We start from the raw sequence: 69585 nt of genomic DNA on the forward strand, positions 1-69585 counted from the left end.
AAATTATTCCAATCCTTCCCTTTTCCATGGGACAGTAGAGAGAGGGGATTCCCTTTGTTCAGTGTTTATCAGGCAATCCCAGTGGTGCCCAGTCACCCCCCAGCTCCTCTCTGCAGGACAAGCTGGCAAGGCCTTTGTGCTGGTAAATCCCACTTGAATATTTGGAGAGCTTCCACTGCAGCTTTTGTTTGCTTCTGAGTGTGCAGAGCAGACGAGGGCTGCTGCCCTCTGCTCTGTGCACCCAGCTCAGCAGAGTGGGATTGTATCAAAGCTTTCCCACTCCCAGGCAGAGAGGCTGGAAATGGAACTTTGGAAATTGGAGCTTTGCTTATTCCCTTCTGTGAATTCAGGGTGGAAGAGTCCCATGGCACAGAGATGCACAGGTGGCTCTGTGCAGGTAAAACAAGGGTGCAGAGCTGTCCAGGGCAGCCTGGCACACGAGAGAGAGAGTGGTGTTCCCATCCTAACATATATTGGCCAAATCTAAGTCTAGTCTGAGGTTAAGGCCACACCTAGAAGTTCAAGCTTGGTGGTGCAATGAGAATACCTGATTTTATCATGAAATCTCTGCTGTTCTGTAGGAACTAATAAGATTTCCACCATTCATGTAACCTCAAATTTTACTACATTTCCTGTTGCTTTGACACTATTTTCATCCTCTTGTTCTGTACGTGAAGCAGATCTTCAAGGAGAGACAGCATAAATCCTGCTTGGAAAAATATTTCTAGAAACAGGTTTCTGGTAGAATATGAAATCTAGAATGTAACAGAATCATGAAATCATTAAGATTGGAAAAGGTCTTTAATATCACAATAAAATTATAGAATCATTAAGATTGGAAAAGGTCATTAATATCATCTAGAACACTGATAGAAAAAGGAGTGTGATAAATGCTAACACCTTAAAAAAAAAGAAATTAATTACATTTAAAACCAGAGTAAGGAAAGCAGGGCAAAGCACCATAGCTGGAAATGACAGCTGCTGTGAAGCCTGGCCCCTTGGAAAGAAACACTTCTCTAAATCTGAGAGACTTTGGGTGGGGAGGAAGGTCCAAGCTGAGCCAGCTGGGCCTCTGGGCAGGTGGCTTTCCTGCCATGCAGGGACAGAAACCACTTGACAGAAAATAAAATAATGAAGCTGTTGGCAGGAGGGAACCAGACTGTGATTTTACTGCTGTTTAGCAATGTGTTGGAAATAAAATTGTTTTAATTTTGGCTTACTCCTGAAGGAGCTTGATTTAACACCTTCAAGAGCTCATTTTGGTGGAGTTTAAGGTACCTTGATTAGTCTTGGGTTTGAGCCCAGGTATTTTCCTGCTGCTAAGCAGAGTTAATTACAGATGGAAGTGCTGGCAATAAACATAAGACAGAAGTGTGTTGAAAAGCACAGAGCAGTTGTTTTACCTCCAATGAGACAAAGGGAGTGTCCTGCACCTGCAGAGAGATCTGCTCCCCATCTATGGTGAACTTCCTGGAATACAAAGCACCTGGGGGAGAAGGAAGATGTCAGTCAGGACTGTACCAGGGAAGCAAAATGACAAAGGAAAGGTAAAATGGGACTGTGGAAATCCAGAGCTTTGAGGGTCAGGATGTGGAGCTGCCTGTAGGAAAGAGACTGGCCTGGAGTGTTTGTGTGGCTGTTTGCTCAGCAGAGTGGGGCTGTGTTTGCTGTGTGGGGACATCTCCTGAAGGCACAGCCAGCCTGGGGGCTGGGAAGGGCCACTCAGGATTGAGTCACACACTCCAAGTGGGCACATCAATCCCACTCAGGTTTCCAGTCCATACTGTCAACTTTGAACAGAAGTGCAGTTCACTTTTATAATCACAAAGACATCCAGGTGGGGTTGGTGAAAGGAGTGTTTCCTACTGCATTTTTCTGAATGCCTTTAAAAAAGTGCTCCAGTTTTGGACACAGAGTGAGTGACTGTACACAAATCCCCCAGGTGTTCTTTGGGGTTTGTGTGATTTAGAGCTTGGTTGAAATCCCCAAAGACTGGACACTTTAAACCTGACTTTGGTTAATCTGGAGGACACATATTCACAGCCAAGTGCCAGTTCTACTCACTTGGGCCTGATCTAACCACTGCTATCCTGGGCTTGAACTTTGTTACTGTAGCTGAGGTAAATGACAATGAAAATTTAAGTCTTGATCTTGTGAACTCTCTGTGGTTGTGACAAGGACAGCTTCAGAGGTGGCTGTCATCATCATTTTTCTTTAGAACTTAAGTCACGTGGGGCTGTGATGAAATGCTAATCCACAGCTGTTGTGTACAGCCCTTCTGTCCTGCCCCAGTACAATTGTCACTGCTGCCTCCAGAACAATGTCAGATGTGGAGAAATCCACCCACTGGGGAGCAAGGAATTCACATTAACAGGGAGCCCAGCTAGTGACAGTAATGCCCTCACTTCTGAAAATCAGCTTTGTTTCAAGGAAACAAGTAATTTTATTCCAGTGGAAAAGAGCCTCAGCTCACAGAGCATTTTCAGCACAAAGAAAATTCAGCACTGAATCCCACATTATCATGTTGTGGTTTAATGCTGTGAGGGGATCCAGCCCTGGTGGGATTTGGTTTGTATTTAAAACCAGCCCTGATTTAAAGGTGTAAAGGTGGTTTTATGAGAAGACACTGCACACCTGCACCAAGACCAGACAGCCCCATGGTCCCATTCCATGATGCCCTGCAGAACAAAGAGCAGGTGCTGCCCCTGCTCTGCCCAGTGATGCCTGGCACAAGGACAAGCAGGGCTGAGTGACCCCAAGGGCAATCACTGCCACCTGGTCCTTACTGCTGGAATATTCACCCCTCCTGCAGCATGGCCATGGGCCTGGGAGCTTAATGGGAAAAGCATGTGGCTCCCAGCACTGCTCTGGCAGCAATCACTGCACAGCTCCCAGCTCTCACTTGATGTACAACCTCCCAGAGAAGAGGTGACAGCAGAAAAGGAGCAAAAGTGCAGCCAAGCATCAGGGTTACTCGGGGTCAGGGAGGGGGAGCTGGAAGGAGGAGCTTTCAGAGTGCATTTCCTCAGATCAAAGGTGTCTTGTGCTGCTCCCTCTTTATCCTGAGTTCAGCAAGCATCTCCAAAGTGAAGCATTTTCTGAATTCTGCCCACTTTCACCCCAAAACTGTGAGGTGGCCAATATATGGGGTGTGCAGTAGGGGTGGGCATGGGGGGTACACGGATCCATCCTACAACACTGGCCAAATCAGCCAGCGTTTGACTGGAACAGTTGACAGGAACACACCCTCTGGATTAAACAAGGAATGAATGGTTGCTTTGCCTGTCTTATGGAGAGAAGGTTTCAATTTCAAGGTTTCCCTGGTTATAATAGCCCCTGAAATAAGGGGAATGCACAGAAAAGGTTCTGAACTGCATTTACACTCCTCAGAATTCCTCTGCCTTCCCTGGGGTTGCAGGGGGAGCAGCATTGGGTTTCCATGGTTTAGTTGATGTGTAGGCTGTTCCTTGAGCCTGTGTTGTCTCCAAGCAAACCTTTTACTCTGATCCTTTTCCATCAACTTGAGGAAAAAAAAACAGCTGAAAGGATCATAAATAATGAGCCTTTGATTTATTGCTTTCATAGCTCAAGGCTATTAACTGAAAATATGCACCTTATGGACATCTAACACCACTTGGCTTCCCTGTAACATGCACCAGCCACAAACCAGAGAGGATTTCTTTCCCAGCTCCCTGCAGTGCTGCTGGGGAGAGCAGAACTCACCAGTGTTGGCTTCATAGTCCCCAATAAATCTCTTTGTGAGGAAGCGCACGACCAGGGCTGCAAAACAAGGACAGAAAGGTGGGTCCTTAGTGAGAGAGAGCCCTGAGCCATCCTGCACAGCTCCTGAGGCATCTCCTGCAGGAAGGAGTCTCACTGAAACCAGGGTAATCTCTGCATTGCTCACATGTTGCTCTGCAAGTGCTGCTCTGAACTCCCACAGACAAAGATCTGGGGCCAGCCTGGGATGCCCAACACAGAGTTTTTCACAGCTCAGTTTCTCACAGCTTGTGTTGGAAATGAGCCCTGGGATTCAGGAGGTTGTTTCTCTGTGACTGCAGGTAAAACAATCTGTCCTTTGCTCTGAAATAATTTAGGAGAAGAGTAATAAGCCAGTAGACTGCAGCTAATCCAAATTTAAGCATTTTCTGTCATGCAAGAAGTGAGGCTGATGGATGGAATGGTTCTTTCCAGCCTTAAAACCTCTCACAAAACCCATTAGTGATATCTAATCACACCCAGCAAACAAACTCCATGTGCTCTGCACCCTTGGGTCATGCTGGAGCACCCTGGCTTCTTATTCACCTTAACCTGAGCTGCTTTCTTAAACTCTTTGATAAGAACATTTTCCGTTTTCTGCATAAAACATTTAAATCCCATCATGGCAACAGTAACTTATATTCCTGTGGTGCCTTGATCTCAGTAGATTCCTAGTAACTTGCAACAACACTTAATTACGAGTTAAATAAAATGTCTTATTCTGCATGCAACATTATTTTATAATAAATTTCATTTCAAGCAATAATTTTTCTCAGTGGTACTGGGTCATCTTTTAACACCATTAAATGAAATTGCCTGTGCAGCTGTCTTCAAGAAACTATTTAAAAATAATATGAAGATGTGGCTGCTTCAAAGCCAAAACAAACATTTTGCTGAATCCCGTGGAACCACAGATGTAATAAATCAATCTGCTTTTCATAATTCCTGAAATCATGGACCAGATATTCAACAATGCTCTCTTTACCCTCTTTTCTTCCCCTCTCCTTTGGAGAATAATAAAGACACATCTTGTACGCTGTGATTTGTCTGCAGAGCATAAAACACTTACAGCAGGAGGATAAAAGCCACCTTTTGGGGTGTGGAAATTTAGGTATAGTTAAATAATTTGCACAAGAGCAGCTAGGAGCCTCTGTGAGCACAAAACTCGCTGTTGGCTCATGTTGGCTTCTCACACACGGCTTCTCACACATCCACAGCAAATCTTACAAATTCTCCTGCGCCTTTTCTTAAAAAAAAAAAAAAAAAAGAAAAAGAAAAGCAAATTGAAATAGTTAAGCTGCGGTAAATTTCGCTAGTTCGGGTGTGTCTGGCAGCGAAGGGAGAAGGAAAAAGCGGGGCACACACCTGTGCCTTACCTGTCTTGCCCACGCCGCTGCCGCCCAGCACCACCAGCTTGATGATTTTGTTGGGCGCGCAGTCCAGCACGGGGTACTCCGGGATGGGCAGCAGCAGGAAGTTGGTGGAGTACTGAGACATCGTGTGCTCAGGGATGAGAAGCATGCCAGAAGGGATGGCTGCTCAGCCCGGGCTGCGGGAGAAAAGCAGCAGCGCGGCTCCGCGCCGCCCGTCCTCGCCCGGCTCTCCCGGCAGCGGGAAGCGCTCTCATCCCACCGCAGGCGTTCTCCCGAGGAACGCGAGAGCGCCCGGCCTCCCGCAGCCGCTGCCTCGGCTCAGACAGCGGCTTCGCAGAGCCGAGGGGAACTTTTTGATCGGCCCCCGTGAAAGCTGACTCCGGCAGCCCGCAGCCAATGGCGAGGGCAGCGGGACATTCCTGCCCCGGCCCCGAGCGGGCCGCGCCTGCCGCCCCTCACGGCCCTCCCCTCACGGCCCTCCCCGGGCCTGCTCCGTGCGCTGCCCCGGCCGCCTGCTAAAACCCAGATTTTGGGGCTTTGCAGCCGTCACGGGAGCGCTTGGAGTGCGGCGCGGTCACGGCCGTGCTCTGCTCTAATTCGGCTGTGAATAAGCCGGTTCTGCCTGTCCGGGTCCTTGGCCCTTTGCGCGGCCCCAGCCCCGCGCTCTGTTGTTCTCCCCGCGCCCTCCATTGTGTGCTGCCCCGCAGCCCGTGGCACCCCGCTCTTCAGGATAATAAACATTTCCAACCCCCCTCAGAGCTTTCGGGCAGCTGTGGGATATTCCAAAATCCCAGCTGACATCCCGTGAATCCCCCGGGATACATTTGATCTGGTGTTTTGTGAGTACTGAAGGGCGGTAGGCAGCGTTGGGGTGGGACGCTGCGGGCTCTGCAAACGCGGGGAAGGGAATTTGGGGCTGCTGACAGACTGGGGCTGGGCGGCTTCCAGAGGGAAGAATGAGGAGAGAATGGCTTCTCTAGGAAAACTGACTGTGGGGTTATAGGGCAGCTGGCGGGGTCTGTGGGATGACAGCCTGAACTGAACACTGGCTACAATCAGCTCTCAGCTCTCTGGGATAGCAGGGAGGGAAGAACACTGGGGAGGGAGTGACCCAGATAAAGCAGAACTGCAAATAATACGAAACAGATGTAAATTAAACTTTAAAAAATAGTGCAGTTGGAGCATTCATCTTTGGAAGGCTTCTCAGAAGGGAGCAGAGGCGAGGCTGGGACATGGACTCTGTCAGGCTGTGTGGGAGATGTGGATGGGAATGGAGAGCAAGATAAACTCCCAAGGCTCTTGGAGACCTGGGGATGCAGATTCTGTGCAGGCAGGAGGTGGGCTTGGCTCACTCTGGAGAGGCTGCAGCCACCAAAAAGGCTCTGTGTGCCCAGCAGCTCTCACGGCTCAGCTCTGACCCGCAGCACACACCTGAGCCCTCCCCAGCAGGCTCCAGAGCCAGCCTGGGCTGCCAGGGGATGGGAAATCCGGGCAGGGCTCTGGATCACTGCCCCTTCCCAAAGCACCCATCCCAGTTTCCACACCAGCATCTTCACAGGATATGAACTAGCCTGGGGAAAATCCAGCCCTGGGGCTCAGCTGTGCAGTGAAATCAGCACAAGAATCTCAAGATTTATAGACATGTCCCATTTCCAAGGTTCTGTTTCCCCCTGAAACCTCATTGTGCAGCAGTGTTTGTGCAGTGATGCTCTGCAAGCTCCCAGCGTTCTCCTTTGACCATGCTGGCAGCTGATGAAGAGGAGCAAGAAGAGTCTGGAGGTTGATGCAGCTCAGGGAACTGGGAGGGAGCTGCTGGATCCTCTGTCTTTTGGGACATGGCTCCTGTGGGAATGGTTTGCAAATCTTCCAGTGTCAATTTGCTTCCAGATTTTTGCAAAACACTGAGAAAAACAAAATCTTTTCCAGGAAATTTCTTTACCGGGGTGCTTTGATCTCACACTAGTTTTGTAAGAAGAGACAAAATTAGAGGAGGAATAGGAAAAAAGCTCAAAGTCTTGTGGTCAATTAATAGGGCAGCACTTTGAAATGTGTTATTGAGCAGGACAGTGATAAATTTGGGATTAGTTAGCAGCAGTAAGTCACTGTCTGCCTCTTTGAGTGCTGGAACCTTTGTTCCCATTTGCTATTAAAAGCATATGTTAGTGAGTAATATAAAACCATTCATCACAATAGTCCTCCTCCAAAACCAAACAGTCATAGATCTGTCAGCTTCTAGGTGGCCAGAAGAGCTCCAGCCCAGGAAAAAAAAGCCAGATAAGTTCAGAACGACCATGAAGAATATTCTATACAGGCAAAGACATTCCTAGAAGAAAACAGTTCTGCTGGCTTGCTTCAAGAGGGAGGCACATTCAACTGAAAAAAAAAATAGTTAAAATCATTTTGGGTAACCAAATGTGGTGCTGAGGAACACAAAGGGAGTCAGAGGCACATGGAGGGTGAGCTTTGGCCTGGATGAATGTGAGGCAGGCACAAAGAATGCAAACTGTGCTCAAAGGATGCTGAGCTTGGATGTGGCACTCAAAAATCAGGAGTCCCAAGCAGGGGCAAGGAGCAGCTGCTGCTGTGTGAGGAGGGGCAGGGAAGCTGCTCCATGTGCTTGCAGGGCTGGATCTGCTGCTGACACGGGAGAGGGGATGTGTGGGGGTAGGAATGAGACAGCAGTGCTGCAGGAAATGTCAAACTGCTGCTTTTGGCAGCTCTGAGGGCTTCTGGTTGCTTAAAACAAATGCTGCATGTTGGAAGCAGAGCAGTGGAGTTCCTTTGCTGATATGGTTCAATATTAATTTCTTCTGCACCAGCCCTGGCTTCTTGTGCTTCTCCCCAGATCTCATTGCACCACGTGCAGGAATCTCTGTGCAGAGAGAAGGGCCTTTAGTACAAATAAAAAAGCTGTGCATTCTCCCAAAGTTTTCAATCTAATCTCAAGCTCCCATCTCCTCTCAACTTGGAGGCTTTAATTCTGAAAGGATTCAAGTAAAATGCAGAATCAAACCCAAAGGTTTTCAGACATGGTCCTTGTCTGATTTTCTAGATTGCCAGAGCAGCCTTTGCAGGGAGTGAAGCCACTCAGAAGGATTCACACTCTCTGAGGTTGTGTAACCCTTGGCATGTGGAATAACAATTGTTTTTAAAGGAGATATTCATTGTTTGTGCACAATGGACTTATATTTAGCTAAAAACCCCATGTTTTAAATTCTAATTCTCTTGGAAAAGCAATAGCTTAAATTAGAGGGGGAATGTTTGCAAAACTGAGAGCGACTTTGGAAACACTTGGATGGTTCTGGAGGTTTCACTTTACCACCCCTTGAGTTGCTCATGCAAAGATCTGTGCCTTTGCATGGTGCACAGAGATTGTTATTTCCACACCAAATTTTTTACAGATTTATTTACTGCTCTGTGTTGCTTTTGGCTCTGTTTGTTAGAAGATTTTCTATTTATATTGTTGTTGGCCCTCCTACACATTTTCAGAGATGAAGCTTGCTAAAAATAAAAGTATTTGCCATGACCATAGTGCCCGTCACAGGAGGATGTCAGAGTGCTTTAAAACTGGCTGTAATTATTCCTCACGCATTGTACAAAAGGAGTAAGAGATGAGGAGAGCCAGAGAGACCTTGCTAAGGTCCCAGCATGTTGGGAAAATGTTTCTCCTTCTGCCTAGCTCTGGCAAAAATGATTTTTCCTCCAGAACTCCATTTGTAACCATTAGATTTGCCTCTGGTACATCTTTCATAGAATATATTGATGTTAGGGGGACTTGGAAGGAGAAACAGGGCTGGTTTTGGAGCAGAAGTGGGAATTGTGGCTGTGGGGAAGTGCCAGGGGCTGTGGCAGGTGCTGAGACAGAAGTCGTGGCTGGCAGCTCATGTACACACCCCTGAAGTGACTCCAACCAACAAGAATTGATCCCTGCAGCCCCCTCTGCCCCTCTTTGTGGCAAACTTGGGCCCCAAAGGTCACTTCTGACGCTGCATTCAACAAAAATTGCCTTTGAACCACCTTTCTGCTCCCAGGAACTGAGCACCTCCAAGCTGGGAAAGGCAAAGGAGGAGGAGATAAGAAAGGATCAAAAATGAGTGTGGTGTGCTCAGGGAACCAGCCTTGGCCTGTGTGCTCAGAATTCCACCTTGCTGAGGTTAGATGAATTAAAAGTGCATCTCTGCGCTCCAGCAGTGACCTCTGAAGACATTCAGGGACAAGACCACGATTTTAGCCCTGTAATTCTATTCAGCACCAAGTTGTTCTGACCCTGAGGCCAAAGGGCAAGGAAATGTCCTCAGATGCTGCTGCAGCAGCTGTGATAAATCATCTTTGACTCTATTTTGGGATGTAAGAGAGATGAACATTTAAATACACACTTCAATCTGGTCAAACACTGTACAGCTTCCACAATTCCTGCATTTCCTGTCCCTAATTTTAAAGCACTGCCATTCATGGCAATCCTGTGAGGAGCACGTGGCCCTTTTCACTTTTGGGATTTTTGGGAAGGATTGGGGTTTTTGTGCTCCTGAGCCCTGTCCCTGGGGAGGCTGGAGCAGATGACGTGGGAAGCCCCACGTGTGTAGGAGAACATCTCTGCAGGCCAGCAGCTCAAACAGAATGGAAACATCTCTGCCTCATAAAAAAGTTTCTGCTTTGGAAACGGAACCATTCTCCCTTCCCCACGGATATTCCCACAAGGTCAGGGCTGGAGAGTGGAAACAGCCCTGGCACAGCTGGGACTGTGAGCAGGGAGCTCCCAGTGCCCTCACCAGCACTCCCACAGCTCGTGGGGATGAGGGGAGGCTGCAGCTCTGGGTCAGGATCAGCCCCATCCTGAATTTCTGCCCATTCCTCGCTGCTTCCCAGGGCTGCTCCTTCTGAGATGTGTTTGCCCTCAGTGTGCCCTGCAGGATGGGCTCTGTGGTGTCCCAGGAATGTTTCCCACTCCCCCCACAGGATTGACAATGGGCACTGTTGTCATTCACAGAATCACAGAATCACTGGGTTGGAAGAGACCTCCAAGATCATCGAGTCCAGCCCAGCCCCAACCCCTCACCCAAGCCCTGGCCCCCAGTGCCACATCCAGGCTTTGTTAAACACACCCAGGGATGGGGACTCCACCACCTCCCCGGGCAGAACATTCCAGAACTTTCTCACCTTTCTGTAAAAAACTTTCTCCTGCTCTCCAGCCTGTATTTCCCTTGGTGCAGCTCAGGCTGTGTGCTCTGGTTCTGTCAGTTCCTGGAGAAAGAGCCCAGCCCAGCTGAGCACAGGCACCTTTCAGGAGCTGTGAGAGTGATGAGGGCAGCCCTGAGTCTCCTTTTCTCCAGGCTGAGCACCCCCAGCTCCTTCAGGGCTCCTCTCAGGGTTTGTGTTCCCAGCCCCTCTGGACGTGCTCAGTGTCCCAAGGTCCTTCCCAAGCTGAGGGGCCAGAGCTGGGCACAGCACTCCAGGTGTGCCCTCAGCAGGGACAGGGACAGGGGCACAGTGACCTCCCTGCTCCTGCAGGGCACAGCTCTGGGTCAGGATCAGCCCCATCCTGAATTTCTGCCTGTTCCTCACTGTTCCTTCTGAGGTGTGTTTGCCCTCGGTGTGCCCTGCAGGACGAGCTCTGTGGTGTCTCAGGAATGCTTCCCACTCCTTCTCCCACTGGATTGACAATGGATTGGCAATGGGCACTGTTGTCATTCTCATGATGAGCTCTCACAGAGCCCTTTTGTCACCGTGCTGGAGTGGGATGTGTTGTGTGGAACAGCAGAGGACAGCACCACTGTCCCACCCCATCCCAAAATCCCGCTGCCCACAGCCTTTGCAAGGAGTCTTGGGAATCACAGAGTTCCTCTGAAGGTTCTGGTTCTCTGGGCTGGCCGTAGGGTCCCTTGGTGGGGTTTTGGTGACACCCCCCAGTTCCCAGCCCCAGCCCTGTGGGGACAGTGCCTTCCCCCAGTGTCACAGAAACCTCTCAGTCCTCATTCCAGTGGGGCCTCCAGCCTCCTCCTGAGCTTCAGGAACCACGGGATATCCTGAGGGAAGGGGCGCACAAGTATCATGGGATCACAGACCCACAGAATGTTATGGGTGGGGAGGGACCCTAAAGCCCATCCAGTGCCACCCCTGCCATGGGCAGGGACACCTCCCACTGTGCCAGGCTGCACCAAGCCCTGTCCAGCCTGGCCTTGGGCACTGCCAGGGATCCAGGGGCAACCACAGCTGCTCTGGGAAAACTCTTCCCCATAATGAGCTCAATCCCATCCCTGTCCTGTTCCCATCCCTGTTCTGTTCCCATCCCTGTGCCGTTACCATTCCCGTTCCCATTCTCATTCCTGACCCCGTTCCCCATTCCCCATTCCCCATTCCCATTCCCATTCCCATTCCCATTCCCACTCCCGTTCCCGTTCCCATTCCCGATCCCATTCCCATTCCCACTCCCGATCCCCAGCCGGCTCCCCCGGACCAGGAACACCTCGGAACGGTGGTTGTGCGGCGCAGGCGGCGCCGTTTCGGCGGCGCACGGGCCGGGCCGGTTAGCGGGTGCGCAGCTGGCGCTGTCAGTCGCGGCCCAAGATGGCGGCGGCCGGGGGCGGATGGAGGCGCTGGTGACGGTGCGGAGACTCGCCGCCGTCTGTACCATGGTGAGAGCCCTCGCGGCCGCTCCTCAGGGGCTCCCGGCCTTGTGCCCCGCGCTGGGCGGCGGGGCGAGCCCGCGCTCCGCGCCCCGGCGCCTTGCGGGCGGTTCAGACCCTTCGCTGCGGGAGGCCCCGCCGCCGGTACCGGGGTCTGAGGGGCCGGGGCGGAGCGGCTGTGCCGGGGCAGGGCGAGGGGAGCGCGGGGAGCCGCGGCCGGGCTGAGCGCGGGTGCAGCCTGGCCGGGGCTCGCAGGGGTTTGGGACAATCGGGCTGAAATGCGGTGGGAAAGGTGCTGGAGGCTCGGCAGGAACGCGAACCCGGCGCTCCCGGTGGGTGTGTCTGCCGCTGCCTGTGCCCTGAAATGTTTTTCGGGCCGGTGGGTGCTGCCTTTCGGAGAGAAAAGGAATTATCGAGCATTAATTGGCCCTGTGCCCAGGTCGTAGTAGGTTGTTGTGATAACTGAGTTCATTTTAAAGCTCGTTCTACTCGTTTGTCAAAGCTCCGCAGTCGCTCCACGTGCATGCGTGTACCGGGACCGTCCCTGCCGCCAGCGAGAGAGGCAGGCTGGTAATTGCATGATTATGCAGAATTTTTAATGAAGCTCCGCTGCTGTGTAAATAGAGCCCGGAGTGGCCGGGCTGGCGCTGAGCACGGCTGAGTCCCAGGGAAATATCAGAGCCCGTCCGTGAAACACCAGCGCTGTGCTCAGAGAACCTTCTGGGAGGAGCTCCCTGCTCCGAGCCCCGGCTGCAGGGGCTGCAGCTCCCAGAGCCCGCAGGGCAGCGGCCCGGGGGTGCCCACTGGAGCACTTTGGTTTTCACAATGCCACCTTGTCATTGCTCAGCTTCCATCTCCCTCTGCAGCCTCCACACCACTTCACTGGCTCTGTTTTCACCTGTGTGGGACAGGAACAGGATTTTCCTCCTGTTCCATGCAGGTGCTGCCTCCCAGTGTAACTCCAGGCCCAGCTGAAGTGAGCCAGTACAAACTGGGCATTTGCAGCTTCACAGCCCTGGCAAGAGACATTCATCTTTGCTTCTCAAATCCCTGGCCATGGAGACCTCCCTGGAAGACTTCCCAGGATTTATCCTTCCCTAATCTCACTAAATGGGGTTTTTTTTCTACATAATTAGTATTTTTTAATTGCCATCAGAGACCCGGGTGAGATGAAGGCCATGAGAGGTGAGTCAGGAATTTGCTGAGGAGTTCTGCACCCAGAGGCAGAGATTGACTCAGTCCCTGGAATATTTTGGGTGCATTCCTGAGAGCAGCTGGCTGAGTCTGGGACTGAGAGGGCAGAGGGAAGGCAGAGCATTTCCCTGGGACTGTGCAGCCACACCTGAGCACATCCCAGTGGGCTTTTGGCATTTTTGCTCCTGATTTTGGTTGGGAGGGTGGATGGAAGCTGGGCAGGTTCCTCCCATCTCCCTCCTGAAGTTCTGGGAGTTCTTTTCCAAGAACTGCAGCAGCTCTGGGGAGGCAGATTTTCCCTGTTGTGTTTCAGATGGAGAATTTGCTGTTTCAGTTCTATGCAGAAATCCTAGAGCAGAGCTTTAAGTTCATAATTTCATGAAACTGGCTTCCAAATTTCTTGATTAGTCATTTAATCAAATGATGTGGGATCTGTCAGCATCAGTGTTTTAGGTGCATGTGTAGCTTGGCTAAACTTACTTTCAATATTAACATTTATTCCCTCATCTAGCCCAGGAAATTAAGGTCTAGGTGCTATATTTTAAAACTGGATCAGTTTATTTGCATGTCCAGCAAGTAAAAATGCTGTTTGGTTTGTCATAAAGGTAGATGAAAAAGCTGGGCCTTCTTTTTAAAAACATTGAAATACATGAACGAAGTCCCTTTGGGAGCTGCTTTCTCCAGGGTTATGCTAATCTCTAGTGATTGTACAGGACTTTACATATTTTTTTTAGTAAAATATGCAGTTTTTACCAGCACTTCCAGTCATCATCTGTGCTCCAGGCTGGAAAAGTGAAACCCAGATTTGTGACATTGTCAGACCCTTCAGCATCACAGGGACTGCTGTTCCTGACTGCTTCTCAGCCACTCCATTCCTCTCCAATATCTCTTCAAAAATGAAATTCCAAGCTTGAGCTCATTAGCAGCCAGTAATGAGGTTGGACTGGGATCATCTCCCCCTCCCTGAAATCACTTGCCCGTGGCTCAGCTCTGCTGTGCCTCAGGGTGGTGGCATTTCCTTGGTGGGAACACCATCCCTTTTCCAGGATTTTGATGCCTCAGGTTTCAGCTTTTCTATTTTTCAGGTTCTGTGCTGCTTTAGTGTGTGGGTCTGGGCTTCATATTATGGGATGGTGAGCTCTCTGCACAGAGCAGGGAGACAAAACAATTCCTTCTCTAGCTGGGCACCAAGGACAAATGATCCAAATCTCAGCCCAAGAGCACAAACCCTGTGGGCTGGAGAGAGAAGAACAAGAAGGATGGGACTGGATGGGCTGGGGCTGGAATGGGACAATGAACTGCAAGGTGCAAATGGAGCAGAACTGATCAAAGTGAAAGACCCTGTGACCATTTTGGTTCATCTTGGGTGCAGCCCTGGCTGGGCTCTTGTGCTGCCCAAGGTGCATCCATTGAGGCCTCCTAATAAATCCCTGCTTTGTTCTTTAGCTCTGTCAGCTCTAGCTCAGCCTCCACAAGGCATCAGTTTCATCACATCCCTGTGGCAGCTCCAGCCCGGCCAGCACTGGGAGCTGGGAGGGAGCAGGGATTGTTCACTGGCATGTGATTCATTGCTTGGGCAGGCTGCTGGCACCACGTGGGAAGCACAGCCATGGCCAGGAGCCACTGCCCCAGCTCTTCCCTGGCACCAGCTTTGTGTCCCAGCCCTTCCCTTTGCTCTGGGCTTTGGGGGTTTTTCCTTCTCTTTGCAGGCAGCTGCAGAATTGAGGGAAGTGGCAGCAGAGGTGGAAACAGAGAGCACTCCTGAGGCATTTTGCTTAAAAAATCTACAGTTGCTGTTTCAGAAATGTTTAAAGGGGGGTCTGTGGGTCTGGGGTGAACAGCTGGGAATCCTCTCTTGGCTGAGGAGAGTGTGAAGAGGGCAGAATTCCTTGGGTCTGACTGCATCCTCTGGCCCAGGATGTGTTTTCTGTGCTCAGGTTGTGCTTTCTGTGCTCTGAGGCAGTTGTACAACTGAGTTTCTGAGTAAGAACTCGAGGATTTTGTTGAATTGACAGAACCTTTGGAAGAGGAGACCAGAACTTGAGAAGGGAGCCAGGTGCAAAGCCCAGAGCTGGGCTTTTCTTCTCTGGCAGCTTGTGAGGAGTCTGTAGTAAGCTGTGAGCAGAATATTATTTCTTGTAGGCAATTAGGGTCACTTCCTCTAGATTCATGTCTAATTGTTGGTTAAACCAGTAGGACATGCCTAAAGAACTCCAATCCAGGCTGCAAATTGGGGGTAGTCTTACACACTCTGAATCAGGACATAATTATTGACTTCAGTGCTGGAGGGGAGGTGGCTGCAGCATTTGTAAGTCCCACATTTCCATTTGCCACCTGAATAATTTACACTGGGCAGCTCAAGCAGAGCTGTGGTGTCCCTGGTGTGTAATGTCACCTCCCTGCTGTCACCTGGAGCTGTAGGACTTTGGTTTGGCTCTATCAGAGAATTAACATTTATAGCTTTTATTTTTATCACTGGAAGAAGGCAGGGTGGAAGTAGAGCTGGCTAAGCAGATTTCTGTCTCTAGCAGTGCTCTGCTTCTTGACTGACTTGTTAAGCTGAAAGAAACCAAATATTCATCTTTGCACTTAAAACCCAGCCTGAGAATAATTGTTTTGGGGGGAAAAGAACTACATAACCCTTTGCAAAGCAGGGAGGAGAGCACTTCATGGTTTTCCCACATGCTGTTTGTGTTCTGGTTTAATGCTGTGTGTGATGGGTGTTTGTTGCTGCAGATTTGGGGCTTCTGACAGTTTGGGGCTGGAAGCAAAGGCAGGCTGTAGTTCAGGTGTACCACCCAGGTTCCCTTGGAATGAGCTTTGGGATTTTACAGGAGTCCTGAACACATGAAGGAGCTTTTGTGCTGTTCTGGTGTCTGCTTTGATTGTCTATCAGCTTTTAAGATGTCATGCTTTAATTGTCCTCAGGAAAATGAGAGATCATGAGAGATCCCAGCTGTGTTGTGCCATGGAGTTGGGGGTAGTGGGCACTCCATGGTTCATTTGTTCAAAGCAGACACTGATTATATTAGAGGACTTCTGCTTCAGAGCTGCTACCATTTAAAAATGAAGTGTGAGTACCTGGGGAAGGATGCTAAATAACAGAGTGTAGTTTTGTTCAAGATGTGCTCTGTTACTGAATCTCTGTTGTTTGGTTCTTTAATCAGGATTTAGAGCAAATGCTTTTATTGCCTTGGAATTCATCTGTTTACATGCACATCACTTGCTGTCTTGTCGCCATTAAAAAAGAAATGGCTTTCAGTGCTTGCTCCAGCAGATGTCAGTTTGGGGGATTCCTGCACTTGCTGCCAAAATAAAGGGCAGCACTGTGCATCATTATGGTTTGTTTGTATGTTGTATTTTCTATTTTCAGCTCCTTTTATAGTGAATACTTAAAGTGGGCTTGTAAAACAGATGGGGAGAAACTTTGTTGTGAAAGGACAAGAGGGAATGGTTTTAAACTAAAAGTGGGTTAATTTAGACTAGAAAGGAAGGAATTTTTTTCCATTAAGGGTGGTAAAGCACTGGCACAGAGTGTCCAGAGAAGCTGTGGCTGCCCCTGGATCCCTGGCAGTGTCCAAGGCCAGGTTGGACAGGGCAGACTGGGATAGTGGAAGGTGTCCCACCTGCACAGGGGGTGGCAGTGGATGAGCTCTAAGGTCCCTTCCAGCCTAAGCTGTTCCATGATTTATCCACTTCATCTCTCACACACAGAGTTGTGAATATATTTCCCCATTCAGATCCATTGATTGGCTCCACAGCTGAATTTTACTGCTCTGTGCCTGTGTAATATCTGAAGTTATAAATGAAATATTAACCTGTTTATAAATCTTTGCTCTCCTTCAGCATCCACTTCCTCACTCTCCACAGCATTGTCCCTGCCCTGTTTGATGTGTGAGACTCCTGATAAAATCTCCCTGCCAGCTCACAAAAGAACAATGCTGGTAAACACTGGGCCTTGCACGGCTGGGAGCTGTTTGTGTTTGTTCTCTTAGGGAGCTGCAGAATCCCTGAGAGCTGAGCTGGCAAAGCGTCCTCTCTCTCCTATGTGTGTTACTGGGTCACTGCAGAAGCACAAGGTCACGAGGAGTCTTGGGGGTGGAGAAATCAGGGGGATGGACTGGGAGCAGTGCTGATGTGGGAGGCAGTGGCTGATGGACTGGGATGGACTGGGAGCAGTGCTGATGTGAGAGGCAGTGGCTGATGGACTGGGATGGACTGGGAGCAGTGCTGATGTGGGAGGCAGTGGCTGAGGGAACTGGGATGGACTGGGAGCAGTGCTGATGTGGGAGGCAGTGGCTGAGGAGACTGGGATGGACTGGGAGCAGTGCTGATGTGGGAGGCAGTGGCTGATGGACTGGGATGGACTGGGAGCAGTGGTGATTTGGGAGCCTGGGATGAGCTGGGAGCAGTGCTGATGTGGGAGGCAATGGCTGAGCAGTGGCTGAGGAGCCTGGGATGAACTTGGAGCAGTGGTGATTAGGGAGACTGGGATGGACTAGGATGGACTGGGAGCAGTGCTGATGTGGGAGGCAGTGGCTGAGGAGACTGGGATGGACTGGGATCGACTGGGAGCAGTGGTGATGTGGGAGGCAGTGGCTGATGGACTGGGATGCACTGGGAGCAGTGCTGATGTGGGATGCAGTGGCTGAGGAGGGAGAGGAGCTGCTGACAAAGGTCAGCCCTCTGAGCAGTGGTTCTGTTTTTTCCTGCCCTTTCTCCCTGGTCCTTTCCACGTGTTCTTTCACTGGAGCCCAGCTTTGCTGTCTCACAGAGCATAAAATGAGAGGGTTTCCCAGGAGTGTGGGCCCTGCTTTCCTTTGGGAGGTGTGCATCCTGTGGACCTTGCAGGACCAGTCCTCACAGAATAAACATGTGCTTGGAGGAGTTTACAAAGCACCCTGCTTTCATTGATTTAAACCACTCCAATTAAGGCTTCATAGGAGGAAATTTCTTTGGAAATGCAGCACTTTGGAGTTTCTCTGGGTGCCATGGCAGCAGTCAGGGTGCTCTGTGAGCTTTCCTCCCTGCTGGAAATGGGCACAGCCTTTCCAGGAGGAAGATTCCGTGGCATTTGGAAGCGTGGAGCCTTGGATGGTCTGTGACACTGCTCCTTTCAGGATTATCAGTTTGTTTGGAGTGCTTATGCAGGCAAAGTGCTGCAATCCAGGGCTCAATTTACAGTAATTTGTTATGCCTGGAACACAGACAGCCTTCCCAGATCCATGAAAAGGGATCCTCTCAAACCTGAGCTGACAACTCTTTTTATCTGACTTCAGTGCTCCACAGCCAAGGAGTTTTAAAGGATGGGGAAAGCAACATCTAATCTGTGTTTACAAAACCATGCCCGTGTGTTCTATAAACTTGCAGCAATACAACCCCAGTTTGCTCCATTTCCACTTCCCCCCAGGGTAATTTAAATAGTCCTGAAGCTGGGACTATTATCTCAGCAAATACAGCAAGTGCAGGCAGACTTCTGCATCAGCTCATGCAGATTTCTTACCTGCAAAAGTAGTTTTTTTGGGTTTTAAGTTGCTCTGGCTTGGCCTACTTGTTTTTTTTTTTTTTTGTTTTGATTTGTTTATTCCCTCTTAAAACAACTCTTCAGCAGTGGGTTTAAGCAGCTGCTCTAATCTGGAGTGCTGCACGATGGTGTCCCTGGGAGCCTTTCTGCTCAACCTCAAAGCTGCTTCCCAGCTTGCCTTAAACCCTGAATCTTCTGCTACTCTCATTTGTTCAAAGCCAAATGAGTAATTAGAGAGCAAGACTTGTGCACCAGGCACGTTCTGGACACTGAAATCCTGTAAGTTTTTTCCCTTTTTTGCCTTTCTTTAGGGGAAATGTCTTTTGCATCAGGTGCTCAGTGGGAAGCAGCTGGTTCCAGTCCAGGAGTTAGGATGGTGTGGAGTCCAAGCCAAATATACTCAGGGGTTTTATTTCATCAGGTTTTTACTCCAGTGGTGCCTCACAGCTCCTGGGTGTGCATCCAGCTGCAGGGAAAGGTTAGAGACCCCCTGAGTTATGAGCCTTTAATTCCTTCTCTTGAACTGAATTAGATTCATTGCAAAGAGAGAAATGCATAAAAATCAGGTAATTTGAAATTCATATTTTGTACTGAGCTAAAATAATAGTAATTATCCTTAAAGAAAGGCTGAATCTTCCAATTTGCATGGGCTGTATGGAGAGGGCTTTAAATTAACTGATTGTTAAAAGTGAGCCTATAGAATTGATTAGTCTTGGGTGTGTTTTAGACAGGCCTGAGGCAGCTGAAGGGTGAGGCAAGCATGGAGAACTACAGTTTCAACAGGATACAGTAAACAAATAGAAATTTTCTGAAATTTTGGGACACACATCCAGATTTTGAGAGTTCTCTTCTGACAATCTGCAACTGTTCACAAATGAACTGTAAATGGAATATCTGATGGGCTGTGTATATTTATGTGTGTCTGTCTAAAGTAGTGGAGTGCCCAAAATAAGCACAGCAGACTTAAAAAAAAAATAAATTGACTGTTTGTAGATTTTGGCAGGATTAATTTTGAAAAAAGACCAAACTGTAAGTTTGTAGTTGTATTTTTGAAAAGATTGGAAGGACTGCACCATTTCAGTTAATTCTCTTGTACTTTAGGCAGCTGCTGCATCCCTGTTAAAAACCATCAATTAAAACCTCATGGGGCATTTGTTTGACAAGTCTTTCTGAATTTCTGTGTCTGATAATGACACCTGAGAAATCTGGAGTATTTTTTGTCATTACATTGAGCCAGTGGTGGTTATGGAATGGCTCTAAACCCACTGGCAATTCAAAACCTGTGTAATTAGAGCCTCTCAGAACTTGTCAGGGGTGAATGCCCTGAACTCTGAGGGCAGTGGGATCTCCCCACTCCTGACTCCTTCCCTGCTTTGTGGGTTTTCCCCTCATTTTCCAGCTCAGTGTTTGCTGAGCAGCAGCACAGCACTGACCTGATTATTTTGACAAGAGCTCAGAATAGCAGTGAGGGTCCTGCCCCAGAGTTGTGCTAATTCTGGTCCTTTTTTCCCTGGAGCTGCAGCAGCAGCTGCTCCATGCTCAGCTCTCCTCCCTCCCTTTTCCTGCTTTTCTAACCATCCCCACATGGGCAGAGTTACCTCCAGAGCAGCAGAAAGCAGATATTTGGGGATGGAAATGGGCATTCCAGCCAAGTGGGAAAGTGTGAATTCAGGGGAAAAAAATGGGTAGTCTGTAATAACAGTGCACTAATTGTCAGCCAAGGTTTGTGGTGGATCAGGATTTCACTGAAACTCAGTAAAACTCATATTGCTGAGAAGGAAAGAGGTTGTAACTTGAAGCAGGAACCATGAGGATGCTGAAATGTGGAATTCTCATCTGACAGCAGCTCCTGTTCTGAGCTGTGGGATTGTTCATAATCACTCCCAGCTTTTATTCATTCACAGCTTCCCAAAACTCTTCAACTCAGAGCCTGATTGCAATTTCTGCCATAAAGCTAATTAAATAAAATGCAGACAAAACTGAGCACTCCTCTGATTCCTGTCAGATAAGTGAATGCAAACTAGCAGCTTTTGTCTGTAAGAATAATTGCAAACCCAGTAAGTTTAAGGTCACCCAGTAGTGAAGCCCCTGTTGTTTCATACAATTCCAGTTTCTGAAATAAATTAAATCTAGGCTATGCAAATTCTCATCTTCTTTGCAGGAATAGGATTTTTTTTTTTTTTTTTTGCTAAGAAGAGGCAGCAATGCCTAATTATCCTTCTCTGTGATCTCCTTTTGGTGCTGCAGTGGCTAAGAAATAAAAGTCTACTACTATTTATCCACTTGCATGGTGCATTGAACTGGAAATAAATCTTTAAGACTTCTCTAGTGAGCAAAAATCACTCAGAGCTTACAAGCTGGAAGAGTTGATAGATCTCTCCTCTGGTTTTGATGGGTTTTTCAGTAGAGTTGATAGATCTCTCCTCTGGTTTTGATGGGTTTTTCAGTTAAAATTTCAGGAATACTGTGGGATCACTGCCTCAGTATGGCTTGGTTAGCTCCCTCAGGTAAGGGGGTTTGAAGCTGCTCCTTTCACATCCCTTTTCTTTAAAAAATTCAACACAACTTGCCTTGGGTGTTCCCTGGGTAGATATTAGTTTACCCCAATGCTCTTTTCTCTGTATCTCATGCAGCTCTGAGCTTGGAATAGAATCCCAGAGTCATTTAGGTTGGAAAAGACTTCCAGGATCATCAAGTCCAACATGACAATCCCCACCTTGTCACCAGCCCAGAGCACTGAGTGCCACATCCAGCCTTTTCTTACATTTTTAAATCAGGATATTGGTGTGATGTCCCTCACTGTGTTGGTATGAAAAAGTGAGGAAAACTTGAAATTAACAATTCCCTGTGCTGTTGTTTGGTACTTCAATATTTGGTATATTAGATTTTTTAAAGGGTGTTCTTTATCTTTTCAGACTTGGAATGTTCTTGGATAGAGCCTTCTTTAAATTAGCTGATATGCATAAAGTGAAATGACTGCAGCTGTGACAGGAAATATTTTATTGTTGCTCTTTGGGGGTTTTCTTGGCCATTTTTAGCTGTGTGTATTCCTGCTGAGGTGGTGATAGTTGGGATGGGCCAGGCAGTTTTTCATTTTCCTGTTTGACTGACAATTCCAGAGCTGTGGAAGCACAGCCAGTTCTGTGAGTGGGGTGTGAGCAGAAAAGGGGAGCTCTGAGACAACACTTGAAGTCCCAGGAATTTCCAGGAAATGGAAAATTCTGCTTACAAGTGCTGAAACTTCCCTTGTCACCTCCCCCTCCACTGTGGAACACTAAATTCACATCTCATTATGTAAGTCAATCACTATTACCATGTGGTTAAGTGAGGAGAAGTTTTCCTCCTGGGGTAATTGTGTGTTGGAGAAATCTGGGTTTATTCCTGCTCACAGAGCTGAGTTTGATGGTCCTGAAGCAGAGCAGCTCCTGGAGAGCATTTCCTTGCAGCTCCCAGAAGTCAAGGATGTACTCTGGGGTTGTTAAAATACTCACTTATTTGCCTTGCACTAGCATTGAGAAGTCATTAATCTTTATATTCAGCTGTATTTTAGTTTTTAGTGGTTTTGCTTAGCTGTTTTATGCCAAGCAAGCTCAATTGCTATGGATGAGGGATTTTTTCATGGCATTTCTTGTTGCTCCACAATATGTGACATAGTATTGATTTTCTGATGGTTTTAGGTGTGCAAAGTACCACAGGATGCAGAACACTTTGGCTGTGGCACCCCAAAGAGGAGAATTTAATTAATTCCCCAAATAACAAAATTAATTTTCATATTATGTACACTTGCCACTTTGGTTAGCTTTTGAATTCTAGACAAGATGTGACTTTTATATTTCCAAAATGATGAAGTGTGGATTGTTTCTCGTGAGGAATTATTTCTGTGATCTGTGGCAGATGGAAAAATCTTTAAGCTGGGTTGGGCAAAGGGATGTGACACCTGTCAGTGTGACAGCAAAGCCTCATTGCGGCAGGACATGGCTCAGGCTGGACCAGGTTTCAGCTGCACTGGGTTAATTGGCTAATTGTTAATTGAGTTACAGAGATCTCTGATTGGCAGGAGCTGGACTTTGCCTGCAGTTCTGGACCTTACCCCAAAACGTGACCAAGGCTGAGTAGTGCCCTCCCCATAAAGTGAATTTTCCCCCTGATCCTTGCTCAGTGCAGCTCTCCTGGACATTGACTCTGTGGTGAATCATCTCTGCTTCTGCAAGGGAGTTTTTTTTTCCTGGGCATTGCATTTCCTAGAACTTCTTTCACTATTTAATTTGCAAGTTTGCGTCTTCAGAACTATTTATGATTCATCTCTGATTTTTTTTTTATTCCTCCCACAAGTGCTTTGAGTCCTGTTTTGAAAAATTTAAAATATTCTCTAGCAAGAAACTTTAGAATCATCACAGAATTCCAGAATTATTTGGGTTGGAAGGGACCTTAAAGCTCATCTCATTCCATGGGCAGGGACACCTTCCACTATCCCAGGTTGCTCCAGCCTGGCCTTGAACACTCCCAGGGATGAGGCATCTACCACTTCAGTTGTAAATAATACATAAATATAATCTCATTTATTAAGGAAACATTAATTTTAAAATCTGCCTCTGCAGTTAATTTACCCAAATTTATAAAGTTTGGGCTATAAGCACAAGGAAACACTTGGAAAAAACTCACCTGTGACCTGTCAGGTTAAATGGATACAAGTTGGTGGCTTGGTTGACTACCCTGGTTTATGGTAGGTTATTCAATTCTTTATATCATAGCTTTATTCAAACTTACAGTTCTTATGGTTTTATTTATTTGTGCAGATATTTATTCTATGTGTTGCTTTCCAGCTGGAGCATTTGGGCTCTCAGGTGTCACTGGTTTTGGAGGTTGGTACCTCCTTTAATGGGCTTTTCTCCAGTGTTTCCCTAATAAAATACTGAAGATCGTGGAGGGGGTGAGGAAACTCCGGAAAAATTGGAACTGAACTTCACAAGCTCTCAGGATGTACAAATCCTCCTTTCCTAATCTCCAAACATGCAGCATGGAAGAGCAAAACAACCTCAGCAGGAGCCAGTTCTGATTTCCAGGCTGAAAATTCTGGAATTTTCCCCTCCTGTGCAATTCCATCAATTTGGTGCTCATCTCCAGTTCCAGCATTTCCCAAAGGCAGTGTGGATCAGAGCAGTGGAAGTGGAGAGCTGAGATATCCCAGGAGAGACCCCTGCCAGCAAATCCTCCTTGCTGATGGTTCTCTTTTTATTTTAGGTTTGATTTGTGTTTTATTGAGGGGAGATATTGGAGGAAGAAGAGCTCCTTGGAAGCAGGGAATGGCTGCAAGGAAATAAATGAAAGGAGCTGCCTGAACTGGCACTGATGCCTCAGAAATGTTGTGTGTAATTGCTGCTGGAGCAGACTCTGCTTGTAAATCTGTCAGCACCCTGTGAATGGTTTTGTGGGGTTTGGAGTACCCAGTTCTGAGCCTGCCTCATTTTATCTGCTTTGAGAAATGTAACTGAGTGTAAAACTGATGGGGGACCTCCAGCTACAGCTGTTAAACCAGATTGTTTCTTGGTTTCTCTCCTGTTTTTTAGGAAATTTTTAGTTATTTCTCCGTTAAAAACAATCTGGATGGAACTGTCCTTACAGTCTCTACTTGTGGTTTATGTTAATAGGGAGATGATGGAAATGTTTGCTGAGCAATTGAAAAGCATTGGTAGCTTCAGGGGAATAAATAAATTGAGTTTTGCTGGACTGTAATGTTTGGTTGAATGTTTTTCTGAGGTGTCTGAAGGTGGCTCACCTGTGCAGGAGGATTTCTGTTTGGGCAGAGTTGGAGTCACTTGGGCATTTAAAGCACAATTAGGAATCCAAAGTGTTTGGATTCTGCACAAAGGAGCTCAGGAATGTTGGAGCACCAGCAAGAAGCAGTAAAGAACAAGGTGGAGAGGAATGAGGGAAGGTACCAAGCCCATATATTCCCATCCATAAGGTGTTGGTGGATTGAAAATGGAAAGAGATGAAGAAACCACTTTGCATATGAAGTGGACCAAGTTAAAATTCAAAATAAAACATTGGAATGCTTTAGTTGTTGCTTTATGTGCCACCTAAGAGCAGTGGTGGTTTTCAGTTGTATCTAAAATAGCAAATTCCATCCTCATTGTACTGTGGAAACTCAAGGATGTGTCAAAATGCACTGTGAGCTTCATACATCACCTTGAAATTAAAGGTAGCCAAGCCAAAGCACTTCCAGGTGATCTGAGATGTGGTCAAACTCTTCCTTCCATCCTTCTGAGGGTTTGTAATCAAAAACTGCACTGTTCCAAAATATTTCTCAAAATAAAGCTAGAAAAAGACAGGGTAAGTTTCTTTGTTTTTACAGTGCATTCTTGACTAAATTAAGTTGCTGTTTCTAGATCACTGTTGCCAACCTGGTGTTTTCAGTGAGAACAGTTGATTGTGGTAATTTCCAAATCAACTCAAATGTAGAAAACCCTTCTGTTAGATCAGATTACTAATTTTGGCTGAGGAAGTGGAGATTTTAAACTACACCTTGGTACATTTATGATAATAAAGCATCATATTCATTTAATTCTGACAAAATACTGATTTTTCAATGGAAGTAAATTGTTTCCTAAGCTTTGGGGGTTTTTTTTTGGAAATTTCTATTTTCTCTAACATAAATATTGTTTTTTGTAGGGCGCCAATGCCTCTGCTTTGGAGAAAGAGATTGGTCCTGAGCAGTTCCCTGTGAATGAGCATTATTTTGGCTTGGTCAATGTAAGTGAATTTTCTGTGCTTAAAATGCTGGGTCTTAATTCACATCCTAATTTGGAGTTTAGCAGGATTCTCTGAGAACTTGATTGATGAGACTTCTCACTTGGAGTGGGACTGAGCACAGACACCACATCCTGCAGTGTGCTTATTAACCAAGATGGCATTTCATCTGAAACACAGAAAAAGAAATGTATTTCTTGTAAAGTAAGAGAACTCTTCCTCCTCCAGTACATTTTTAATTTTAAGATTTTAATATTTAGCTGGAAAATTGGAAATAATCAAGTGTGTCCATTGTTCATATGCTGTTCCAGAGAAGATTTTCTACTGATGCTGCAGTGCAGGGGAGGCTTTAAAATTAAAATGTGTTACATTTTAGTTCTAAAAACACCCCTCTCGTGGGAGGAGTGGAAGTTTTGTGCAGGAGATGAATGGCATGGACTGGGTAGATAATTCCTTCATGTCGTAATACTCCTTCTGGATTTTTGGTGTAGCCATGAAGCCTCCAAAAAGCTGAATTTTTGCAGTTTGTGTGGCTCTGGGCTGGGAGCTGTGGGGCAGCAGAGCTCTCTGCCAGCATTAACTGTGCAGAGGATGTTGGTCCTGGTGAGTTCAGAGCAGCAGTGGTTCTGTGGCATCCTATTCATGATGGGAAAATGCAATTTTGGCAGAAATCACTAGAAACAATTATTCCTGTGTTCTGGTTGTCAGGGTTGTGTTGAGAGCTGGGAGGTGCTCTGTGTCTTCACACACCAAGTAAGGCCAACTAAACAGTATTTATTGAGCTCATTAGAGGCCCAGTTAATTGACTTTGTGTGGGTTTCTAGCAGTTTATATTTCAGACACCCAGCTATCCAAACACACGCAGAATTCTGTTCCCTACGTGGGGTGTTGGTGGCCATTCCAAAGCTATTGAGGTTTGCACCATAATGGCAAAAATGGAATTGTAACAGAAATAGCAGAGCACTGAATGGTGTGAAGAGGAAAAACAGCATCCTAAAAATAACCAGAATTATTAGAACCCCGTCCATTCTCTATGCTGAAGGACATGACTAACACTGTTACTGTTGTGCTTCATTTCTTGCAACTGGTTTCTTGAGGTTGGTATTTTCACACCGTTGTTCTGCTGAGCTTTTTCTGAAATTATTTCTGGTTCTTTCATGATTTGGAATTAATTGGAGCATTTTAAAGAGGGCAGTTTCATGGCTTCAGCATCAGTGCTCTCAAATGTGTGATTTGCACTGCAGATACAATCAGGTGTTGAACTCGTGGGCAATGGAGGCCAAAACTTCAGGTTGAATAGTTATTTAATTTTTGGATCAGTAAGCTAAAGCAACCTGACCCTGTTAAACTGTGTCTAAAGCCACTGCAGAACATGTGGGAAACTGTTAAAATAGTTTATATTTACTAAAGCCCAAGAGGGATGGAACAATGGTGTCATTCCAGAATTTCATCTCAATTTTCATTTTAAGAAGCTCCTATCTTCAAATAAGCTCTCAAATTGAGGATGCCTGTTTTGTGTTGTGTGCAGATTTATTTAGCATGAATGATTCTTTGTTTTTCTAGGTCACTAATAAGCATGTGAGTGGTTCTCTCTCCTAATTCATGTGTTTGTTTAGTTTCCATATATTTTCCTCATTTCAATAAGTCTTAACTGTTGTTCCCTGTTGTTTGCATATGGTGTAAATCAATGTTACTGTAGCTATAATCTGTGACCTTTTGAGCTGTATGAATGAATCTGTTCATTTTCTGTTTCAGTCAAAATGATTATTACCTTGAAGCCATTCTGCTGCAGTAATCACACCAAATTTGGGTGAACAGTGGCCAGTGTATCACCTAAAACCAGTCTGCTCTGCAGACAGATTTTTATGCTTTTTTGGTTTATTTAAAATATGTTACTCTTGGGGTGCAGAACCTCGTTACCAGAATATCTGGGGACTGAAAACCCAGAATTTGTGTCCCTTTTTTGAAGCAGCAGCACAGTAGATTGCAGAGCAGCAGCTCTGAAGCCATGGTATGTGGTTGTGGGTGATAAACTGATATCCTGGTGTCCTCCTTGCTCAGCCAGGGGGAGCAGCCTCTGCAAGGCCTTATCTGTGCCTGACACTGTCTGCACACAGGCCAGATGCAAACCAGCTGCTCTGTGCCTGGCCCTGCATCATGTGCTGCTCAAAACATTCTGTTATGAGCAGGAAATATTGGTTTCAGTGTTAATTTAGAATAGGTTTTGCCCCTGGGAATGGCTCAGTTGGTCAGAGCAGGGTGCTGGTAACGCCAGGGCTGTGGGTTTGATCCCTGTATGGGTTGTTCACTTTGGAGTTGGACTCAATGATCCTCAGGGGTTTCTCCCAACTTAAAATATTCTGTGGAATTCATTATTTATTTATTTGGTGTCCTTGCTGCCTCTCCCCTTTCAGGATGATGAGTTGTGCTGTGTCTCCACAAATTTTGATTCTTTGCTGAACCCTTAATTACTTTTTCTTTGTATTCCCAGTATCCTGTGAGTGTTGTCTCCTCTCCCTTCCCTTGCTGTCACAAGGTTCATCCTTTCCCCTCATCTCAGCCAGTGTTTCACCCCACTCCAACCAGTGTTTCCCTCTATTCCCCTCACTCCAACCAGTGTTTCCCCCCCATTCCAACCAGTGTTTCCCTCCATTCCCCCATCCCAAGGAGTGTTTCCTCCATCCCAGCCAGCATTTCCCCCCCTCCCAATGAGTGTTTCCCCCCCATTCCAAGCAGTATTCCCCCCCCATTCCAAGCAGTGTTTCCCCCCATCCCAAGCAGTGTTTCCCCCCCATCCCAAGCAGTGTTTCCCCCCATCCCAAGCAGTGTTTCCCCCCATCCCAAGCAGTGTTTCCCCCCCATCCCAAGCAGTGTTTCCCCCCCATCCCAAGCAGTGTTTCCCCCCCATCCCAAGCAGTGTTTCCCCCCCATCCCAAGCAGTGTTTCCCCCCCATCCCAAGCAGTGTTTCCCCCCCATCCCAAGCAGTGTTTCCCCCCCATCCCAAGCAGTGTTTCCCCCCATCCCAAGCAGTGTTTCCCCCCATCCCAAGCAGTGTTTCCCCCCCATCCCAAGCAGTGTTTCCCCCCCATCCCAAGCAGTGTTTCCCCCCCATCCCAAGCAGTGTTTCCCCCCCATCCCAAGCAGTGTTTCCCCCCCATCCCAAGCAGTGTTTCCCCCCCATTCCAAGCAGTGTTTCCCCCCCATTCCAAGCAGTGTTTCCCCCCCATTCCAAGCAGTGTTTCCCCCCCATTCCAAGCAGTGTTTCCCCCCCATTCCAAGCAGTGTTTCCCCCCCATTCCAAGCAGTGTTTCCCCCCCATTCCAAGCAGTGTTTCCCCCCCATTCCAAGCAGTGTTTCCCCCCCATTCCAAGCAGTGTTTCCCCCCATTCCAAGCAGTGTTTCCCCCCCATTCCAAGCAGTGTTTCCCCCCATTCCAAGCAGTGTTTCCCCCCATTTCAGCCAGTGTTTCCCCCCATTCCCCTGATCCCAACCAATGTTTTCCTCCATCCCAACCAGTTTCCCCCCATTCCAACCAGTGTTTCTTCCCCCCCACTCCAGCCAGTGTTTCCCCTTACTCCAACCAGTGTTTCCCCCATCCCAACGAGTGTTTCCCCAGTAAATGAGCTCTGCCAGGTGACTCCTCCAGTTTCACTGTGTGACATTCTTGATGAACTCTTCCTGTCATTCCTTTTTGGCAGCCCTAATGCAAAGGCCTTTGTTTTCCCTGTGTTCTGTTTTCTGACCAGTTCGGCAATACCTGCTACTGCAACTCGGTCTTGCAGGCCCTGTATTTTTGTCGGCCGTTTCGGGAAAAGGTTTTGGCATACAAGGTGCAGCCTCGAAAGAAGGAAAGCCTCCTGACCTGCCTCTCTGATCTCTTCAACAGTATTGCCACACAAAAGAAGAAGGTGGGAGTCATCCCACCCAAGAAATTTATTTCCCGCTTGAGGAAGGAAAATGGTAAATGAAGAAATGATTTTTTAATGTATTTTTAAGGAGAATGTTAAATTAGGATTTCTTTTGGAGTCTGAATTGTCAAGTTTTAACAGGTTTCTTGGAGATTTTGGTGATGTGAAGTTCACCACCTGTGTGCTTGTCCTGTGAGTTGTCCTTACCTCAGTGTCTGTGTTTCTGGACTTGCACATGTCCAGATATTCCACACTGGCGTGGTGTTCCCTAGAGGAACAAAACACACTCCAGGTCCTTGCTCCAGGCTCTCATGACCTCTCACAGGAGACCCAGCCACTCAAAGCCTGTTCCCTTGCATGTGTGGCAGGATGAATTCCTTAGGATCAGAACTGGTGGTAATTTCCCAGAGCTGTTTGGTGACGAAAGGTTCTGGCTGTTGATTTCTCTTCTCTGCTTGAACTTGAAAAGATAACAAACTTGCAGTAGGGGATTTTTGCCCCTTGGTGCTGGATTTAATGAACAGTGGCCCAAGGCAACACATCTGAATTTCTTTATTTCTCTCCCTTTCCAAAGAAAAGAAGAAAAAAATATTACAAAAAGCCCCAAAGCAATAATGGTTTCTTCAGTTCTGAGAAATGGCCAAACTAAGTTTCCTTGATGGTATTTTTCAGCTGTGGGTTTCTTACAAACTGAGAATAATCATTGAGAGAACAACACAGTGCAATTCTTCCCAAACTCACCAGTGCCACCAGAGCTGTGTAACAGGGGAGAGGAGGGAAGGGAAAAACCAGAGTGACCTGGTGTTGGGAAGTGTCTGTAGTTGTTCATTCTCCTGCCTGTCTCCCTTTGCAGAATTGTTTGATAATTACATGCAGCAGGATGCACACGAATTCCTGAACTACCTACTGAACACTATTGCTGACTTACTGCAAGAGGAGAAGAAGCAGGAGAAGCAGAATGGGAAGCTCCAGAATGGCAGCATTGAGAGTGAAGAAGGAGACAAGCCTGATCTGACGTGGGTCCATGAAATCTTCCAAGGAACACTAACCAATGAAACCAGATGTCTTAACTGTGAGGCTGTACGTGCACCACCAAACCACTCCTCCTTTAGCTTTCTCCCAGCTTCTGGATTGGTTTCCCTAACACTGAGCACCCTTTTTCATTCATTAGGGTAGATGAAATTGCACTGTCTCTATTAAAATATGGAGCATAGCCTACTTTAGGAGTCTATGTTCAAACCAGTGCTCATTAAGGTATGTTGCCCAGACAAAGCCCAGTGTTTTCCCTGTTTCTCCTCCCTGTTTCCATCGAGACAGCTGCACCTGGCTGACCCAAGCTGCCTTTTTGTCTCCATGTTATTCCCTGTGTCAGTGATTGACAGTTTATGTTGTGTTCCTACATGAGAGTTGCTCTTAATTTAACTCTGGCATGAACTGAGTTGTTTGAACTGGAATTCTGTGCTTGGTGCTGGTCCTTGGCCACTCTATTTGAGTGCAGAAAAAAGTGACATGAAGTCTAGAATTAGAACCACAGCACCTTCAGACCAGGGATTTGTAGTTTGTCATATGCTCTGATTTAATAGTGCTAAAAAAAATGAAAACCCAGATGGGGAGAGAAATAAAAACCCAAGAAGTGATCACAAAAGAAAAAAGTGCTCTTGGCATTTAAAATCTAAAGTTATGGCTATGTGTGAGGAGAAGCTCTAAAAATGACATTAATAGGATTCTGTCTCAAGGTTTTTGCAATGAAATGTGACTGTTCCACAAATGGAAAGATGGTTTTCCTCCCTGCTAACCCATTTAATTGTGGAGCCATCTGCCTGTTTCTGCCTTGCCTCTGAGTATTGACTGTTACACCCTGAAATGCAGCAGAAAGCTGCAGCAGGCTGCAGAGAGGATGGAATGTGGTTCAAACCTCTCCAGTGAGAGCTCTGGGTGGTTAAAACCTGGGTTTGCCAGTGAAATAATCAGAAGTGCCTTGAAATCTCGAGTGGGAGAGATGTTTCATGAGGAAGCGTTTGGGGTTTTTGTGCTTTTTTCCATGGGTTTTTGGCTTTATTTTGTTGTTGCTTTTTCTTTAATGCTCCTCTACAGATTTTAACACCACATCAGATTATTTAATCACTTGTAGTTTACCTCAAGAAAAGGCCTCTTTGTGTGCGTGTACATTTATTTTTAATCACATTGCACCACTCCAGATTTGGATAAAAGAAATCTGCCAGCTTTAAATTGTTACCAAATATCTCTTCTTATTATTATTTTTTATTCAAGGTTAGTAGCAAAGATGAGGACTTTCTGGACCTCTCGGTTGATGTGGAACAAAATACATCAATTACACATTGTCTAAGGTAAACAGAATTCTTTGGGAATGGAAAAAATACCTGCCCTGGTCAGAAGGAAAGAGCCTGGATTAGTTATTCTCTGTAGGCTTTGACATGAGGTAAAATATTGTGAGTTTTGGAAGGTTTCTGAGTGGGTTTTAGTAGTTAATAAATACTAGTGGTAGATAAGATTGATTTTCACTTTCTTTTATGGAGATTTGAATTTGTTACATCACACAGCCAGGCTTTATCAAAAATAAACATGCAGTGTTTGCTTTCCCAATCAATTCTTGATTATTTTCATATTCTTATTGAATTTCAGTTGCCTGGCCCTGATGTTAAGGGTCAGTTTGGTTTTTCCTGGTAGACATTTGCTCCATGTGTTTGTCTGCTGGATCCAAGGCTTATCAGCTGCTTGGATATTTAATTTGCATCCAGCATCTGGCTATTTAATAGCTGATAATGGATCTCTAATTGCTGGGAGCTGAAGGATCATCCAGACTTTGCTATTTAATGGCTGGAAATGTGAACATTTAATTTCTGCCACTAAAGAAAACATGGAAGGGCTACTGATGGGAACAAAACTCACCTTCTTGCTGGTTATTACCTTTCCTAGCCAGAAAATAGGCGGTTAAAAATGCAAATTCCAGATTTTTCCAGCTGAACATTGATGCTGCATCCCAGGAATGAGACAAATACACATTAAATGGCTGTGGAAGCACCATGAATGAAAAGAGCTTCATCCTCTGTGTGTTGTTTGGGGTTTTTTTCAGCCTGGATGCTCTGGAATATCCCTGCTTATGCCACTCTCTGATTTCCACAGGGGATTTAGTAACACTGAAACTCTATGCAGTGAATACAAATACTATTGTGAGCAGTGCCGCAGCAAACAGGAGGCACAGAAGAGGTAAGGGCCAAACATTCAGGCTCAGGGAGATGTTCTCTTTAAATTTCTGGGCAAATATACCTGGTGGATTCAGGCAAAGAAAAGGTGAGGTTGTCTAGGTGTGTGTTTGGTGAAGGAGAAGTGGAGAGACCAAGTAACTTCATGGCAGCCTCATCATGAGGAGATTCATTCTGTGTTTCTCCCAGAAGAGTTTCTATCTGCTGCTTCCAGACATCCACATTTTCCCCAGTTAGCATTAATCAGCTTAAAGCCACTGGAAAACATCCCATCTGCTTTGTCTGGGAGCACTGGGTACAAAAAAATCTTATTTCTCCCCTCAGACTTGGTCACGGCCAGAGCAGCAACACAGATTTATTCCAGCTCTTTCTTCCCACTGATGGGTGAAAAATTGATGTTTTCCTGCAGTTGTTTTGCATTCAGATGTCAGTTGTGCTGTTAATAATTTGGAATAAATATTGCCTGTTCTCACTAAGAGATAAAAAAAAAGATTTTTTTAATCCTATCAATATTTTGGATTATATGGGATTCATTTTATGGCGCTTCCTCCTAAGGAAGCCATTCTTGAGCAAATCTTTGTCTGCAGTGATTTGCTAATCCTTACCCTTTATCTCCCACATTTCTGTGCTCCAGAATGAGGGTGAAGAAGCTGCCCATGATCCTGGCTCTGCACTTGAAGAGGTTCAAGTACATGGACCAGCTGCACCGCTACACCAAGCTGTCCTACAGGGTGGTGTTCCCCCTGGAGCTGAGGCTCTTCAACACCTCGGGGGATGCCACCAACCCTGACAGGATGTACGACCTGGTGGCCGTGGTGGTGCACTGTGGCAGGTACCTCTGCACATCCCCTGCCTCTCCTTGGGATCCTGAGGGAATCTCTCATCCCTCTGCTGTTTTATAACGCTGCTTGGTAATGCAGGAGCACTGTCAGAGCTGGTTGGCTGGAAGTATTTTGATTTTTTAAAAAAATGTCTGTGTTTTTTACTAGGGTTTTTGCTATTTTAAGTTTTATTTTAAATGTTTTACTGTTGGTTTCTCTGGATCTGGATTGAAGGCACTTGAGGAGATAGTCCATGTACAGACTCAGGTGTTTATTATGTTTTATCTGTGAAACAGCCTCACAACCATGTTCTGCAGCCTTTCATTAGCAAGGCATAAAATGGCCAACAATCTCTTATTACAAGGTCTTTGAAGACTAAACTCTCCAATTAAGAGAGGACACCTCAGTTATTTTCCCTTTTACCCAATAACTGATCCCTCTAAGTCAGCAATGCAGACTTTTCTGTCCAATTACAAAGCATCACCCAAACCCATGAAGAAGGAGGAAGAAGGTGAAGAAGAACAACCTGCCTCCACCCTAAAACCTCCACCTTGCTTCATATTTATTTCTATATTCTAAAACCCCAAACTCTTGAGTTTTCCACCCTGTGACATTGCACACTTCTAACCAACTCCACACCCACAGTCCCAGTGCCCTCAATCAGTTTTGGAGGCTTTCTCCACAGCCTCAGGTCGATTGCAGTGCTCTCTTGTGGCTCTGTGCCTTTCAGCACAGAAAGTTAAAAATTCACTGCATCCAGGGTTCCAACATTTTACTATTTTAAATTTTACTTTACAGGCTCAGATTTGTCATTTTGTGTCATTTGTGTCATCAGCACAGTGGCACATCAGACAAGTTCTTTCTTTGAGCTGTAGCAAAGAGCAATCATTAAAAAAACCCAAAACAACAAAAACCCCCTCCCCTAATCCTGCTTTCCAGGAAATCTAAATGGAAGAAAAAGAAATCTTGGAAAAACACCTACTGAAATAGAATTAAATTATGTTTTTCATCTTGCTGCTGCCTAAGCCCTTGAAGTTTCTTTAGAAGCTGGTGCCATCATGTGGAATAAACTGTGCACTGCTGGGTTTCTAAAATATCCTTATTTTCTTAATTAAATTTTAGTTTTAGCAGCTTCAGTTCTGGTTTTAAAAGCAAAGAGGAAAAAACTTCTAAGCATTTTTGGAAAAAAGCCCTCATGGAAGGTAAAAAATATTTCTAACTGCCTTCAGGAGGTGTGAGTTTTAAAGTAACCAGATAAAACAGCACATAAATGCTTTGAAATATTTTTGTGAGGAGAAAAAAATGCTATTAATGCATAGATTTAGTGTGAATAAACGTCATATAATTCCAGAAGATTTTTGTTGTGGTGCAGTTAGAGTTATATATAATTTCTGTAATTTAGGATCTCATGCAATGCATTTTCTTGTGTAGTTTTTATTTGCCATACCTGTGCCTACACTTACATGTTTGGATAATTGTGATTAATAATTCAGATTATTAAATGGTTTTCCTTTTTTCCCTCAAACCTTTTATCCTGTGTGGGGCTTTTAGGATTCCTGTAACTCACCTGCTCTCAATTCTTACCAGGAATTTACCAAAGGCCTGAGATAAATGAGATTTTCTAAATATTTTGAGTTCTCAGAACTTGTTTGAAATATTTTGCATGTAGGGTTTTGCTTTGGTTTAAATTTAAATTAGGTTTAAATTGAAGTTTAAGTTTAGTTTTATGTAGTTGCTCTAAATAAAGGAATTCCATTCTGTGAATTGGAAACCTCCACCAGAAAAGTGGGAAGAGCTCTCCCAGAAGGTCTGGCTGTGGTCAGGTTAAACCACACTGAGAACTAAAGAAATTCCTCCTGTGAAATAAAATATTTCAGAGCTGATTTAATTCAAAACTTCACAGTGGTCAAAATACTCAGCAGTGGTGAATGCAACACAACAGAGATTGAAATATTTTTAATTTGGGGTTTTAAAATCTCTGAATGATGATATAAAATACTTACAGCATCGTGTGTTTTGAATATTTTGTATTTTCAAACGGCCAACAGCAACATTTTAATTGAAGCAATTTGGCAAAAATCAAAAAGCCTCCCTGGGGAAAAGCTGGGAAGTGGAGCTGGGAGAGCAGAGGTGATTTTGGGGAGGGCAGTGGCTCCTGGCTAATAAATCTGGAATCCTTTTCCTGCAGTGGCCCCAACCGTGGGCATTACATCACCATCGTGAAGAGCCACGGCTTCTGGCTGCTCTTTGATGATGACATTGTAGAGGTGGGTAACAAAAACACAACAAAACACCCCAAAACTCTCACTGCAGTCCAGTTTTAACCTCCTCTCCATTGCTAACTTGCATTTTGTTGTTGCACTTAAGAGCTTCTCACTTTTTTTTTGGTCACTTCTCAGCAACAAATTGTAGAAATAATTCTTTTTAGTGATGATGTGGAAACAGCTCAAGCAAATTTTTCCTTTTCTGCCAACATATCTGTAGAGGCTGATATCCACAATATTTATACATCTGTGGATTTCACTTAATTATTAAGCAAATATAGACAGTAGAACAAATACCACAGCAGAGCTGCTTTTTGTAGAGATGAAAATGCTTTGTTTGTCTTGGAGATCCCATGGTCAAGGCCTGATTAGGTGTCTAAATAGCAAAATCCCTGCTTGTGTTGAAATAAAAATGTAGGACATTCCCCATTTTTAAATTTTTTTTGATCATTGCATGGCTTTGAGCATCGGGGTGGTTCCCCAGTGAGTGTGGCTGTCAGCAGTTCCCTTTTTCCCATTTTTATGTTTTTGGGGTCATTTTCCTCTGTTTCTGTCATAGTGCAAGTACAGAATTGTGTCACCTAATTTGGAAATAGTGTTCACTCCAATATTTTAAAATGCAACTATTCTCTGTATTTTCCATCCAGGAGATGAACTTTACATTTTTAAAGATGTAAAATAACCATCCTCTTATTCTGTATTTGTTTTCTATCAGTCATTTCTTTGTTGTATCTTCACTTTTAGGGCAAAACCAAATTTCTGTTTATCTGCAAGCACTGTTGACACTTCCATAGATGTGCCAAAAATGGATTTTAAATGTGTGCTGTCTGTTATTGGGCAGTAAATCCAAGGAGCTGTCATGTAGTTCCTCTCTTCTGGGAAAAAAAAAACCCACATTTTTTTCCTTTATGTTGCTTTTCTATCTTTAATTCTGGCTTGCTTTTGGTTTTCAAATTCATCTTCTTTTATAGAATTTTTTTTAAGTGCTGTGAAAAAAAAGCTCTTTGAAGGGTTTAAATTCTAGGTGTGGCCACCTAGCAAAACAGGTTTGAAAAGGTGAGTGCAAAGCTCTTGTTCACAGATATTGCAGCTGAAAGGCAGGAAAAGCCTTTTCCCCCTGAAACACAAAAAGCTTTCCTGCATTTTTGGCAAGTGATGTGAGTGAACAGCTCCAAACTGAAAATAGGAAGGAGTTTGTCCTCATTACCCACTAAATGTCAGCAGTGGGGAAGGCAGATTTATTTGTCTGTTAGGATTTCATGGGAGGGCCAACTCTCAATTAAATTGGAGATTGATGATCCCCAAACATCCTGCAGCATATGGGGAAAGCAGCAAATCCAGGGGACAGCTCAGTCCAAGGGGGATCCTGAGCCAAGCAAAATGGGCTGAGAAAGCTGAGCCAATGATCTGGGGCTGACTTGAGTTTGACACTTGTCACCAGAGCAGCCAGGGGATGCAGCCAGTGCCAGAGTTTACCTGGAAACCTCCATCCATGGAGCTCTCCACACTGAGGGCAGGCACAGAATGGCTCTGCTTAAAAAATACCTCAGGGATTTGAATGCTGCCAGTGGGATTGCAGATCTGCATTTGGTTTGGAGAACCAGAATAGATGTCTGGAAATGGGCAAATCTCAGTTCATAAGAAACATCATTTTAATGCCAGGTGAGGTTGCAGAATCCTGAGAGTTGTAGCTTTAGAGTAACAGCCATCCACTGGTTGTTACTCCAAAGTTACAACTGGGTTAAACTGTATCTGGTCAATAAAAATGGGAAGAATAGAATCTATATAATCCCCCTTCAGTTCCACTCTGTTTTCTGTGCATAGTGAAATTAAAGAAGGAAGTCAGTTTTGCTGTGCAGAAACTAAAAATATCTGAGGCATGAATTAATATGGATCAAATGTTTGAGTTGCATTCAGGATGAGTAGTGGAAATAGGCTTGATTGCATGGCAAGTGAGCTGGCACTTAAAATAAAACATGTTTGACTTGTCTGCTAAATATACTGCAGGAGCTGAGGAGTGTTCTTTCACTATATTTCTGTTAAAATGTGCCTCTAACAGTCTGTAGTAACGTTATGTTAATAAATGGTGTGAAAATGCACCAGCCTCAGCAGGGGATTTCAGCTTCCCCTCACTCCTTGAATGGAGAAAAGACAAAATCTGTTTGGAGAGTGTTTTTTCCCCCCTCTGATTTTTTAAGAGAAGGTGTTTAACAAAACCCTTCAAGAGAGAATTTCTGCGTTGATGCATCTTCTGAAAACTCATATCTGCTTTTTCTTGTGCTGGGAAAAGGCTGCTCCCAGCTCACTGCTGTTTGGCAGTGCCACAGGGAGAAGCCAGTGCTGCTGAGCTTGTGGTGATGCCAAAATCTGCTCAGGGAGCAGAGATTTCACCTTCTCCAAGTGGGTGCTACAGCTTGCTTTTTTTTTTTTCTTTCTTTTAAGGTGTAGTCACAGGTTGGTCTCTGCTCCTCCTGAGCAGAGCGGGTGTTCAACCCAGAGCTTCTTGTGTTTGCAACATTTCTTTACTTCCTTGACTTTATTCCTTGGGAATAAAAGGAAACTTGAGGCTCATCTCCTCCTCAACCTCTCATTTCTGTGGATCCAGAGTCCTAAAGGGATTAAAAACCTCCATCCCAGTGGAGTGCTGAGCAGCACAGGTGCCTGGGAATGTTTTATTCCAGTCTCTGGGCTGCAGGATCCAGCTCACTGATGGGAAGCCAGTTGTGCTCAGGGCATCTTTAAAAACCCTTTAAAATTCCCTCCAGTTGCTGCTTGGAGTATGAGAGCAAAGCAGCTTTACTGCACAGAGGTCACACCTTGAAATACAAGCAGATTTTAATTCTATTAGTACAGCAAATCATAATTTTTCTCAAGACACAAACCTTGTGATAATACTCCAGAAGGTTTTGCTTGGTTGAAAAGCTATTTTATGACCAAAGATCAGAATTAGATGAGACCCACAGAACTCATGAAGCACTTGCAGGACTTTTTTCCTTAAAAGAGTCACAATAACTTTGAAATCTGGACTTATTTTAGCTGGATTTTCAATCTGCGCATCTGTACAAAAACCTTCTTGCCTGATTAGTGAATGTTTTTTTAAAAATTATAAAATAATTATAAAATACTCAGGCAAGGTACCACCAGCATGAGAAAAGCAAGTATAAAAATGTCATGCAGTCCTTTAAGGATACATTTTTCATTGATCACTTGTTTTGTAGTCCAGCTTAGGACTGCACCCCTTCTGAGAAGTTTATTATTGCATCCTCATTTCCTGTTTTTTTCAATAGTCAGTAAGTTATTAAGTGGGAAAAAAATGTTTTGTTGAATTTAATGATGTTGAAGTGTCACCATGTCAGCACTGCTTGGCTTTCCAGATCACCTCCAAGAGCTGGGAATATGGGTTTATCTGGGAAGAGGCTTTTAGGGTGGTGATGTGATTGAAGCTAATTAAAACTTCCATTAATTTTCAGAAAATTGATGCCCAGGCCATTGAAGAATTCTATGGGTTAACATCAGACATTTCCAAAAACTCAGAGTCTGGATATATCCTCTTCTACCAGTCCAGGGACTGACAAGAGACACAAAGGATGGACACAAGGAAAAAGGGATCAAGCTTTGTCCAGGTGGACCCTGTCTGTGCCAGCAGAGCAGCTCCTCGGTGGTGCTGCAGGACCAGGACAGACCCAGGGGAGGGGAGAGCTCCCTCCTCCCTCTTTGGAGGATTAGTGCTGAACTGCCCTAACAAGAAGAGCTTTTGTTCCAGTTTTCTTTCTGGGCTTTTTTTTTTGGTTTTTTTTTTTTTTACGTGCTATCTTCCAAAATCTGTGTTACCTCTACTTGAAACCCGGCTGCTTATTTGTTCATGAACTCAAGAAGAGATTTCAAAGTAGCATTGTAGGATTTTTACCATTTAAAGTTGGCCTGAGGCTATACCTTGGTTTCTGCCATCGTTTTTCTGTATTTTAGCAGAATGATTTCAATATTCAGTGTCAGCTGAAGGCATATTTTAGGATATGAGCAGCAGCTGCTTGCTGGATATTTTTGGTGACTCAGACTTGAGAAGCAGTACAAAGCTAAGACATATTGGAAATGTCAAGTCTGTAATTTTTATAAAGAAAAAGCAGACAAACCCTTCTCTCTGCAGCATTGTAAACCTCCCCATTCTGCATTCTCTTGGGTTTAGAGAACACTAACAGCACTGCTTCTTTTTGTGCTCTTATTTGTGCTGTTCTGTTTCTCCTGCAGAAGGCAGAGAACTGTCTCCACATCCAGCCTCTCCTGCTGTGCATTTTCCTTTGGAAGCAGCAGTTTTGCCTCCAGGCCCCTTTGCTGCAGGTTTCAGGGGAGCAGAGCAGCCCTGACCAGTCAAAGACCATCTCTGCTGTAGAAAAGTTGGGAATTCCAGCCTTTCTTGGAGCTGTTGCATAAACCAAAAGTGCCCTCATTCTGAAGCAGGATCTGTTCCACATTTCACTCAATTCCAAGCAAACTGATGCAAGTTGCATTTTGAATCTATGCTAATCCACAGAAACAGCACCAGTTGGGAAGGGTTGGCCAAGGGAAGGAGTGTTTAGGGAACTAATCCAGGAATTCTGAGTCTTCAGGGTAATGAACAGGTGAGAAGGAAAACCAACCAACCCAGCAGACATTACCTGGTCAGTGTTGCAGCCATTGTTGGTGGTGTTTGTCTCCATCTGGGAATCATAACCCCCCCTAAAATGCTTCTGATTGTTTTACCTCTCTAGGCCTTGCTTCCCAGGGGAAATGGTTGGTCTGCTGAAGACTGAAGTGAAGCAATTCTCTGTTATGTGTATATATTCTAATCTCAAGGATAACTGGGAAGAAAAGACTAAGGAAGTTGGTGAGGAATCTCAGAAAATCTTGTGCAAGTTTCTTTTGGAGAAGTCCTGTTGCTGTGCCAAAGCCTGTCACAGCTGGCTCCAGCCTCCCAGTGGGAATGAGTGTTCTGCTGGGTCCCTGAGCTGTGTGTCCTCAGTGTGGCTGTCACAGCCCCTCATCTGTCCCCAGTGCTTGTTGTTCTTGAGGATCTTTAACTTATGCAATTCTGTGGCTTGTGCAGGATATTCAATATTTTACCAAAACACTGTCCTCAGGAAAGCAGCATCTCACAGCTCCTCGTGCTGCCTGTGTCTGTTCCTTCCTCTCATGACCACAAAGGTGATGTTAGCAATTAACTCCTGCCTTCAAAATGCAAATGAACCATTGCCATTGTATTCCAGCTGGGTACAGCTTCCATTCTCCTGGCACATCTCTTCCAGAAGATAAAATATGGACATTGGGTTTTTTAATTCTTTTTTATTATACAGAGTACTGTCATTTTAAGAGACACATTCAACAGCAGCAAATGTTCTTGTCATCTTGTTCCTGTTGTGTGACAATTGTTCCTGGCTAAGTCTTCTCCCCTTCTCCACACACAAGCTGTGAGTCCTCTCCTGGTGATGCCACCAGAAGACTCTCATCACTGAGTCTTGCAAAAAATGAAAAAAAAAAAGAGAGCACTGAGTTAAAAATAATCTAAACAGTAAATACAAAAAGTAATGTAGTACACTAGACATGTATTTTGTATATCTGGTGATACCTTTTTACAAATAAAATACCTGACTGAGAGATAATATTGAAAGATATATACTATAGATTAAAAACTGTTCAAAGTGCACTTTTGCTACAGATTTATAAGGAGACTAAAAGGAATTAAATAGGAAGAGAATGGTGTGATGTTACTTCTGTACAATAAATGACCCTACCTGTCTCCAATAAAGGTCATTATGATCAAACCCACAGCACCCAGAGGTTTTTCCTTGAATTTCACTCCTTAACTTCCCCCAGCCTGCTGGCTGGCTGAGGATCCTGATCCTGCTGGGTTTGCATCCCTATAACCCGTGCAGGAATGGGTCAGAGCAGGAGAACTGAATAATTCAGTGCCAGAGATTGTAACTGCTGTGCTGGTACAGCAGGGAGAGGTTACCCAGGGCCTCTGCTCCTCCTTCCCCCCATCGCCCCCTGGAGCTCTGCTGCTGCCTTTCCCTGGGATTTCTGCTCCCTCTTCCCCCCTGTGTTGTGCTCCCTGAGACTTTGTTGCAAATATCATCTGACTGATCTGGAACAGAGACGTTTAAAGGCAAAACCAGGAGCCTGTGCTTGGAGCTGTTGAGGTTCATTGCAGGACAGGTTTTCATTTCTTTGTGGTTCACTGCAGTTCACCTTAGCACAGGGAAAATGGGCTCCTGTGAGTAGGAATTTATGGGAACACAATGCAGTAGGAGCAGGGGAGATTGGAAGATGGCAGCTGCTCTGTAAAACCACGTTGTAAATCCCAAAAGCTGTCTGGCCCTTGTCCTGCTGGGTCACACCTCAGCAGGAAATAAATAAGTGAGCTAATTTTAACTGCAGTGAACATGAGTTGGTCTTGCAAGAAATAGGGAGAAAACAACCAAACCCAGAAGGGCTGAAAGCAAAGTGGTTTGATCTGGTTTGAGCCACTAGGGCAGGACTGATGGAGCTGGGATTTGGGGGCTGGGTTGGTCTGTGCAGCTCTTCTCTAGAACCTCTGCTGGAGTGAGGGTGGAGACCATCCCATGGTTGTTATTTCTCTATTCCACATTTGTGGAGAGGCTCTGCCCTTGGCTGTGCTCTCTCACCTGCTGGTGGTGCTCAGCACGTTCTGGGTACCAGCAAGAGCTTTTAAAGTCCCCGTGCCAGCTCAGTTTAGGAGATACTTTAAACAAATCCTATTTGATTGGTACAAGAAAGAAAATGGACTGACAAAAGCCCTTGAGACGAGTCAGACCTTCCCATTGTGGGGCATTTAGCAAAATGAAACAATCCCTCAAACGTAATTAATTCCCAACGTGTGAAGTGCTGCTGGCTCTCACTAATTAACCTCGGGGCTGCTGCTGCTCCGCTCCCCTGCTGCTCCTGCAAGCCCCGGCCTGGCTGGGCCATCTCTGCGGTGCCCAGGGCAGAATCCGGGTGGGAGGAGGTGTCCGGAGGGAGAGCTCAGGGTAGGGAGGGTTGGAGATGAAGCAGTGGCGGTGGGGTGGTGCCAGGGTCATCCTGTCCTTGTGTTCTGCAGCCAAAGCTGCAAAGGGAAATGCTTCGACCTTTACACATCGTTCGTGGCAGAATGAACGGCCTCAAAGTGACACTGGGGCACTTCAGGTGGGATATTGGGAATGAGGAATTCCTCCCTGGGAGGGTGGGCAGGTCCTGACACAGCTGCCCCTGGATCCCTGGCAGTGCCCAAGGCCAGGCTGGATGGGATTTGGAGCAGCCTGGGATAGGGGAAGGTGTCCCTGCCATGGCAGGGGATGGATTGGGATCATCCTTAAGGTCCTTTCCAACCCCTCCCCTCCCTCCTGCTGCTTGTTTGGATCTGCTGGAGTGTGGGGGATGTTTCTGCACCCGCAGGAGAGGGAAAGCTGGGAAGGGAAGGATGAATTAATTACACAGCAGCAGCAGCTGTTAAATATTTGAGTTGCTAATAATGAGTGCATTAGTGGTTGTCAGTTGCTTTAAAAGCTCCTAAATACAAATAACAAACACAAATACAAAACACTGCAGTGGTTGCAACAATTCAGCTCGTGTAAAATCAATTAAAAACATTCAGATAGTCCCAGCTGGGTCTTCCCTGGTGATTTCCAAGTCCCAGGCAGAGTGAGGACAGAGCAGAAGGGCAAGGATGGGGTTTGGGAGCTGTTTGGGGTCTAAAACATCCCAGACCTACGAGTTCATTATGTTTTCCAGGTGGTTTTTAACTGAGGTGAGCTGCTTTAACAGAACGTGTTGTGAGAGGAATTTTGATGTAAAAAAGAGACATTTAGTGGGATTTAAGGCCTGGAATTATCAGGGCCAGGCCATCAAGAGCTGGACTGAATCTGGGGCTGCTGCTGCCACCAGCCCGTGGGAGGCTGAGGCCAAATGCAGCTGAAGTTTGTGTGTCCATGAGATCGCAGGTGGAGTTCAGCAGGAGCTGGGTTTGGTAGTGATTAAGTGCCCTAATTAGCACTCAATTAAGTGTTTTTGTTTCCTTCTCTGAGGAGCAGCCACAGCTACTCCAGCAAATCACTGCCAGGCAGAAGGCAGGGAAGTGCTGTGGGGGATTGGATTGGATTGGATTGGATTGGATTGGATTGGATTGGATTGGATTGGATTGGATTGGATTGGATTGGATTGGATTGGATTGGATTGGGATGCCCCAAAAAAATGGAAAATCCCATCTGTCAGAGCTGCTGTGCAGGCCCAGCTGTGTCCAGAGGCATTTGGGAGCACAGAGTTGCTACCTTGGAGATCTTTGTGGGATAAACCCCACTCAAAGCCAGCAGGGGAAGGTGTTTGGCCAGGAATCTCACACTGATGGCAACTGAGACCTCCTTGTCTGGACTCCTTTGCATCCCCCACAGTTTGGGTCTCTTGGTCCTTCTGGATGGTTTGAAATGATTGGGATATTTGGGTGTTTTGGAAGCATCAGCTGCACAGCAGGGTCCTTGCAGGCCGTGGGGACTGTGGCAGGGGGAAGTTCCATCCCTGCATCCCAGAGAATCCCTGGATGGTGAAACCCAGGGAGGTCCAACCCACACCTGGAAAAATCCTCCCTTTCCCATCAGCTGGACCAGCTGAGCTGAAATACTTCAGTGTTTTGCTCCATTTGGAAGCTGCTCCAGGTCCCTTTGCTCCCACCCTCACACCCTCAGCTCCTCCTCAGCAAATTCTCAGGGAATTGCAGAGGCAGCACGTGGGGGTGATCAGGGAGAGGGTTATTCTTGGCCATCCTCCCCAGGTCCTCTTTTATTCATTTTTCATTTTTTAATTTATTTTTTTAGCTTTTAACTGCTCATTTTCAGATTTTGAGTCACAATATTTCTCCAAGCAAAAGGCCACAAGTCTGGAAAAAATCCAGTTTATTCCTTCAGAATTCTCTGCCATCATTTCAGCACAGAAGAGCCAAAGCAGAGCTGGGACCTGCTGCTGCTGGCAGGGAGGGACAGTCCTGACACTTCCAGGGTGCTGAGGGTGCTCATCTCCTGCCTGAGCCTCCTGCCAGGTGTCCCCTGAGATGTGGGGACAGATGTGGGCTGGTGAGGATCAGGAAGGGGCAGTATGGGATGTCTGAAGCCAGCAGACAGGGCAAAATGGAATTATTTCATTAACTCACCCCTAGGGAGTAGTAAAGTGAATAAATGAATGGAGATTTTACTTTTTTTTCCTCCTGGTTTCTCATGGATGCTATAAAACTGAACCTAAACCCAGGTTTAAATGGAATTTCTTGAACCTCAGACCCAGCAGAAAAGCCAAGCTTTGGTTTTATTAACGTTTCCAGGGGAGGAGGTTGCTGGATTTGGGAAAACCAATTTCTCCGTGCTGTTCCCACCCAGTCTGAGCCAAGTGCTCCGAGAGCAGCGACTCGGGGACAGGAGGATTCCCGGGAGGGCTGGCAACCGCGTTATCATCTAAAAATATCTCCAACCAACCCCAAACCCCTCCGAAACAAGGGGGGAAGGAGCGGGATGCGATCCTGGGCTGTGGCTGCGGCAGGGATTGGAGCAGGGAGCAGGGGATGTGTCCGTGCTGGGGCAGGGAGGGGACAAAGCCCAGGGACAGAAGGGCAGTGCTGGCAGGCAGCGGCTGCAGGAGCATCCTCCGGGAGCAGGAAGGGAAGAACGAGAGCTTGGGGGCACTCTGTGTGTGGTGGCTGTTAAAAATAGGTTAGAAACTGTTGTAAAATTGTTGATAGATCGTTAGGCACGTACTGTTAGTTTGGTTATTGTATGGTAAAAGGGGAGTTGTAAGAAATCCTTAAACCTTCATGCAATGAAAGATCCAAAAAGAAATCAACCCAAAGGGACAAAAAACAGGATCAAAAGGGGCTTCTGACCCACTGAATCCGTGCTGCTCCATCGGGGCCATCGCTGCCGAGCAGCCCCAGCGCCGGCACTGCTCCATCCTCGGCGGGAGCGCTCCTGCTTGGCCCATGGGCTCCCTGCTTTAGGGCTTTCTCTTTATTGTAATAAATGCTGAAATCACTTTAGCACCGGGAGCTGCTCTCGTTTGTAGCAGTGGCATCCCAGCAGTGATGTTGGCGATGCCATCTCCCGGCCGTGGCTCCCAGTAGCGGCACTGGGAGCAGCCGTGGCTGACTGGAGGCGGCTCCCTCACCCCTCCTGGAGTGACTTCTGCTCCCCGGGGCTGCAAAGTGGCTCCTGGAGTTGTTTTTTTTTCCTTCCCAGGGAGGAAAGAACATAATTGCTGTCCCCTGCGCCTTCCCCGGGCGTGTTTCAAGGTTTGCCTGTTGGTCACAGTCCCGAGGAGAGCAAAGGCTGCGGGATCTGAGTGACAGCTCCTGTCACCGATTTTATCTCAGCACTGAGCAGGGGAGCAGGGCTGCTGGATCTGCTCCGGGTGCTCCTGCTCCAAAACCTCGGAGCAGCCGCTCTGCAGACCCACCGACCCCTCCTCCATCCCTGCACCGTTGATTATCATCAGGGAATCGTCGTGGAATGGTTTGGAAGGGACCTTAAAGATCATCTCGTTCCACCCCGTGCCAGGGACAGGGACGCCTTTCAGAGGATTGCTCCAAGCCCCATCCAACCACTTCCACGGAAGGAGAGTCACCTTGCTTTGGGTTTCATCCCATCTATTTCCACCCTGCTGGGAGGTGTTTAGGGAGGTCTCCCCTGTCCTTGCACATCTTTGATGGATTTGAACGCTGCTCTCCCCTGGGCAGCCAGAGCTGCACAGTCTCAGCAGCTCTGTTCCTGTGGCAGGGGGAAGTTCCATCCCTGCATCCCAGAGAATCCCTGGATGGTGAAACCCGGGTAGGTCCAACCCACACCTGGAAAAATCCTCCCTTTCCCATCAGCTGGACCAGCTGAGCTGAAATACTTCAGTGTTTTTCTCCATTTGGAAACTGCTGAGCAGTCCCCAGCTCTGCTCCAGGGCATCTCCTCTCCCTCAGTGCTGGGAGAAGCTGAGCTGCTTCTTTTGCCCCTTTTCCCTGACTCCAGCACGATTTGGGCTGTCCCAAGAGCGGTGCAGAGCCGGGAGCAGCCGGGAGGGCTGGGCTGGCTCAGGGGTTTGCCAGCGGCTCTCGCTGTGCATTCACTCCCTTTTATTTACCCTGCTGAGCAGATCGCCCTCCCCAGACGCATCCCTGCTCCCCGCCAGGGTTCTGCCCCTTGCCAGGGCACCCAAACACTCTGATTTGGGGGCATTTCCCCGGGCACCTCCGGGCTGGGCAGCAGAGCCGGGCACAGCCCCCAGCCCTGCAGGGCACAGAGGAGGCACCGGGCTGTGTCACACCCCGGATTGTGACACCTTGAAAGGTTTAGAGGATGAAAATTCTGTAATTAGAGGGGAAAATACCCCTGGATTTGCTAGGCAGGAGGGGCTCCCAGGGACACTTTGGGGTGCCTCTGCTGGGGCACAGGGATGGAGCCCAGCCCTGGGGATGCTCCAGCCCCAAAAGAGCCCCCGAGGCCCGGGCCAGGCTGCTGGGGGTTGGTTTTGGCCGTGGCCCCACCTGCCCTGGGTGCTCCGCAAACCAACCCCGCTGCCTTCTCTTCCCTCCCCTTCCCCACGCACTAATTGAGCCGAGGCACTAATTAATGCCACAGCACCCAGCTGTGTGCCGGGAGGATGCTCTGATCTCCCTGTTCCCGGTTTAACAGGGTCAGGAAATGCCGACAACCCGTGCCTTGGGCTGAAACCTCTGACATTTCCCTAAACCTGCCGTGAGCCAGGGCTGGGGTCGGGCTGCGGGCGCCCGAGGACCCAGGGATGCTCCGAGGAGCGCTCCGAAGGACCGGCAACTTGGGCTCGATTTATTTCTCCCGATATCCCCGCGATGTTTTTTCCTGGATGGGGTTTTGTTCTCTTCAAAAGCCACGCAGCTAAAAATAGCCGAGCGCTCGCCCGCCCGCGGTGTCCCGGCGTGAATCCGAGTGCGGAGCCGCCCCGGGAGCTGCGCTTGTGCTGCGCTCTTCAAAAACCTCCGGTGCGCCTCAAGAAACACCTGGTGGGGAAAACGAGGGGTTTTCCCTCTCTGAAAGAACCACCTGGCCTCAGACTGTCCCGAGGTGGAGGATTTCGAGCCGGATTTCATTAAGCACAGGGCTGTGATAATGAAAGCACCAGGAAGGTCCCAGCCTGGGTTGGGTGGCCGTGGACAAGCTCGCCCTTCCCCAGAGTTGGGGTCGTGCACCTTGGGGTGCAGGGAGACAGCAGGACAGGATTTGGGGGTCGGGGTTGTGCACCTTGGGGTGCAGGGAGACAGCAGGACAGGATTTGGGGGTCGGGAGCTCGCTGAGCAGGATCTGGTGGGTTGGCACTCAGCAAGGGAGATTTGAGGGGAAGAGACTCAACAAGGGGAATTTGGGATGCAGGAACCCAGCAGGGCAGGATTTGGGGAACTCAAGCACCCAAGGAGGCAGATTTGGGCACACACACCCCATGAAGCACGAGGGGATTCCTGGAGCAGAGGGAATTCCGATGCTCCCCCTCCATGGGCGCGGTGTTGCCAGCGTGAGGAGCTCCCAAAATGCCTGGGGAATTTGCCAGGTTGGGTTTGGCGGGGCCGTGGTGGCTTGGAGAGGACGGAGGTGGAGGGACAGAGCCTTCCCCAGTGCTGGCAGTGCCACTGTGGCATCAGAGCACCCAAAACCATCGTGCCTCCACAGATGTCTGGGTCTCTCCCAGTGCCATCTTCTCATTTTCCCCACGTTTTCTTTTTCCCAGTGGAATTGTGGAGGGGTGAAGATGCTCCTCTCTCAAACCCAGAGCGGCTGGGAGCGCAATAAGGATCTCTTAAAACCCCTCATGCAGGAGGGATCGAATACAAACACCTTTGCAGAGCACAGCTGAAGGCTGGAGACTCCTTTCCTCCATCCTCCTGGTCACGAAGAGGCACCAAATTCTCCTGATCCACAGGGCAAACTGCATCCGTGCCGGGAGCAGCGAGCTAAACCCAGCCACACAAAGCGCCAAGGAACCATGGCGAGGTAATTAGCGGCTCCTTAATGAGGAGCTGGGGGTGTCCCGGGGCACAGCAGCACCTGGGGGTTCTGCAGGGGTGGACTGGCAGAATTCCCCCACCTGTAAAGCGGCCAGGAGCCTCGTCCGGGTCGGAATCCGGGGATGAATCCCAGGGAAGGGGAATGAGAAGGGCAGGGAGGGCCAGAGCAGCCCTGGCGGTGCTGACACCCCGGGGGAGAGGAATGGTGGATTTGTCTTTCCAAACAAGCTGGGGGGCTGCTGGTGGATAAAACCAGCACTGGGAGATAACAGAAACAACGGGGAGGATTCCACTGGCTGATGAATGGAAAAAGATACTTGCTTTTACAAATAAACTTTAGGTTTGCTGGTAAATTAAATTAGACATTGAAAGAGGAAAGAAACAACAGGGGGAAAAGCCCCCTAAATTCTGCAAGAATTAAAAATTAAAAGGGAGGGCTGTACATTAGAGGGGAATCTTTGTATGAGGTGTTTTGGGAAGTCTGAACCTCTCAAGTACCTCAGAAATGGGGAAAGAGAGAAGGGAAATGTGCCCGGGAAATTGGGATAAAAAGGAGGCTGCGTCCTCCAAAAATTTGAGAGATCCCAGGGCAATGCCCCGTGGCCTCTCCCTTTATTGGAATAAAGTAAAAATGACTCCTCTGTCTCCTTTGGGCTCATAAAGCTCTGGTGTTTGTGGATTCCTGACACGGGGGGTGATGGCTGCAGTCTCCGAGCCGGCAGGAGATGCTCACGGTGACACTGCCGGTGTCCTCGGTGCCCCGGGGGCCGCAGTTCCGAAGGTGACACCGGCACGGCTCCCCCAGCCCGGAGCCGTTCTCACCTTTCCAAGCAGGGCAGCAGCTCCGTGGCAGAGGGATCGTGCTCTCCCAGGAGTGCTGGGATTCCCTTCCATGGAGGGAAAAGCCCTGAGGAGGGGTGGGGAGCTCAGCAGGGTCTGCTCCTGTCACCCCAAAGCTCCCAGTCCCCCGCGGTGCCCAAGCCCAGCGCTCATCCAGACCCCTCCCTGGACTTTTCCCAGCCCTGTGATGTCCCCAAACTCCAGCATGTCCCGTGCTCAGGGCCCTGCCTGGCCATCCCTGCGGCCAGGATACCAAACTGTGCCCAAAAGTTACAGCAGAGGGGAGTTTGGGCCGGAATTGTTGCGTTTTTCTGTTTGATCAGGGTAAGGGAGGGATCCTCTCCCCTCTGCTGCCATCCCTATAGCAACCAGCAGCCTCTTCCTGTTAAAGAAGTGACTCATCAAACACGATTGCACTCGTGTCGGGGATGCTGCTTGTGACTTCCAGCTCTGACAAGGGAGCTGACCTTTCAGGAGGAAAAAAAAAATCAGAAAAAGCCCAGGGGAACAGCTCAAAACTGGGTGGGAAGGTGCAGTTCTGGTTCTCATCCTCCCCATCCATCCTGCTGCTTTCATCTCCCCCAAACCCTTCAAGTTCAGCAGTTTTGAAGAATTTGGAGGGTTTTCCCTGTTGCTGCTTTTCCCATTCCCTCCTCCAGGTGCCTTTGTGCCATGAATTCATCGTGGGGGTCTGGGGGGAGAATGTTCCTCCAGCATCACCAGGGGGAGAGGCCCAGCACAGGGAATTGCTGTGGGACCAGAGAACCTCCCTGCTTTAAACCCCAACCTGAGGATGGAGAAGGCAAATTCCCAGGGTGTTCAGCAGCTCTCCACTCTGGCTGGGTGTTCACACTCTTGGAAATGTCTCTTTTATCCTGGGGGAATCCCTGACTGCCGACAGCTCTTGACAGTGGAAGGAGAAATTGCAATGCCCAGAGAGGGAAAAACACTTCCACACTCCCAAAATCCAGGTGGGTACAGCTCAGGCTGAGGCTTGGGATGTGACCACGTTGCTGGCAAGCCCCACTCACGGCTCTCTTTAAGTAAACAGATTTTTCCAAGCCAAGCACTTGCTTTATGGGAATGATTTCACTCCCAGCCAGCAGCTGTGGCCTTTTCTGGGTGATGTCCTAACCCAGCCAATCTTGGAGAGCAGGGCTCTGGATCCAGGCATTGTGGTTCCTCAGGCTAATTCCCAGGAATGTGCTCAGGAGGGGAGCCCAGTGCTGTGGCTCCACACAGGATCCTGTTTAAATGTCAGAAGCCTGAGTTAAAACCAATAAATAGACAGGACCATCGTGGGGGTGTCGAGCTGCCTGGTGCTCCACTTCAAAGCTGGGCATTTGTTCCCTGGGATTTCTGGAAGCCAATGTCCTTCCTGCCCAGCAGGAAGGGAGCTGGGCAGGCTGGAGCTGCTTCCAGGGCCACCACAGGGGGTTTCCCCATGGAAAACCTCGTGTTCCCCGTGCCAGCCCCCAGGAGGGATCACCAGGGGGTTCAGGGATTGAATGGAGCAGCAGATCCAGCCCTGCATGGATTCCACACTCGGTGCCTCTGGATTCCTGCTGTGCTGGGGTGTCCTTGGCTCGGGGCAGCTGGGGGTTTTTCCACACAGAGCTGGGACCTTCCTGGTGCTCAGAGCCCTTCTCTGCTGTGGCTCCAGGGTTTGATGCTCTGGAACTGCTCACTCCAAGCCTGGTTTTGGAAAACTGCCACTGGTGGCAGCAGGTGGCAGGGGCACAGCAGGGAGGGGTGGCTGCCCAGCACTTGGATGCAAAAACCTCCAGGTTTTCTATTTTTTTAAGGACTTTTCCTATTTTCCCCCATCCAAACCCCTAGAAAACCTATCTTATCTCCGTGCCACATCAGGTAAATTGGGTTACAGTTAATTATTAATTATCACACTCGTCTGCCCGAATATTTTGCCTCATATTCTGCAGGCTCCCAGGGTTCCCTATGGCTGAATGGCAGTTTAGGGAAACTCACTCCTGATGAGGCACCCAGCCAGAGCAGCACGTACAGATTGGGACAAGGAGTAAAACACAGTGCAAAACCCTTTATTTTGGGGGGGGAAAAAAAAGTTTTCCCAGAAGCCCTGCTCAGCGACATATGGCGACAGCATGTGCCAGCAAAGGTGCTCCAAAACGTGTCCCTCTGGCTCAGGAAAGGACTTGGAGCAAAACCATTCATGTGGGGATGATATCACTGATGGAAGGAGCAAAATTCCTCCCCCTGGCTTGGCCTGAGTGTTTGTTTGGTGGGAATCAGGAGGAGAGATTGGAGTGAGCCTTGGGATCGCTCCTTCCCTCCTGGCACAGCCAGGCACTGTCCCCCTAAATGGGGAATGTGAAACAGCAACAGGGCAGTGGGACACGGTGTCCCCGCTGTCCCCAGGCTGGGCAGCCCAGAGAGGAGGGGGCAGGGAGGTTTCCCTGCTGCTGGGGAGCCAAAGATCCACCCGTGGCTCTCCAAGAGGCAAAGTCGGGGTCGCAGCGGCGCTGCTGCAGGGGGGTGGCACAGGTCACCCTTGTAAGCCAGGACCTGGAAGGGGCCCACTCCAGCTACCTGGGGAGAGACTTTTCAGGTAAATCAGTTGCTTTTCTGCAGAGCTGGATCATTTCATCAGCCACACTTCTGCCTGCCACCCTCCAACTCCTCCAGCGCCTGACTGGCATCGGCGCCTCAACCACCCCGACCCACCACGGAGCCCTGGTTCTTCCCAGCAGGCTGGGGTGCTGCAGCTGGAGCAGCTCTTGGAGAATTCCCATCTTTCCAGTGGCAGCAGTGAGAAAATGGCCTCATTTCCACCAGGAATTATGCAAAGCCCTTGAATGTAGGGCTCCAGCGCTCGCAGCAGCGCAGCCCCCACGGCCCCGTTTTGGGGAGGCTGGCGGGCTCCAGGAGCTTGTTTGCCACCCTGATTAGTCAGCACTGCTAATTATAGCTGAGCTTTTCCTGCTTAGAGCTCCTCAAGCACCGTTGGAGTAACAGGGAACAAGGGAGGTGCTGGAAGGAGGCTGGATCCGCTCACTGCGGAAAAGAGAAATAAAATGCGGGGGAATGTTCCAGCAGCGTGGCTCTGAGCCTGGCTGGGGGGCACAAGGCAGGGAGCTCGTGGATTTGTCAGCTCAGCCACAGGATGCTCCCAGAGGAGTGGGAGCCAGGGTGGGAAAAGCTGATGGGATGCTGGGAGGTGATGACGTTTCCCCAAAGAAAAGATGAAAAGCCGATTTTGAGGCTTGTGGAGGTGAAAATGATGGAGAATTGGAGTTGTGGTTATCCCTCTGCACCACCAGAGTGCCCTTAAACAGCAGCCCTTGCTCCAGCTTTGGTTCCCAGTGGGCTGGGCCTGGGACAGCCACGTCATTAGTGATTGCCACCCCAGTTTTCACTTGCCACCCACTTGTTTTAACCAGAAAAGTACAAATTCTAGGGGAAGATAAGCCCCAGGTGAAGCCCTGCTGTGGGCTGGCAGCACCCAGCATTCCCACAGGGCAGTACCCCAGGAAAACCTGCCTTGTTCAGCACTGAGCTTTCTCCCAAGGGCCAAAATCCAAGGAAGATGGTGAGGAATGAAGGTGGAAGACTTTTTCCATACTGAGCAGCATTCCCAGGTCAGGCTGATGGCCTCTTGCTCTGTAATTAGTCTCAGGCTTGTGTCTTTGCTTAGCTTTGATCTTTGCTCTTCTCTATGGAGTCTGTAATTTAAACACAGATAAATTCATATATCTAATACAGGAATATTCCCAGAATGGTCTTGCAGCTACTCATGGAGCTCAGAACATTGAATACAACTTGGAAAAGTAGATTCTCGAGCCTTGAAAACAGGGTGTGCAGTGCCACATCCTCTCACGTGCAACAGGGCTGCTCTAGGGCCAGATAATGTCATTTTTGTCACCAGAAAATCTCAACATTCTTGGGGTATTTGCCAACCCACTGGACCCCCTTGCACAGGTGAAACCCCAAAAAATCCCACTGGAGACGTGGGGCTGCTCTTCCCTGGATGGGGGGACAAGGAGCTCCCAGCCCTGGCTGAAATCCACTGGGATGTGTGTTTGGAAAGGGGCACTTCTGGAGCCCAGAGGGGTAACACCTGCCAGGGACTGGTGCTCCTGTAGGACACGGCAAAAACACCCCGGGATTGGGGCAAACTTGTGGTGGGACGTCGAGGGGAGGAGCTGGAGGTGGGAAGAAGGAAGGGGCTGTGTGGAGTGCCGGGTGTTTGAGGGGCTCGACAGGGAGAGGGCAGGAAGGGTGGGATGCTGGACCGAGCAGGAGGGCCAAGGCAGCTGCAGAGAGCCCAAGGGGTTTGGGATCAGCCGGGACCCTCTGGAGCGCTGATGCAGGGACCCACCCTCGTGTCCCTGCCAGGGGCTGCTCCAGGGGACAAGGGCCAGGCCGGGTCACACACACCGGGTGTGTGCTGGGTGTGCCCATCCCCGCTCAGCCCTGCTGCCGGCCGCACCTGGGCACAGCGGGGACATCCCTGCTCAGCCCGTCCTGGGCGTGCTCTGACCCCACAGAGCACCACGCCCGGCCGGCGCATCCCCTCTGCCGCCAGCGCTCCTTGCAGCGCGTCCCGCACCCCGCTCCTGAGCCGGTCAGGGCTCAGCCGCCTCCCCTTCCCCGGGCACGGCCGCTCAGCCGCCTCCCCTTCCCCGGGCACGGCTGCTCAGCCGCCTCCCCTTCCCCGGGCACGGCTGCTCAGCCGCCTCCCCTTCCCCGGCCGTGCGTAATTCCCGGGAGCGGGAGCGAATTCATTCAGCTCCTCGCTGCTCGGGTTTCCTCCGCCCCTTGTGCCGCCGCCCGGCTCCCGGAGCTCGGTCACGCTGCCGGCGGCCCCAGGTAGATGACGATTCCCATTTCCCGGGACGGGGCTTGGCCTGATTAGCAACGCAGATGCTTCGAATTGGGGCGGTTGCGTTCAGCCAGAATCACCTCTATTCACCTAAATATCTCTGCACATCGGGAGCTGGAAATGCTTCCCAGCGCTGAGCTGGCTGCAGCAGCCTGGAAGAGAGAGGGGGATGAAGGAGGGAAGCTAGAATGTTATGAAACGAGTAGGAAAAGGGGGACAAGGTGTAGCTGAATTCCGGTGGATCCAGGAGCTGAGCATCCCTGCTTTGGTGATCCTGCACCCGAGATGAATCACGGAGCCATTTATAGCTGGAAAAATAATCGTGTCTTTGGGATTTGTTCCTTTCCAGGCTGTTCCTTTCCCAAACAGTCGGGGAGGAAGCTCTGGGGATGGGTGGGTGCTGCGGTGGGGGGGACAGACCCCATACTCAGCGTCCTTGGGCAGGTCCCAATTCCTGTGAGCTCCTCCTCATCCCAGCTTTTCGCTAGCTGGCGGGAACCCGTGCGGGGCGAGGGCTCCGGGGTGCGGTGTTTCCCCGTGGAGGGATGCCCCCGGCCCGGGCTGGCCGCCCAGGATGCCCGAGCAGCCTCAGCCGCCGTGTCCCGGAGGCGCCGGGGGCCGGTGCCGCTGTCCCGGACATTGTCCTTGAGGAGCGCGGCACCGGAGCCGCGCCGCGCCGGATCGCCGCCCTCCCTTCGCATCCATCCCCGCGTCCCTCGGCACAAGCGGTAAAAATAAACCCAGCGAGGCGCCCGGGCCTGGCCGGTGCCCAAGCTGCATCCGCAGGACGCAGGTGCAGCGGGCCCGACCTTGGGGAGGCGCGTCGGGGCGGCGGGAGGCTGATGAATGAACGAGCGGCGGGGCGGGCGCGGCACCCCCCGCGTGCCTGCGGGTGTGCGAGGGGATGTGGAGCGGGGAGCCAGCCTTGTTGTTATTCTGATCACAGCGGCTCTGATTCACAGACTTGGATCATGAATATAAGTGAAGACTTTGACGTCAGAGTTGAGATTTATCAGCAGATCCAATGGGGCAGGAATATTAAGTGCAAGTCGATGCCAGCTCTCTGCCAACGCTATTAGCGATGCTCGCCGAGGAATGAGGCTTCGCACCAAGGGCTGGAAGGACCGGCAAGGAAAAAAATAAAAACGGGGTGGGGGGAGCAAGCTGATCCTCGAGCATTAAAACCAGGTAAAACAACAACCCCCGGCGGCGCGGCTGCATGCGGGAAGGGGCGATGGTGGCGGCGGGGGATGGCAGCGGGCTGCGGGCGCAGCCCCGACCTTCACACCTCGGCTGCCCACCCCGGGCGGGGGATTCACTCCTCCGGCGCGGCAGGATGCTGCCGCCGGCCGGGAGCATCTTGCACCAGCCTTTTCCAAAGGAGGGAAAGGCGGGGAGGAAGGAGAAACTTAACGTAGGCTGTTCATTGCCGCTGCCGTCTCCTTCCATCAGCGGCTCCGCATACAGGCGCTGGCCTATTAATAGTGTTTATTTTTACTCACTGCACGCAAAAAAGAAAGGGCTGCGGGAGGGGGGGCTGAGGGGTTGCGCTATAAATAGGTAGCAAAGGTGGCCGTGCCCCAGGGAGGGGAGGAGGAGGAGGAGAAGGAGAAGGAGGGGGCGGCCGGTTCCTCACCGGGTGCGCAGTGGCTGCGGACCCTGCATGGAGCCGAGCGCATGGAGGCGGCTGCGGGCAGCGGGGCGATGAGTTGTGCTCGGCCTCAGCCCGCCGGGAGATAGCGGCCAGGGGTGCGTGTGGGGCGGGGGGGGGAGACGGCGCACCGGGGATGGGGGGGTTCGATGCCCGGGAAGCTGCAGTCGGGCTGGCGGGGAGCGGGCGGGGATGCGGCGGGCGGGGGCGGCCCGGTGCGGGGCGCGGTGTCCCGGGGCGGGGGGCTCCGCAACGCGGGGCAGGTTCGGTCGGGGTCTCCCCCGGCTCGGCGCGGCTCCGGGCGAGGGTCGAGGCGCGGCGCCGCCCGGGCTGAGCGCGGGGCTCTCCGGGGGCTCGGGGTCCGTCGCTCACCGCCCCCTTCTCCCTCTCTCCCCAGCGATGCTGCACGGCCCCGCCGCCATGGGGGAGCCGTGGCCGCCGCAGCCGCAGCAGCAGCAGCGGCTCCCGGGGCTCGGCAACGCCTCGGAGCCCCCAGCCTGGCCCTCGGCGGCGGCGGCCGGGCCGGGCACGGCGGCGCCGGGCGGCGGGGCCGCGGCCGCGGGCTCCGTGAGCCCCTGGGACATCGCGCTGTGCGCCACGGGCACGGCGGTGGCGGGCGAGAACGCGCTGGTGCTGGCCGTGCTGTTCTACACGCCGAGCCTGCGGGCGCCCATGTTCCTGCTGATCGGCAGCCTGGCGCTGGCCGACCTGCTGGCCGGGCTGGGGCTGGTGGCCAACTTCGCCGTGCGCTACCTGCTGCGGCCGCCCAGCGAGGCGGCGGAGCTGGCGGCGGCGGGGCTGCTGCTGGCCGCCTTCTCCGCCTCCGTCTGCAGCCTGCTGGCCATCACCGTGGACCGCTACCTGTCGCTGTACAACGCGCTCACCTACCACAGCGAGCGCACGCTGGGTTTCACCTGCGCCATGGTGCTGCTGATGTGGCTGCTGTGCCTGGGCGTGGGGCTGCTGCCCCTCCTGGGCTGGAACTGCCTGCGGGACCAGAGCTCCTGCAGCATCCTGCGGCCCGTCACCAAGGACAACGCGGCCGTGCTGGCCGTCACCTTCCTGCTCCTCTTCGCCCTCATGATGCAGCTCTACCTGCAGATCTGCAAGATCGCCTTCCGGCACGCCCAGCAGATCGCCGTGCAGCACCAGTTCATCGCCACGGCGCAGGCCACCTCCACCCGCAAAGGGCTCTCCACGCTCTCGCTCATCCTCGGCACCTTCGCGCTGTGCTGGATCCCCTTCGCCATCTACTCGCTGGTGGCCGATTCCAGCTACCCCGCGGTGTACACCTACTCGCTGGCGCTGCCCGCCACCTGCAACTCGCTCATCAACCCCATCATTTACGCCTTCCGAAACCCGGACATCCAGAAGTCGCTCTGGCTGGCCTGCTGCGGGTGCATCCCTTCCACGTTCTCCTCCAGACCAAGGACATCCAGCGACGTGTGAGGACTGAGCGCGGAGCCAGAGGCGCTCCCCGGCTCTCCTGCTCCTTCTCTTTTTCCCCTCTGTCGTTATTGTCTCCTACCGGGAGGAGTCCCCTCTCCGGTCAGCACATCTCGTTCCATGGAAAGATGGCCAAAAAGAGAAAAGGAAAAAAAAAAAAAAAAGGCAAAAGAGAAAAGGAAAGAGAGAGAGTAGAATGATAATGGTTTCCTTTAGAAATGTTATTTTCTTACACATTTTATTTTTTATTTAAAAACACAAAACACCAAAAAAAAAAAAAAAAGAAGGAAAAAAAAAAGGCAAAGAAAAAGGATCCTCGCACGATGGCGTTTGTCTGCTCTCGGGGTAAGGAGCCAGGGGAGCAGCGGGCCCCATCCGGGTGGTGCCACCCCTCGGGGCACATCCATGGGAAGGCCGCAGGAGCGGGGGGGGGGGCGGGGAGGGAGGTGTCGCGTCCCCCCCGGCGGGGCTGGTCCCCAGGCGTGGGGTGGCTGTGCCCATCCCCCCGAAATCAGGGCCTGCGATGCTATGCAATAACGGGGGGAGGAGAGCCGGGCAGGAGGGACACGGGGCTGCCTCTGTGCTTGGAGAAGCACTTTGAGAACCTGCGGGTGAAAGACACTTCAGGTGTGGCTTGTTCAGGGCTGGGGGCACCCAGGGAATCCCTTCCCTCCTTCCCCCCTGCACCCGAGGATGCGGCTGGGGCAGGGCTGGCGGTGTGGGGGTGGCGAGGGCAGCGGGGGTGCCCTGCACCCCAAGGTCTGGGAGGGCTCAGCTCGTCCCGCTGGGCCGTGGGGTGCTGCTTTCCCCCCTTCCACACCAGCTGTTTACATGGGGTGGGGTCTCATCCAAAGAGGGCTCCGCGCTCGCTGGAGCCCCCGGGAGAGGAGGCTCTGTCACCACACGTGTCACTGCTGATGCTGCCACTCCAGCTCGCTTCCTTAGGGAAGCGCCAGCCGCGACATTCCCGTGCTGCGCTCTGTGGTGTCAGTGAGGCCGCGGTGAAGTGTCCTTTAGCCCGGGCTGGCTTTTGGCCGGGAGGTGGAATCGTGCGCTCGCTGATAAAGAAAGGGAGAGCCCAAGCAAGCCCCGGAGAGGGGCAGGGCCGGGGTGGCACAGCCAGGGTGGCTCGGGGCACGGGGGGGTTGTGCTGCCCGGGGTCCTGGCATGGGGGGCTCGGGAGACCCTCCAGCAGCTGGGGCTGGTACCCAAATATTCTGCTTTGCTGTCGAGAAATTGTTGTGATGTTGGAGAGGGACTTTGGGAAGGGTGTGCAGTGACAGGACACAGGGAATGGCTCCCACTGCCAGAGGGCAGGGATGGATGGGAGATTGGGAATTGGGAATTGTTCCTGGCAGGGTGGGCAGGCCCTGGCACAGGGTGCCCAGAGCAGCTGGGGCTGCCCCTGGATCCCTGGCAGTGCCCAAGGCCAGGCTGGACACTGGGACACCCTGGGACAGTGGGAGGTGTCCCTGCCATGGCAGGGGGGGCACTGGGTGGGCTTTAAGGTCCCTCCCAACCTGTAACATTCTGTGAGTCTGTGATAGTGGAAGAAATGTTCTTGCTTTGTGTGGCTGCAGAGGGTACAAAGTCACTTTATGGCTGGGTACAGACAGATCCAGGTGGGTTTTGTCCCTGGATCTGTGCAATGAATCTCTTGCTCCTCGGAGCTAAGTGCACAAGAGAAAGCTCTGAGCTTCCCAAGCGTGCCTGGGGCTTGGAATTATTGTCTGCCTGTGAGAGGTGGCCAGTCTTGGAGTTTTTATGTTTTGTGGGTTTGGGGTTTCTTTCCATTTCCTTTCTCTGATGAATTCCTTGGAGAATGGGCAGTTGGCACAATGTGGAATCAATGTAAGTTTTAAAGTAAATATATATGTGAGACGAATATTTATACACTTTACTCGTCCTGTTTCTTCTGGTTTCTTAAGTGCAGCCAGGTCCCTGCAGTTCCTCAGTGTGAAAACTCAATAGCTCAAACCCTTTTTGAAACATTGTGAACATTTGAAATGTTTTTCTACAGCCACCCTAGCTAGAAGTCAGGATTTGTTTCTCTGGGCAGCTCATTTTGTATCTTTAGATGAAAGGTAGTTTAACTAATCAGCTCCAGAGAAACCTTGACACAAAAAAAGTTGCATTTTCTTGGCTTTCCAGTAAATTCCCTGTTGCTGAAGAGCTTGATTTCAACAATGTTCTTTTTAGAGTTTAGTTGCTCATGTAAAATGTGTCTCAGTTTGAGGGATACACCGATGAATTTCACCAAAGTCAAATAAGGATCAATGAAAAATTTCTCCCTGTGGCCCTCCACAGCAAGAGGAGAAAGTTTTGGGATGTGAGGAGCCAAAGCTGGGGACACAGCCCCTGCCAGAGCGAGGTTAAGGGCAGTGGGGGTGTCCTCACTGGGGGCTCACCAGACACATTTCCAGCCGCTTTGGCAAAGGCAAACTCCGAGTTCTGGTCCCTGAGCGCCCTGACCCAGCTCACAGGCAGCACCAGGGTGTGGTACAAGGCTATTCCAAGAATTACTGTAAAACAAGGACCTCGTTTCTTTTTGTGTGATGGTCCAGCACCTCTCTCTTTGAGATGCTAAAGCTGCCCATGGAGGCTGTTAAAAACACTCGTTAGCTTTCAGGAAAAGTCTTAAGAAATCTCCCCTAAAAAACCCATTTTGATAAACTGGCATTTTTGCAGTCATTGCCCTAAATAACAAGAGTGCATTTTCCAGGTGGTTCTTTTGCTGTTTTTCCTCTCCAGTTTTGTCAGAGGAAATGAGGGGAAGTGAAGAAGAGGATAAAGAAGTTTAGGTTCACTTGCCACGTGCTGCCTTGTGGAAACCTCTGACCATTTTACTGCACCTTTGCTGCAGTGCTTTTGTTTTATTTCCCATAGAGAAAACCTTTTCCTGGGAAAGTTTGGAGTGGCAATGTTGGACACCAGGGGGGATGGTGGATTTTGGAGCCTCCTCGTGCTGAACATCAGGAAAGTTGATTTAAAACCTGAAATCACTTGCTGGGGCAGTGCTTCTGTGTGCAGGGTGGTGCTTGGGGCTGGCTTTGGGATGTGTTTAGGATGGAATTCAGCTGGAGCTGCCTGCAGAGGGCTGGGGGTGTTTGGTTGGGGGTGTTTGTTCCCTGTTCTCACCCCGGATCTTGCCTCTGCCTCTTCAAACTCTGAGCTTTGCAAACAGCTTTTAATAAAGAATGAGAGGCCAGAGCCAGGCTGAGCTCAGGCTCTTGTCACTTCTGGACTCTCCAGGAGCTGGTTTGGATCTACAGCAGCAGAAATGGGCAGAAAACTGGTCCTGAGTAATTCCAGGTGGCACCAAACCAGCCCTGAGCCTATGGCAGGGATCACCACAGCCAGGGAAATGAATCCCTGCTTATTTGCTGATTTATTTACAGGTCTCTGGGTGCCTTTGGCTTTTCCACCACCAGCTGGTGGCCAGCAGAATGTAGAGGTGAAAAGCTTTTGGTGCTGGTGCTTGGCCGGTTGAGTGGAGGGGATGAGGAAGGGGTGAGGAGGGGAGAGAAGGAGCAAACATTCCTCAAATACACTGTGACAAGGCCAGGGCCACCCTGGGGTGGGATGTAACCACAGCTGCCCTGAGGTGTGTGGAGGTGTGCCAGGGCTGGGGGGAGCTCGTGCATTTACAACAAGCCCTTGTCCCTGCCCCAGCATTAGAAATTGCAAACAAAACAAAACAAAAAGTACAAAAAACCCTACTAAAATGTACAGACTACCAACAAAGCTGCTTGGTTTTACTTTGGGGTTTGTTTTCTTTTTTCCTTCTCCCTTTTGGTCGGTTTGGGGCTTTGAGCAGTGAAAATGTCTCTCTTTAGCCAGTAACCAGCAGTAAAGGCTCCAAGGGTCTCAGTCCTGGTGTGGCAGCCCCAGTCTGTTCACATCAAAGAGCTTTAACTGAACCTGGAATGAACCCCCCAGAAACCATTGCTGTTCTCATTAGGTGGTGAAGTATCTCTTTCTTGTAAAAGCATCAAATTTGGGGTGGGAAGACCTTTTAAAAGGCCATTGGTACTCACTTGTATTGCTGTGTCCTGACCAGCATCGAGACCCACGTCATTGCTAATGAAGAATTAACAGTTCACTTCTAATTGTCAGGAAGAACTGGTGGATGCACACCAAGGTATTTCCTTGTCATTCCTCCCAGCCTTCCCTCGTGGTGGGGTGAGGCAGCTCCCCTTGGACCCTTTGTAGTTCTTCTGTTGTCAGTGCAGCTGCCCACTGCAAAATCCCCCCTGAGCCCCGCAGCCCTGGGACCAGAGCTCTCCCATTCCCGCTGAAAACCCTGCAGAACAGGGCAGCACAGACAGGAAAGGGGCTGTCCAGCAGAAAACCCAGCTCAGAGGGGTGCTTCAGCCCCTGGCTTGGAGGGGTGTGAGCGAGCAGTCCCCAGCTCCAGGGTGAGAGCCGCCTTCAGGAATTGTGAGTGGCTCCGGGGGGATCCCTGCCCTGCCCTGCCCTGCCCTGCCCAGGGGCACTGACAGCAATCCTGTCCCCGGCTGCTGGAACCACAGAACGGGTTGATGGCCTCACTGCAGGCTCAGGGAGCTGGAAAGCAGCTGGCTGGACCCAGGAAAAGCTTTTACTCCAGCTGGGCAGGGTCTGGCTGAGCCCTGGGCTCTGCGGCACAGGGACAAGGACGGGGCTGGAGGCTGGTGTCCCTCGGGAGCAGGACAGAGCACACGGCCATAAAGAGCGTCCTCCCCGGGCAGGGAGTCCTCCAGCCCCGAGGCAGGGATGAGTTTCTGGTGGCCAAGCCCAGCAGGAAGCTCCCGGAGGCAGAGCCTGCCCTGCGCTCCCCCCTGGGCTGGCCGGGCACTGCCAGCAGCACGGACAGGGTGGGAATCAATCAATCCCCCCTTCCCTGCCTCCCTGATTTCCCAGGAGCGAGGCCATCCCTCAGCAACCAGGACAGCGCCTTGTTTTGCTGTCAGTGCTGTCATGAGCCTTTAAACTTGAGTGGGAAAGTTGATCTCAAAGGAAAATGTACAGTTGTCATCCAGTTGTGGTTCAATCAAGCCCCTTCGATGCACTTTATGAGTGAAAACAAATCAATGCTGTTATTGCACTGTATCTCTATTGTGTATAATATTATACATTCATCTGTAAGAGTAATTTATTTTTATTACTGTAAATAAAACTGTTAAAGTGATTTGTCAAGAGGATATCCAAAAATTGGGGGGGTGGGGTTAAAATTAAAACCTTTGAAGATCTGGGCTGCTGTCCCAGGTATGTGCCATGCTCTGTGTGTCTGTGTTTTTATTTCAGAGCCCAGAACAGATCTCTGCTTTCCCTCACCTGGGGTCTGTACTTCCCCTGGGATCAGGAGGAGCTGGATGAGGACAAGAGCTGCTGGAGACACGGAGGGGTTGGGAAGGAGCAGCTCCTGCTGCTCCTCCAAGTGCAGACAGAGATTCCCCTGCCCTCTGATTACCCAGGCAGTCAGGGATTAAATACCCTGGGGAATTAATTGATCTTTGAGGGCTTGAATCTCCAGATGAGGGGTTTTGGAGAGATCACAGCTTTCTGCTGCTCCTTCCATGCCCTGGCCTCAAACAGAGGAGGGAGCATCACAGGGCTGATTAACTCACAGCAAAGCACAAGCCAACAAAAAGCCAAACCCGGATCTACTGTAACCTCTTAAAATCTTTATTAATTTTTTTTCCTTTTTTTTTTTTTGTCTTCTTTTTTTTCTTTTAAATTTAATTAGCACATGCATAAAGTGTCAACAGTTTGGGGTTAAGATGACATTTCTTGAACAAATGTAGTCACAAGCGGTGCCTCGGACCCATCCAGGTTTGCTCTCTACCCTGTCCAGAAGGAAGCTCGAGGTCATCCCTCCCTTTCCATCCTTGTGTCACCACAGGCAGAACCCACAACACTGGGGAGAAATACACTTGTTCACACGTAGCAACTGGGCAGGGGAGATAGACACGGGCAGCAACATCTACTCACCTACTGACTAAGGGCACGTGGGCAAAGACCCAGAGACAGCGAACATCTCCTCCCTCAACTCAGCCTGGCAGCCCTGGGGGTCTCCCATGGCCTGGAACAGGTCACCCTCCCCTGGGAAGGCGCCCATCCTGCACCAGCTCCTCCCACCAGGTGGGAAATTGAAGGAGATGGAGCAATTCTCCTGCTGGGATTGGACAAGGAGCCTGGGGCAGGAGCGCCGGGATGCCGAGGTGTCCCTGTCCCCTGTGTGCCACCCTGCAGAGCTGGGGCCAAGCTCCACAGGGAGCAGCCCAAGCCCTGCTCTGGGCTCTGTGTGTGGCCAAAAGGAGAGCAAACTGCTTCTGCAATGCCCTGAAACCTGGAGCTGGCTGCTCCTGTGGCTCTGCTCGGGCAGGAGGGCGCCCAGTGCTCCAGGAGCTCTCAGAGCTTGGGTGGTGCAGGGGGGTCTGAGGCGCCTTGATGTGCAGGAGATGATCCTCACCTGCCTTCAGTTCCCTCCAAAACAGCTCTCCTACAGCACCTGGCCTCCCCCAGGGCCGTCAGGGCTGCTGCTGGCCCCAGAGGGGATGGCAGCTGGAAGGGGATGGCTGCTCCTGTCCTGCTGCAGCAGCTGCCATGGGGCCAGCAGCCCAGGCTGGACAGCAGCAGCAGCAGAAGGAAGAGGAGGAGGAGGAGGAGGAAGGCTCTCCTGAAAGCTTGCACAGCACAGGGGTGACAGGGTTTGTCCCCCCCCATCACAGGGGTGACAGGGTTTGTCCCCTCCCCAGCACAGGGGTGACAGGGTTTGTCCCTCCCCCACAGCACAGGGGTGACAGGGTTTGTCCCCTCCCCAGCACAGGGGTGACAGGGTTTGTCCCTCCCCACAGCATGGTGGTGACAGGGTTTGTCCCTCCCCCCAGCATAGTGGTGACAGGGTTTGTCCCTCCCCACAGCTCCCAGGGGCTCTGGGGACTGTCCCCAGCCTCCAGGCTGCTGCAGCAGGTTTCCAGGGGTTGGCCAAGGCTGGAGTCAAAGCTGCTCCCCGGGACACTCCTGCGGGAGGGGGATCCCAGAGGATCCCAGCCCAGCTGAGCTCTGCCCATTCCCAGCCCAGGAGGCTCCAGAGGGACCCCAGGAAAGGCACTTGTGTCATCAGGAGCTGCCCTGGCCCCGTGTGTCCCCACCTCTGTGTGACAGGGCACAGCTGGAGGCAGAGGGGAGGAAGGTGCCAGCCCAGCTCAGCATCATCCCAAACTCACAGCCTGCTTCAGATCCCCCCAACAAGTCAGGCAGCCCCAAAATTAAGGAAGTCTGTGAGGGCGAGGAGCCATCAGCCCCAAAAGGCCCTGAAATGCATTGTGGAGGAAAGGGTTTTTAAATTTGTGGGGATTCGAGCAGCTTGGGGGGGATCTGGTCTCATGGGAGGTGTCCCTGCCCATGGCAGGGGGTGCAAACCAGACTGGAAATCCAAACAGTTCTGGGATTCTGGGATTTGCTTTCTTGATCTGATCTGCTACCCAAGACAATAAACAGCAGAAAGAGCATCACCACTTGTGGAGAACTGGCCAGAGCTACAGACAGAGCTGAAACACCTCAGAGTCAAATTAAATTTGGAGGGGGAGCAGTGAGGGGGGTGTTGATGCTCCTGACTGATTTTTGGGGCCCTGGCAGGGCTCTGCCTGAGCTGCTGCTGCTGCCAGGAGGAAATCATCAGCAGCTCTCCATGGGCACCACAGGAGCATCCCTGCCTCCAGGTCCTCTCCCTTTTTAACACAAGATTTTTGGTTTTTCCATGGCAAGAAGGGATTTTCCTCGGAGTCAGCAATCCCAGCTGAGGCACCAGGATTGCACCAGTGAGAGGTGGAAACCAAAGGGATTTGAAACACTGGGTCAGGTCCTGCAGGGACAAAAGCAGCTCCTGCAGTGGCAGGAAAGCCTCTCCTTGCTGCACTGGGTGGTGTGGTTATTGCTTTTCCTCAAACACCAGTGCCCTGGGATGTTTGGGAGTGGTCCTGGTGGCACCTGCTTCATCCTGCTGCTGATTGACTGGGAAGTGCTGCTGTGTCTGACCTTCCCTCTAGGTCTGAGGGGAGGAAAGGGAACAGTTTATCCTTCTGGAAATCACATGGGAGTTGTTTGTTTGCTTTTTTGTTTTGTGGGTGGGTTGCTGGGTTTTTTTTTTTTTTTTTTGTTTGCTTATTTTTAGATTTTTTTAAATTTCATTTTTAGATTTCTCAACTGAGCTACCCCAAATCAAAGGGTGATTGTTAAATTGTCCACCTTAATGGTTTATCCACTACAGCCTGTGGATCATGAATGGTCCAGAGGAGCTGCTGCCTTTTAACCATTGAAATCCAGCAGAAACAGCTGGGAGCTCACATCCTTCCCTCTCAGCTGCTTCTTCTGCAGCACATTTTACCTTTATTCCAATTGAGGCTCAACACCAAAACCAAGGGGGAGCAAAAGCAGCTGCCCTGGCTGCTGGGGGATGCTCTGGGGCTGTACCCCAGGGAGGGGATGAGGGAGAATCACAAACCTGCCAGAAAAGCCCTCTGGGCACCTCCACCCCTCCCGGGCTGGGAGCTCCTCTCTGGCTTCTCAGAGCCCAGCAGAGCCTCTGTGACCCGAATTCCTCCATCCTCACCTCCAGAAGGGTTTCCCTGAGCCCTGACTCAGCTCCTTTGTGCCACAGCTCAGCCCCACACTGACCTGCAGGGCACTGATCCCTGAGCTGCCCTTCGTGGCTTTGCCCAGGGTTTGACCTGGCTGAGGCTTCCCCTGTGCAGGCTGATGAGAGCATCACCAACCTAAAATGATGAGAGCACCACCAACCTAAAATGATGTGAGCACCACCAACCTAAAATGATGTGAGCATCACCAACCTAAAATGATGTGAGCATCACCAACCTAGAGTGATGTGAGCATCACCAACCTAGAATGATGTGAGCACCACCAACCTAAAATGATGTGAGCACCACCAACCTAAAATGATGAGAGCATCACCAACCTAAAATGATGTGAGCACCACCAACCTAAAATGATGAGAGCACCACCAACCTAAAATTACCAACCTAAAATGCTGGGCTGGTTCCTTTCTGCCTTATTTTCTCCTCTCTGCACTCTAAACCTTACACAGAACCAAGAGCTGGAATCACCTGAGCTGAACCCCCTCCCTGGGCCAGCCCTGTCCCCTGGCAGTGCCAGCCTGCAGGGAAAGGCTCCTTTGACCCCACTGGGGCTCACAGCAACCTCAGGAGCTTTAATCCTGCTCCTGGGAGGAGGGAGAGGCTGGACCACCCCTGGGACAATCCCTGCTGGGCATGAAGCATCAGTGGTGCTGTGGTGGCCTCAGGCTGCTGCCAGGCTGTGACTCAGACACAGCTTTGGGTCCTGCCACAGCAGCTCTGCCCCCAGGGACATCCTCCAGCAGCTCCTGCCCAGCAGGGAACAGCACCCTGGGTGTCACCACTCCATGGTGTCCTCCCCTGGGGACACCCTGTTGTGCCACCCTGCCTGTGGGCACAGCTCTGAAGGCTTTGGGGCAAACACCTCCTCCCTGAAGTTCTTAACTCTGGGGTTTGGCTTGTTTGGTTTTGTTGTTTTTATTTTAATTCCCTCCACCAGGAAAATACAGGCACATTTTTCACCTGGAGAAGGTGGAGCTGGAGAGAGTGAGCCTAAAATCCCTGGGGTTTGTCCAAAAGAAATCAGATTCACACACACAAAAAAAACCCAAACCCTTTGATTCTCAGGAAGATGGAACCACTCCACAGTCTGGGTTTGGGCTGTGGGTGTCTGCAGAGGTGTCCCAGAGGCCAGGCCAGGGTTGGGGACAGCCCTGAGGGGCAGCCAGGGGGGCTCCAGGCACCATTCCCAGCCCAGGGAGCAGAGCAGTGGGGCAGGGACAGCCCCGAGGGCACAGGGACAAACCTCGGCTCTCCTGGGCTGTGCTCAGGCACTTCTGCGTGGGGAGGGGGCAGGAGGGGCTCTGCCACCAGCAGGGACAGGGCTGGTGCTGCTCAGGGGCCACCCAAGGAAGGGACAGCTGCCCTCGAGGGGCTGCTGCCCAGTCGAGGGGAAATTCACGGGTGAGTGAGTGTTTGAGGCTTCTAAAGTGCAGTGCAGGTTACATGGTCTTTGCTGTAGACTGTAAACTCCTCAGGACAGACTCCTTGCCCTTATTTTTTTATTTTTTAAATTTTTTTTTAATTTTTTAAATCTGTAAAGTGACATTCCAGCTGAGAAAACCTTACCCCTAAAGAACTACTGCTACAGGAAAAACAGGAATATTGGTGAAAGGAACAGCCTGTGCTCCCCTTGCCAGCATCCCCCTATGGGGAGGGCTTCCATGGCCATCCCTGCTCCATCCACAGAGCTCCTGCCACCTGGGCACCTCTGCAATGTCCCCTCCAAAATGCCACCTCCAGAGCTGCCACCTGCCTCCCTCCAAGCAAAACTCCCAGTTGCCATTAAAGCTGAGGTGTTAATTCAGGCTCAGGGGAGTCTGCAAATCTTCTGTGCAGGCTGTTGGGTGTCTGGGAAGGGAGAGAGAGGTGGAAAAGTGGCTGGGAGGAGATTTGAGGGCTCTTCTGTGGAAAGAGCTCTCTGAAGAAGCCAAGTTCAGCCTTGGAGTAAAACCTCCCCGAGATGGAGCAGCTGCAAAGGCAGGAGCCCTGGTGGGATGGGTGATTGCTCCTCTCTAGGTCTCTTCCCTGGGTGGGAAATTAGAAACTAGAAACTGCCCAATCCATCCTTCCTGCAGGACACTGATCCTTTGAGAGCCACCAGCCAGCTCCAGTGGTCCCTCCAAAGCAGGGAGGCAATTCCAGGAGTGAGCACTGCAGCACTTCCACCAGGGAGACAATTCCAGGAGTGAGCACTGCAGCACTTCCACCAACCCCACATCCTGAGCAGGACCAGCCTTCACTCCTGCTGTGCCAGGGCACAGGGCTCCCTGCAAAGTCCCTTTTCAGATGCACCTGGGATGTCCAAGAGGCTCCTGCTGGACCTCAAGGATGACAGCCTTCCACTGACCTCTCCGAGCAGAACCCAAATTTCCTCATTCCCTGTTGCTCTGACTCCAGCCCAGCCCCCTGGTACGGACACAGGGTATTTCCCCTGCTGTTGACAGCCATATTTATTATTTTTAATCTATGCCCACAAATTGGCAAGTAGGGAGAAGTAGATAAAATGGAAAGAGGAGCTCTCAGGAGATCAGTTGGACTCATTAAATGTTTGGCCCTCTGTGATTATCCTTTGGCAATGAAATGCCACTGCAATATTTCAGCAGGAACACGATACCTTAATGTGCAGGAGAACCTCCTCAGCCCAATTCTGGCACTCTTGAGAGAGGAGAAATTCAATCATCCGTGACCTGGATTGTATTTTTTAATGTCTGCCAAGCTAGATAAAATACTTAAATATTCACTTTTATATCAGCCCACATGAGGATTTGAGCATTTCAGGTTGTGTAACTCACAGCATGGCCTACTTTGGGGAGCATGCACCAAGATAGGCACATATGTGCAAACCACTGAGCGTGCAGCATGTGGGACAGACAGACAGACAGACAGTGTTAATTAGCATGGCACACTCCCAGCAGCACCAGCCAGAGCAGCCAAGGAATTGGTGTCACTTCTGTTGGGCTGTGAAGGTCACCTGGGCAAACACCAGGTGATCCTGCCTCAGAGGAAGGTGGTGGAGCTGAGTCCCTCCAGGGAAGGCTCTGGGGATGGGCTGGCTCTTGTGGCACTGTGGAGGTCCCTTCCCACCTGACTGACCTCCCACCTGGAGATCCCTTCCCACCTGAATGACCTCCCACCTGGAGATCCTTTCCCACCTGGAGATCCTTTCCCACCTCAATGACCTCCCACCTGACTGACCTCCCACCTGGAGATCCTGTCCCACCTGAATGCCCTCCCACCTGGAGATCCCTTCCCACCTGAATGCTCTCCCACCTGGAGGTCCCTTCCCACCTGAATGATTCCTGGTGTGTGATTCCCAGCTGAATGAGCTGGGTGTGCCACGGCCAGGACAGAAATGGGTGTGCAAACCCCCCTGAGGGCACTTCTCCAGCAGCTCCACCTCTCTGGGGTGAGGATGGGGGATCCCACCCCTGCTGCCAAGGCAGCTGAAGGGTTTCCATGGCAGTTCTGGTCCCTGGAGGGGAGGGTGGGGATGTTCCCGACCAGCTGGCAGCGCTGGGAGGCTGTGGAGCTGCGGGCTGGCTCTGCAGCTGAGGGTGTGAGCTGGGTTTGTGCTCCCAGGGAGTGCCTTCAGCAGAGCAGGAGGGTGAGGATGTGCTGGGGCTGCTGGGATGTGGTGGAAGAAGATAAAGATGTGATGAAATGGGGGTGAGCCTTTCCTGCCC

At 49.8% G+C, this 69585-nt stretch overlaps 3 protein-coding genes across 4 annotated transcripts in view; 2 read left to right on the forward strand and 1 right to left on the reverse strand.

Annotated features, from left to right (window-relative positions):
- The window catches only part of LOC311157959 (ras-like protein family member 11A-like), an 11208-nt gene extending 5815 nt beyond the window's left edge, over positions 1-5393 (reverse strand). Inside the window, exons 1-3 of the mRNA XM_084213039.1 lie at positions 5136-5393; positions 3724-3780; positions 1404-1486 (exon numbers count right to left, since the gene is read on the reverse strand). Coding sequence (XP_084069165.1) covers positions 1404-1486; positions 3724-3780; positions 5136-5280 — 285 coding nt within the window. The 5' untranslated portion in view covers positions 5281-5393. The remainder of the gene's footprint in view (positions 1-1403; positions 1487-3723; positions 3781-5135) is intronic.
- A 6305-nt stretch (positions 5394-11698) lies between these two features.
- LOC311158138 (ubiquitin carboxyl-terminal hydrolase 12-like) lies at positions 11699-41208 on the forward strand. Of its 2 annotated transcripts, none has more exons than XM_084213312.1 (9): positions 11699-11764; positions 25146-25226; positions 29111-29184; positions 29986-30212; positions 31404-31480; positions 32277-32360; positions 32991-33188; positions 35366-35444; positions 38912-41208. In XM_084213312.1, the coding sequence occupies exons 2-9, from the start codon at positions 25201-25203 to the stop codon at positions 39011-39013; spliced, it is 867 nt and encodes a 288-aa protein (XP_084069438.1). In that variant the 5' UTR covers positions 11699-11764; positions 25146-25200; the 3' UTR covers positions 39014-41208. The 2 variants fall into 2 exon arrangements, with proteins under 2 accessions (XP_084069438.1, XP_084069437.1); XM_084213311.1 differs by having other exon boundaries at positions 11705-11764; positions 28971-29184.
- Positions 41209-56216: 15008 nt separating this feature from the next.
- LOC311157981 (G-protein coupled receptor 12-like) lies at positions 56217-57827 on the forward strand (the record flags this gene model as incomplete). The annotated part of the gene is made up of 1 exon (XM_084213069.1): positions 56217-57827. The coding sequence occupies one exon, from the start codon at positions 56217-56219 to the stop codon at positions 57264-57266; it is 1050 nt and encodes a 349-aa protein (XP_084069195.1). The 3' UTR covers positions 57267-57827.
- Positions 57828-69585: the final 11758 nt, after the last annotated feature.

The sequence above is a fragment of the Fringilla coelebs genome (assembly GCF_963513975.1).
Source record: "Fringilla coelebs genome assembly, chromosome: 11".
NCBI classification, from domain to species: domain Eukaryota; kingdom Metazoa; phylum Chordata; class Aves; order Passeriformes; family Fringillidae; genus Fringilla; species Fringilla coelebs.

What these genes read in the sequence shown, in the direction of transcription:
- LOC311158138 (XM_084213311.1), top strand. Translation starts at nt 11,717, where the DNA reads ATGGAGGCGCTGGTGACGGTGCGGAGACTCGCCGCCGTCTGTACCATG. An exon ending in ATTATTTTGGCTTGGTCAAT is followed by an intron (nt 25,227 to 28,970) that starts GTAAGTGAATTT and finishes TTTTCTGACCAG; the next exon opens with TTCGGCAATACCTGCTACTG. An exon ending in TTGATGATGACATTGTAGAG is followed by an intron (nt 35,445 to 38,911) that starts GTGGGTAACAAA and finishes ATTAATTTTCAG; the next exon opens with AAAATTGATGCCCAGGCCAT.